Source organism: Muscardinus avellanarius (genome assembly GCF_963383645.1).
Source record: "Muscardinus avellanarius genome assembly, chromosome: 19".
Classification (NCBI taxonomy): Eukaryota; Metazoa; Chordata; class Mammalia; order Rodentia; family Gliridae; genus Muscardinus; species Muscardinus avellanarius.
The window spans coordinates 31327916-31390255 of record NC_137805.1 but is presented as its reverse complement, the minus strand read 5'-3'; the positions used below and the strand labels follow the sequence as shown (position 1 = coordinate 31390255).

The 62340-nt window shown below is 49.4% G+C and overlaps 2 protein-coding genes and 1 long non-coding RNA gene across 3 annotated transcripts in view; 2 read left to right on the top strand and 1 right to left on the bottom strand.

Annotated features, from left to right (window-relative positions):
- Positions 1-3530, top strand: part of DDX27 (DEAD-box helicase 27) — a gene marked incomplete at its 3' end in the record, with an annotated part of 18158 nt that extends 14628 nt beyond the window's left edge. Inside the window, exons 15-20 of the mRNA XM_080716180.1 lie at positions 922-1028; positions 1117-1219; positions 2472-2566; positions 2637-2760; positions 2974-3061; positions 3452-3530. Of these exons, the coding sequence (XP_080572306.1) occupies positions 922-1028; positions 1117-1219; positions 2472-2566; positions 2637-2760; positions 2974-3061; positions 3452-3530 (596 nt within the window). The remainder of the gene's footprint in view (positions 1-921; positions 1029-1116; positions 1220-2471; positions 2567-2636; positions 2761-2973; positions 3062-3451) is intronic.
- A 4542-nt stretch (positions 3531-8072) lies between these two features.
- On the bottom strand, positions 8073-35445 carry ZNFX1 (zinc finger NFX1-type containing 1; the record flags this gene model as incomplete). Its single annotated transcript, XM_080716813.1, has 13 exons — positions 35379-35445; positions 27613-29421; positions 24159-24290; positions 22596-22744; positions 20362-20511; positions 18703-18817; positions 17710-17957; positions 15930-16069; positions 15308-15462; positions 14790-14935; positions 12914-13024; positions 11004-11099; positions 8073-10514 (listed from the first exon to the last, which is right to left on the bottom strand). The coding sequence occupies exons 1-13, from the start codon at positions 35437-35439 to the stop codon at positions 8073-8075; spliced, it is 5754 nt and encodes a 1917-aa protein (XP_080572939.1). The 5' UTR covers positions 35440-35445.
- A 4982-nt stretch (positions 35446-40427) lies between these two features.
- LOC308277456 lies at positions 40428-42453 on the top strand. The gene is made up of 4 exons (XR_013961702.1): positions 40428-40475; positions 41381-41435; positions 41738-41801; positions 42341-42453. It is a non-coding gene; the product is annotated as an uncharacterized lncRNA (long non-coding RNA).
- Positions 42454-62340: the final 19887 nt, after the last annotated feature.

The following is a 62340-nucleotide window of genomic DNA, read 5'->3' as shown; positions in this document are numbered from 1 at the left end:
GGGGCATTCTACCTCTGAGAGACACCCCCAGCTCAAAGTTTTTATTTATTTTTGAAACAGAGCCTCACTAAGTTGCAGAGGGCCTCACTAAATAGCTGTGGCTGAAGCCAGGCGTGGTGGCGCACGCTTGTAATCCCCGCGCTTGGGAGGCAGGGACAGGAGGATCGTGCAGGCCACGAAGCCAGCTGTGCTGGTTTAAGAGACCCTGTTTCCAAATAAAAATAATAAAAAATAAAATAAATATAAAAATATAAATATATAAAAACACATATAAAATATATATTAAAATATACATGTATAAAATATATATATAATATATTAAAATATAAATATATAAAAAATATATAGGTCTGGAAGTGTAGCCCGGAGGTAGAAGAAGGGCTTCCAGGAATCCCAGTACCACCAAAACAAAACAAAACAAAACAAAAAAAATAGCTGTGGCTAGCTGTGAACCTGGATCCTCCTGTCTCAGCCTCCAAGAACTGTAATTACAGGTGCATGCGACAATACTCGGTTCCTATTTTATTTTTTACTTGATTACTGAGAGCCTTGCTGAGGCTGGCCTCAAACCTGTGATCCTCCTGTCTCAGCCTCCCAATTACTGGAATTATAGGTGTGCACCACCGTGCCTGTTTCCAAGTAAAATATAAAATAGGTCTGGGAGTATAGCCCGGAGGTAGAAAGCCCCTGGGTTCCACCCCAGTACCACAAAAAAAAAAAAAAAAAAAAAAGAAAGAAAGAAAAAATAGGGCTGGGGGTGTCATTTGGAGGTCGAATGCTCCTGGGTTCTGTCCCTAGACCTGAAAAAAAAAAAATAAAAAGTACACTTTTTGTTGCCAGTAAATAGACATCTGTGTTGTTTTCCTTAATTACACAGTATGAATGTTCACCCGTTTAGTGTCTTTTTTCTCTTCCTTTAAGATGTTATCCTGAAATTCCGAAGTAAGATTGAGAAGATGGAGAAGGATGTGTACGCAGTGTTGCAGCTGGAGGCGGAGGAGAAGGCCATGCAGCAGTCGGAGGCCCAGGTGCGGGCGCCGTGCCATCTGCCGGCGCCGGGGCTGCTCGCCGCGCACTAGCACCGGCTCACGCAGGCGCCTTCTGCCGCCCCCACAGATCAACACAGCCAAGCGGCTCCTGGAGAAGGGCAAGGACACAGCGGACCAGGAGCCCGAGAGGAGCTGGTTCCAGACCAAAGAAGAGAGGAAGAAGGAGAAAAGTAAGTCAGGCGGTTCCTTCAGTCTGGATATCGCGTACCGTGGGGGCCGCGGCTCCACTCCTGGGGAGGCCCCAGACGGCAGCTGGGGACCGGAACAGAACTGCCGGAGCGCTGATGGGAGGGAAAAGCGAACGGGCGGCTGAGACGCGCACGCCAGTGTTCTTAAGGCATTAGGCAGACCAGCCACGGGTAGGAGCAGAGGCGTTCATCCACAGATGAATGCCAGCCCGGCGTGGGCCGCATGCCTGTATTCCCAGCGTTTGGGAGGCTGAGACTGGATAATCGCGGTTTGAGGACAGCCTCAGCTACTTTGCAGCTCAATGAAACGCTGGACCCAGGACCTTTGCAACTCAGTGAAATCCTGTTTCAAAATAAAGGATAAAGAAATAGGCCTGGGGGTGTAGCTCAGAGGTAGAATGCCCCTGGTGGGTTCTATCTATAGCACCAAAAAAAGAAAGAAAAAGAAAAACTGCTAATGAATCCTTATTGTTCTACAATTTTATTTATTTTATTTTTTTTTTTTTTTTGCGGGCCTGGGGGTGGAACCCAGGAGCATTCGACCTCCAAGCTACCCCCGCCCTACTTTTTATTCTTTATTTTGAAATCAGGTCTCACTGATTTGCAGAGGGCCTAAGTAGCTGAGGCTGGCTGAGAACTGCAATCCTCTGGTCTCAGCCTCCTGAATGCTGGGATTACAAGAGTGTGCCACCACGCCCAGCTATAAATCTTTTTTTTTTACACTTATTTTTATAGCTTGGAGCTCCCTTTATTTCTTTGGTTCTGGGATGGAACCAGGGGCATTCTACCTCTGAGCCACACACCCAGCCCAATTTTGTAATCTGTTTTTTTGTTTGTTTTTGGTGGTGCTGGGTCTCCTGTAAACTCTTCTACTTCCGGGCTACACTCCCAGACCTATTTTTATATTTTTTTATTTGGAAACAGGGTCTCTCAAGCCAGCGCAGATGGATTTGAACCTGCGTTGATCCTCCTGTCTCCGCCTCCCAAGCGCAGGGATTACAAGCGTGTGCACCACCACGCCCGGCGTAATCTTTATTTTGAAACAGGGTCTCACCAAGTTGTGGAGGACCACACACGTTGCTGAGGCTGCCTGCGAACCTGTGACCCTCAAGTGTGCCACCGTGCCCGGCTATTACTTGTTTTAAGCTCTTATGTACCAGTTTAAAATAGGTATATTTCTGCTTGTGTCCAGGTATAAAACGCTCCCTAAAATCTCATGCCCTTTTCTTCCTAGTTGCCAAGGCTCTGCAGGAGTTTGACTTGGCTTTAAGAGGAAAGAAGAAGAGAAAGAAGTTTATGAAGGACGCCAAGAAAAAGGGGGAGATGACAGTAAGTGCCCGAGCTGGCCCTGGGGCTGCGGGGCGGACGGGCGTGCCACCCTCACCCTCCCCTTCTCCAGGCCGAGGAAAGGTCCCAGTTTGAGATCCTCAAGGCTCAGATGTTTGCTGAGCGGCTGGCCAAGAGGAATCGCAGAGCCAAGCGGGCCCGGGCAATGCCTGAGGAGGAGCCGGCGACAGGCCCGGGTAGGTGGCGCACGCCCTGTGCCTGCGCTCGCTGTGGTCGTTTAAAGACGGTAGCTCTCGTCTTCCGAGTAGTTGGTCTGTATGGAGGGGGTTTGAACCTTGGCCTCTGACCGTGAAGCCTGAGAGCGTCCACTGAGCGGGATTCATTACCTAGAGCTGAAGGGTGCGTAGCAGCTGGGCCAGAGACCACATCTAACCCAGCCTCTTCCCCAGCCAAGAAGCAAAAGCAGAGGAAGAAATCTGTGTTTGACGAGGAGCTCACCAACACCAGCAAGAAGGCGCTGAAGCAGTATCGAGCTGGGTATGGTTGAGCCCCAGGAGCCCTTGGTGTTTAGATGGAAGCCACGTCTTGCTTCCTCCCCCTCCCAAATCTCACACTCCCTGGCGTGAGCAGGCAGAGGTGCGGCAGCCGCCCGCCTCGCCCTCAGCACCTGTGGACCCTCTAAGGAACCCGGTTTGCCCTAGGGGATGTTTTGTCTTGCCAGCCCGAGGCTGTCCCCGTGCACAGGTGAAGGCGGGCCTCCGCCAGGCTTGTGTGATGTGAAGGCTGGGGCCTGACTTCAAAGTGCACGTGAGGTCGGAGCACACGGGCTGAACCGGCCCCACGCGCGGGCCTGGGAGCCCGCTGCTCTTGTGAAGCTGCGGTGGGCAGCAGCAGCCCTGTCCAGCAGTGTCTCTCCTCTCCTCACAGCCCTTCCTTTGAGGAAAGGAAACAACTGGGTTTGCCCCACCAGAGAAGAGGAGGCAACTTCAAATCCAAGTCCAGGTGAGGTTTGTGGCTTGCGAAGGCCAGAGGCTGTGACTTGGGAAAGAATATTTTCAAGCCAAACGTGGTGGTGCACGCCCGTGATCCCAGTACTTGGTTGGTGGATAGAGGAGGACCATAGTTTTGAGGACAGCCTCCGCAACTTAGTGAAGTTGTCTCAGTTTAAAAATGTGTGTGTGTGTGCGTGTGTACGCGTGTGTGTGTGTGCGCGCGCGTGTGTGTATGTGTATATGTATGTGTGTGTGTGTATATATATATATATATATATATATATATATATATATATATATATATATAGTGGTACTGGGGATGGAACTCAGGAGCATTTTACCTTCGAGCTATACCCCCAGTCCTATTTCTTATTCTTTATTTTGAAACAGGGTGAGTTGCAGAGGGCCTAAGTAGTAGCTGAGGCTGGCCACGAACTGTGATCTTCCCATCTCAGCCTCCCAAATGCTTGGATTACAAGCATGTGCCACCATGCCCGGCTCAATCTAAAATATATTTTAAAAAAGGGTACACCTGTAATTCCAGTACTTGGGAGGCTGAGACAGGAGGATCACAGGTTTGAGGACCATCTCAGCAAGTAGTGAAACTTTCATCAACCTAGTTAGACTCTTTCCAAATAAAATCGGGCTGGGAATGTAGCTCAAAAGGAGAATGCCCCTGGGTTCAATCACCAGCACCACACAAAAAAGGGAGGGGGCCGGGCTGTATCCCAGGATAGAAATGCCCCCAATTTCAGTTCCCAGACCTGATTCCTCCACCCAGAAAGAAAATCATTTCATGAAAAAGTTGCTGTTTCTTCCTCCTCCTGGCTTTTACTCTGCTCGTTTCCTTCCTAGATACAAGAGGAGGAAGTAGCCCTGGCAGCCTGAAGTTGTTTATGGGGCAGTCTCCAATCCCTTCCCTGTGGGAAGTCATCCTGGTCTGGTTTCTTTTCTCCATTTGTTAAAAAAAAAAAAAAAAAAAAAAGCTGTCATTCATCCACTGAAAATAAAAGTTGGGATGGTGGCGTGGAGCCGTCACATAACAAATGTGCCAGAGAGCGCTGCTCTGTTCTGGGAAGTGGGAAGGAAGCAGTGTAATATCTCTCCCCCGAGTGGCAGGGTCTCTAGCCGGGCCCAGCACTCACCTCACAAGGCTGAACGGGCCGGGCGTGGGGTGAGGATATTCACTGTTTCTTTATGTAGTGCCAGGGACGGTACCCATCCCTCACTGAGCCACATCAACGCAAGAGTGATCGAGGGAATTATTGCTGGGAGAAACACCCTAGAAATTAAAGGCGTCTCTTCCTGAGTGCTCAGCAGGTGCCAGATGTTTGACATGCCGAGTTGTTTCTAACTCAAGTCACTCTCAGGCACTGTTACTCCCATTTTCCCAGTAAAGCAATAAGCTTGGCCGGGCGTGGTGACGCACACTTGTAATCCCAGTACTTGGGAGGCTGAGACAGGAGGATCGCACAGGTTTGAAGCCAGCCTCAGCTACTGAGGCTCTCAGCAACTCAGTGAGACCCTGTTTCCAAATAAAGTATAAAATCGGTTTGGGAGTGTAGCCCAGAGATGCCCCTGGGTTCCATCCCCAGTACTGCAAAATAAATAAATAAATAGGCTTGGAAAGACTAACTTCCTGGAGTTACGCAGCTGGGAATTCGGGTTCCCGACTCGCGCGTGTCCCGGATCCCACGCTCGCACCTCCACTGCCGTCTGGAAGTGCCGCTGGCGATGGCAGCTGAGTGGTGGCAGGGCCCTGACCCCATCAGTTAGCTAGGTGAAAGCTCCGGGCACCCTTGGGAAGACCTGCCGTTCCCATCCTATTTAATTCCAGGGAGCACCCCCTCCCTCAGCCTGGGACTTAGCAGTTTTCCAGTTGTGTGCACTCCAGACACTAGTGTACTCGGAGCTATTCATTCTGGTGCACCTGAGTCACCACCCTCCGCTCCAGTTCAGAGAACCAGGGCACACCTGCTCCTGTCTCCACGTGCTTTACTGAAAGGCCTCTGGTCACCAGACTTAAGCAGCTAAATGCAGAGTTTAACGAAGGGATCTCCTATCCACTGCTTATGTGGAGATTACCTCGGGGAGGGCCAAGAAGCCAGCAGGTTGCCTCGGGAAGGACACATCAATTGCACTTTTTTGTGTGGTTGTGGTGCTAGAAATGGAACCCAGGGACATCCTACCTCTGAGCTACATACACCCCCAGCTCTATTTTTTATTCTTTATTTTGAAACAGGGTCTCACTAAGTTGTTGAGGGCCTATCACAATCCTCTTGTTCCAGCCTCCCAAGTACTGGGATTATAAGTGTGCGCCACCATGCCCAGCATAGGCACATGGTTTTGTACAGGTTGAAGAACACTTTCTTTTCACTGTGGGTAAAACTGACAGACCTGGGCGTGGTGGTACACGCCTATAATCTCAGTACTTGGGAGGCTGAGACGGGAGGATCACGGGCTTGATGTCAGCCTCAGCAATTTAGGCTCTCAGCAACTTCCTGAGACCCTGTTTCTAAATAAAAAATAAAAATAGGACTGGGGGTATTTCCTGGAGGTAGAAGGCCCCTGGGTTCCACTCCCAGTACCTCCCCTACACACATTAAAAAAAAGTGTCACACCGGGCATGGTGGCGCATGGCTGTCATTCAGGAGGCTGAGACCAGAGGATTGCAGTTCACGGAGAGCCGCAGCTACTTGGGCCCTTCGTGTTTCAGCGAGACCATGTTTCAAAATAAAGAATGCTGGGGTAGAATGCCTCTGGGTTCCATCTTCAGTACCAAAAAAAAGGTCACATCTGAGCTGGGTGTGGTGGTGTATGCTTGTAATCCCAGTACTTGGGAGGCTGAGACAGGATTCAGGTTCATGGCCAGCCTCAGCTACTTAGTGAGGACCTTTTGCAATTTGTGAGACCCTGTTTCAAAATAAGAATGAAAACCAGGGCTGGGGATATAGCTCTGAGGTACAATGTCCCTGGGGTCAATTATCAGTACCATACACACAAATAAAAATAAATAATAAAGGTCACATGCCACAAAAACAGAAGCAAGAGCCAGGTATGTTGTTACACACCAGTACTTGGGAGGCTGAAACAGGAGGATCGTAGGCTTGAGGACAGACAGCCTTGGCAAGTGAGACTCATCAACCTAGTGAGACTGTTTCAAAGTAAGAATTACAAAATCAAAGTACACACAGGCCAGAGCCATTTATATATACACAACACACTCTGCTCCCAAACCAAGCTGAAAATAAAAATTAAAAAATTAAGCCAGGTGTGGCAACAAACGTTTATAGTCCCAGCACTCGGGAGGCTGAGACAGGAGGATCGCAGTTCATGGACAGCCTCAGCGACTACTTAGGCCCTTTGCAACTCAGTGAGACCCTGTTTCAAAATAAAGAATAAAAAATAGGGCTGGGGGTGTATCTCAGAGGTCGAATGCCCCCGGGTTCCATCCCCAGTATGGCAAAAAAAAAAAAAAAAAAAAAAAAAATGTTCCAGGAGGCAGAGTGTCCCTGAGCTCAGTTCCTGTACCACTATCACAACAACGAAGGCTTGCCCTCGGCCGCCCAGTGCTGTCCAGAGTTAAAGACCAGGCACGGACCAAGGAGTTTGCTCCTCGTTTTTATTAACTGGCTTTGTAGACTAAAGTGCATAGTAAAGACGAGAGAGACTGCGTACACAAGAAAGGGGCTTCTGGCCAACAATAGAAAGGACCTGAGATGCCTACGTTTGTTCTAAGAACACTGGACAGGCACGGGCGCAGGCAGCGGCCTGGGCTGGCTCCGGGTCTGGGGTGGGGCCTGCGGAAACTGCTGGCATGCTAACCCTGCCCAAGCAAAAGCTGCGAGGATGGGACGGAGGCTCACACTTGGAGGAGTGCTGCTGGTCCCGAAGTGAGCTCAGGGTCGCTCAGGCAGGGAGCCAGCGCTGCTACTGAGCCTCAGGCAGGCAAAGGAACCGCCGCTGGGTGTGTCCCGCGCGGTGCAGGCTCATTCAGTCGGCCTGGCCTGCTGGATCGACCCCGCGATGGGGGCTCCCACTCTGGTGGGTACGCTGGCGGGCCCTGACCATCGCGCGCCTGCAGCTCCTGGCGGGGCCTGGAGGGCAGCAGGGGTCTTGTGCTCCTTGAAGGGTCAAGCAGTTCATGAGCTCCTCTGGCCTCTGCTTAACAGAATCAAAGTTAGTCTGCAAGTTAGGCCCAGGCAGTTGGCGAGTCAGCTGGGTGAAGCTGAGCTCCCAGCTGTGCCCTGGGAACAGGCCCAGAGCTCCCACCAGGGAAGCCTGGATGGAAGCCCCAGTTCTGCTCTAGGGAATGTGCCAACTAACTGGCAGGAGGGGGAAGAGGCGAGCTCTGAACTCTGTTCTCAGTTCTGGAGGTAAAGTGCTTACGCTAGCGCAGGGGTAAGTCTAGAATCAAGTGTGGGCACGCCCTAAGTGTGGATCCTTAAATAGGCGCTAAGACTAAAGGACAGTAATAAAAAAACGCGGGTTTCTTCATGATGGAGCCAACCCCAGCTGCACGGTGGCTGGGGCAGAAGGCAGCAGCGCGCCATCTCCTATATCAGCCTCTGGATCTCCTCGAAGTTCATCAGGTTGTTGGCTGTGTCCGACCAGGCGGGGTGCTGGGCCCCATCCATCTCGGAGGCCAGCTGGTTGCTCCTCTCCAGGGTGTGGTTCTCACCGCCGATGACTTCCTGGCAGTCAGGGCAGGTGCTCCTCTCTGTGGCGCCCCCGCATTCGGTAATCACATAGATGTGGCCGTTGGGACACTTGAACCAGTGGCCGCGAGGAACGCCCATGGCCTTGACAATCTGCACCCGTTCTTCATCGGAGATGCCCAGGCCGCTGCAGGGAAGGCTGGCTTTCAAAGCATCCATCTTTTTCTGCACAAGCTGTTCATCCTCCTGGGTGAACTTTGATGTTTTCTCGAGGAGGTTCTGGATACTATGGACCTCTTCCGCGACGCCCTCTTTCATCTTCCCCTCCGCCATCTTGCAGCGGATCAGGAGGTTCACCAGGTACGTGAGCCTCTGGATCTCACCTTCGAGGTCACTCAGTTCCTGGCTGGAGAAGCTCAAGCGCTTCTTGGCCAGCCACTCCTGGACCTGGTTTAGTCGAGTCCTCACTCTGTGCTGTTCGAAGACATGTATCTTCTTCAGAGAATCCCTCAGGCTGGCCAAATGGTCATAGAAGCTGATGTAATTCTCAACAAGGCCCAGGTCCCTGAGAGACAGGTTTTTCTGGGCCAACTTTTCCATTAGCATCAGGACGTCTTCAGGGAGCAGCTGCCAGAGGAGGTGCTTACCATCCAGCAGGGACTTGAGCCGCTCCTGGCTGGCTGCAATCTCCCCTGCTGAGCCCTGGATCTTTTCTTTGACCATTTCAATCTCTTCCAGCCGCTGTTTGATGCTGGCTCCGTACCTCAGGTTTTTGCGGATGGGCACCTGGCAGATAGGGCAGACCTTCAGCCTGATGGCAACCTCGTCGTCCTTCTGCTCGTTCATGTAGCGGTCCAGGGCTTGCACCTCGAAGATGTGGCTGCAGTCTTCTAGCTGCACAAAGCGGGCATCAGGCTCATCCTCAAAGCCAAAGAAGATCTGGGTGACCTCCTCCTGGTGGCAGACTCGGCACTTCTTGGGGCACGGCTCCCCACACAGCCCAATGCAGGGGTGGCCACAAGCCAGCAGCTCGGTACAAGGCACATAGCATGGGGGCCGGTTGCAAGGCTCGGAGCAGAGCTTGGTGCACTGATAGTGCTGACAGCGCCAGGCACAGGGTTCCACGCAGGGGCTGCAGAGCTCCCCACACTTCTTCTTGCACTGGCTGTGGACACAGCGGTTCTGACACGTCCGCTGGCAGGGCGGGCACTCTCCAATGCACGGCTCCTGGCACTTGTGTGAGCAGATGAGCAGGCGCTTGCAGGGCTGCTGACAGCGCTCATGGAAGCGCCCTTCAAAACAAGTGTGGCAGGAGCCAGGGCAAGGGTGCCCACAGTCCAAGATGGTGCTGCACTTGGTGGTGCACTTGACTGACGGGTCGTACTGGAGGCCTTCCACGTTGCCGCATTTCACCTGTTGGCTGTGCCCACACTTGAGCTCCACGGTGACCATTTCCGGACACAGCTGCACACAGACTTCACCACAAGGGTTGCTGCACTTGTGGCCACATCGCAGAACCTTGGGGCAGGGCTCTTGGCAGCAGAAATCCAATGCAGATATTGAACAGGGAACCATCTGCTCATGGCCGCACTGAGGAATGGTTTTGGGCACCTTTACCTGACAAGGCTCACACTTTTGGAAGCAAACATCAGGACAGCGGTGCCCATCTGGGCAGATGACCTTCTGGCATGGCTTCATGCACTGGAACTCCTTGTGTGAGGAGTCATAGGGGTGGCAGGCACGGGTGCAGACATGCCCACAGCCCAGCCGGAACTCACAGGGCAGGCTGCAGCCTCCTTCGGGCACCTTGTGGAAGTCAGAAGCGCTGGAGACTAAGGTGTGGGTGTCGGGGTGGTTCTGGCAGCACAGCTGGAGCGTGGGGCCGATCTGGTGGTTCTCCCGCAGGGTGTGGATGATCCTGCTCCACAAGGGCACCTTGGCGAGCATCTGCATGTTCCCAATGCAGTACATCCCCTTCTTGGCTCTGGACAAAGCCACGCAGATGCGGTTGGGTATCTGCAGAAAACCCACCTTGCCCTCCTGGTTGCTTCGCACGAGTGAGAGGAGGATGATGTCGTTCTCTTCCCCTTGGTATTTGTCCACAACGTGAACCTTGATGCCAGCGAAGGTCTTGGCAGGCATGAGCTTGCGCAGGCAGAAGAGCTGCCCGGTGTAGGTGGTGAGGATGGTGATCTGCGAAGGCAGGTACTCCTGACACAGGAAGTACTTGCACAGCTCCACCACAAAGTGGGCCTCGTGCTGGTTCTGGTGGCTCCTGCCTTCCTGGATCTCCTGCTCAGGAAAGTTGTGTTCCACAAAGAAAAGGTTGGAAGAGACTCCCTGAACGGAAAAAAGCAACACATCAGAAGGTTCCCTGACGGCATTTTTTTCTTTTTGTTTGTGGTACTAGGGGTTGCACCCTCCTGTCTTAGCCTCCCAAATGCTGGGATTACAAGTGTGCGCCACCACGCCTGGCTAAACCAGCTCTTCTTCTTTTTTTTTTGCGGGTCTGGGGACTGAACCCAGAGGCATTTGACCTTTGAGCTACACCCCCTGCCCAATTTTTTTTTTATTCTTTCTTTTGAAACAGGGTCTCACTGAGTTACAGAGGGCCTCACTTAGTAGCTGAGGCTGTCTGTGAACCGTGATCCTCCAGTCTCAGCCTCCCAAATGCTGGGATTACAAGCGTGCGCTACCACGCCCGGCTCTAAACCAGCTCTTCTTAAAGCCAGTTTGGTTCCTTTCTGGAAGTCTCTTTTCATCCTATGGAAAGGTTGACTTACTAGATTGCTGGAACCATCAAAGAAAGATCAGGTGGGACAGACTCACCTTAATCTTCTCGTACTTGAGAACAGAAGGATGATTCTCTAGATCCTGGTAAATGTGGGGGGTCAAAAGGCGGGCGATTTCAGGGCGCATGCGGTGCTGAAACAACACATATATGTCATTAAAAACATGGGCAGAGGACAAAGGGACAATTTCTCTAAAGTCTACATTGCTGGTAGAAAATCTAGAGAGGAGCCAGGCATGGTGGTCCATACTTATAATCTCAGTACTTGGGCGGTTGAGCAGAAGGACTGCATGTTCGCAGCCAGCCTCAGTAACATTTTGGTACCGGAAATTGAACTCAGAGACATTCTACCTCTGGAGCTACACCTTATCCCTATTTAAAATGTTTTATTTTGAAACAGGGTCTTGCTAGGTTGATGAGAATCTCACCACTTGCTGAGGCTGTCCTTGAACCTGCAATCTTTTTTTTTTTTTTTTTTTGCAGGTTTGGGGATGGAACCCAGGGGTATTTGACCTCCGAGCTACACCCCCTGCCCTATTTTTTTTATTCTTTATTTTGAAACCGGGTCTCACTGAATTGCAGAGGGCCTCACTAAAGTAGCTGAGGCTATCTGTGAACCGTGATCCTCCGGTTTCAGCCTCCTGAATGCTGGGATCACAAGCGTGCGCCACCACGCCCGGCTAACCTGCAATCTTTCTATTTCAGCCTCCCAAGTTCTGGGATTACAAGCGTGTGGCAACATGCCCAGCATCAACCACAGCAAGTCAGTAAGGCCCTCTGCAACTTAGTAAGGTCCTGTCTCAAAATAAAAAATAAGCTGGGCGTGATCCCAGTACTTAAGAGGCTGAGACAGGAGGATTGAAGGTTTGAAGCCACCCTTTGAAATTTAGTGAGACATTTATCAACCAAGCGAGACTTTTATTTCCAAATAAAAATAAAATAGGAGCTGGGCGTGGTGGCGCACGCTTGTAATCCCCGTGCTTGGGAGGCAGAGACAGGAGGATCGTGCAGATTCTAAGCCAGCCACACTGGCTTAAGAGACCCTATTTCCAAATAAAAATATAAAATAGGTCTGGGAGTGTAGCCCAGAGGTAGAAGGGTTTCCAGGAACCCCAGTACCACCAAAATAAATAAATAAATAAATAAATAAATAAATAAATAAATAAATAAAATAATAAAATAGGGATGGGGCTGTGGCTTTGAGGTAGAATGTACCTGGGCTCAATTCCCAGTGCCACGATAAATAAATAAAATAAAAAAATATACTTGGGAGACTGAGAGGAGGATTGCAGGTTTGTGGCTAGCCTCAACTACTTAGGCCCTCCACAACTTAGAGACCTTGTTTTAAAATAAAGAATAATAAATAAGTAAATAATAAAACAAAATAAAAAATAAAATAGGGCTGGGCGTATAGGTTGGAGGTGGAATGCCTCTGGGTTCAATTCCTAGTACAAACACACACACACACACACACACACACACACACACACACACACACACACACATAGAAAACCTAGAGGTATCATTTGAAATTAACAACCTGAAGCTGGGCACGGGGACATACACTTGTCATCCCAATACTTGGGATGCTGAGACAGAAGGATTGTAAATTCGAGGCCAGCCTTAGCAACTTAGTAAGATGTTGGGCAATTTAGTGAGACCCTGAACCTAAATCAAACAGGGCTGGGGGTATAATGCCCCTGGGCTCAATCCCTAGAACCACATAAGAAGAAAAGAAAATAGAATGAAAGAGCATAACATAAACACCTTCAACAAAAACTCAAAACAGACTCATCTTATGGTGTTTCAAAAGAGAATACAAAGTCTGTCTGACAGTCATTTCATGACTAAACCAGTTTTGTTTTTCAGGTCTCTCTTCCAAGCAGCTGTCAGGCTGTCAGGAGCCTTTTCCTGATGATTAGTCATAAGGAGAGGTCCAGCTTCTCACCTGGTAATTCAGACGAACATAGGGGATGTTTACTTTCACTAGCCGTTCAAAAAGGGACACCTCAAGGTTGAAGTTCTTGGCCAGGTCATACACGTTGGCACTGGGGCGCAGCTGTGAAGGGAAACATGGCTGAGGATTCTCTACCAGAAGCGCTGTCCACCCGCCACCGTCCACCCAGCAAGTGATTTTTAGCAGCGCCGATGTGCTGGGCACCATGCTAGGCACGGACCAGTGAAGGGTCAGCAATGACAGGGCTGAGAAGCCAAGGACCAAGGGTGACGGGGCCAGGGCCCAGCGCAGGCTTCTTCACAGGGCCGCTGGACACGAGGCCTCCGGGGAAGCCGCTGGCTGCTCAGTCGCCTGAAAAGCAAGTCACGATGGGGAGCAGCAGAGATGAGGTGGGGACCCAGCAACAAACGAGATGAAGGCAGACAGGCTGAAGTCTCATTTGATTGGCCTTCACTGGCCACTTCAATTTTAGAAACTTCATTTCATTATTTTATTTTTGGTACTGGGAATTGAACCCAGAGGCACTCTACATCCAAGCTCTACCCCCCAGCCCGATTTTATATCTTATTTGGAAACAGGGTCTGTAGGTTGCTGAGAGCCTCAATAAGTTGTGGAGGCTGGCTCTGAACCTGCAATCCTCCTATCTCAGCCTCCCAACTACTAGAATTGCAAATACAAGCATGCGTTACCACGCCCAGATTAAGGAACTTGATTTTTTTTTTTTTTTTGTGGTACTGAGGATTCTACCTCCAAGCTACACCCCCAGCCCTATTTTTTATTCTTTATTTTGAAACAGGGTCTCACTGTATTGCAAAAGGCCTAAGTAGCTGAGGCTGTTGGCGAACCACAATCCTTCTATCTCAGCCTCCTAAATGGTGGGGTTACAAGGGTGCGCCACCACGCCCGGCTGAAATTTGATTTTTAATATCAAATGCATGCTAGGTGTGGTGGCATAAACCTGTAATCACTATACTTGGGAGCCTGAAAAAGGCAGTTTTAAAGACAGCCTCAGCAAGTAGCGAGACACATCAACCTAGTGAGACCCTGTTTCTAAATAAAAATAATTAGGAAGGCGGGGTGTGGTGGCGCATGCTTGTAATCCCAGCACTCGGGAGGCTGGGACAGGAGGATCACGGTTTGCAGAAAGCCTCAGCTGCTACTTAGTGAGGTCTTTTGCAACTCAGTGAGACCCTGTTTCAAAATAAAGAATCGTTAAAAAAAAAATAGGGCTGGGGGTGTAGCTCGGAGGTAGAATGCCCCTGGGTTTCATCCCTAGTACCAAAAAAAAAAAAAAAAAAAAAAAAAAGGAGCTGGGTGTGGTGGCACATGCTTATAATTGCAGTACTCTGGAGGCTGAGACAGGAGGATCACTGAAGAGTGACATGAGCTGAGTTACTGGTTTTTAAAAAAATTTACTTTGCCGGGCGTGGTGGCGCATGCTTGTGATCCCCGCGCTTGGGAGGCAGACAGGAGGATCGCGCAGGTTCGAAGCCAGCCGCGCTGCCTTAAGAGACCCTGTTTCTAAATAAAAAGTATAAAATAGGTCTGGGAGTGTAGCCTGGAGGTAGAAGGATTTCCAGGAACCCCAGTACTACAAAAAAAAAAAAAAACAAAAAAACCCAACTTTGGCTTCTCTATGTAGAGGGTGTGGGCAGTCTGAGGACCCTGCAGCTGAAAGAGACCCTGCAAGGGCCATGGTGGAGTAGGAGCAGGCAGAGCATGAAGGAGACAGAGCTTGTTCTTGAACTGGACGTAGGTTACGGAGGCAGAGAGAGGCCACAGAGCCAGCGTGCTACAGTGCTCAGCTGACCAGGTCCTGCCCGGCCCTGCCCAGCCAGGCTGCATCCTCCATGGGCTCCTGCTTTACCTGCTGGTGGTCCCCTATCAGAATGAGGTGCTGGCACGCTTTGCTCAGCGTGGCGATGGTGTGGGCCTCCAGGATCTCGGCCGCCTCTTCGATGATGACGATGCGGGGCTCCACCTTCTGCAGAATCTGGCGGTACTTGGCAGCACCTTAGAGCAGAAAGACAACATTACCTCCTGAGCGGAGGCACAGGACCCAGGGCCACTGGGCGTCCCCCTCTGCACCTGTCCCAAGCCTACACTGGCGACAGCTAAGCCTTTGTGCCTCTCCTGGGCTGGCCTGAGGAGGAGTGCTGAGCAGGCTCCAGAGCCTCATGTTGGTCATTGTTGGGGTTTCAAACTCAGCAGCAACAAGTGGGGGAAATCTACCCAGTGGCCCCCACATATAGGCTGTTTGCAATGGTGTTTCATGGTATTTTTCTCTCACCTACTAAAGAAGCCCTCTTGACTTGTCCTAGACACTCTGATAGGATCTGGCCACCAGAATGAGCTTGGCTGGGACACTTCCCCACATTTAATTACCTGTGGTGGTCATTCCTACAACCTGGGCATCTTTAAGGATGTGCAGGTCCTCCTGGAGTCTCAGCTCAGCCATCTTCTCTGCGGATGCACGGTACTGGCGTTCATAGCCGAGGATCTTCCGGCGTGTGTCAGCTTGGTACATCTGTAGCCACATCCTGAAGAATGGAGAAATGGTGGAAAGGAAGCTCCTAGAGAAGCTCAGGAGCCCCTTGAGTGCCAGTAGGTGAAGTGAATCCTAGACCCCCGAGGAGCCTGAAGGTGGGAGAGAGCCTCAGATACGCAGAGCCCAGGAGTCCAAGGTGTCCAAGAAAAAGATGTATAGGGCAGCCAAGAGCTACGGAAGGGGAGGTAACAAAGGGTCTGTCTGTGCACATCTGTAATCCAGGCCCGGGAGGCTGGGGCAGGGAGAGGCCACGGAGCTATGTGACGGATCTCTCTTTCTAGGTAGACTCTGGGCTCCAGAAGAGCGAGCGCTCTTCTATGCTGTGGCTGCATCCCTGGCGCTCGGCTTGGTGGCGGTGCCTAAGTATTATTCACTGTTGAAGGCCTGAGAGTGTGTTCTGGGAACAGAACAGGAATCCCTGGGGAGAGGACTTGGGCTGGCTGAGATGGGGCACAGTACCTATAAAGCTGCCAGCGCGAATTCAGGTCCAACTGCCAGACATCCCGGATCTCACGGGCTTCGGCCTCGGCCATGGTGTTCAGCTTGCGAAGCTCAACCTTCACTTTCTTCTTCATCTTCTTTTTGTGGCTGGGCTGGATCTGCAGACATTGATACCAGGCAGGGGACCATGTGAGCAGAGGCAGCCAGGTTCCAAGCCCATAGGACAACAGGCTGCGGCCTCTGAGAGGCCTGGAGTGCCTCGCTCTCCCAACAGCTCCTTCGTGCTGGGTGTGGTGCACATGCTTGGAACCCCAGTGCTGGAGAGGCTGAGGAGAACCGCGGGTTCAAGGGCAGCTCTGGTTACTTAGTGAGACCCCGGGCGCGGTGGGCACGCTCGTCATCCCAGCACTCGGGAGGCTGAGACCGGAGGGCCGCGGTTCGCAGACAGCCTCAGCTACTTAGTGAGGCCTCTGCAACTCAGTGAGACCAAGTTTCAAAATAAAGAATAAAAAATAGGGCAGGGGGTATAGCTCAGAGGTCAAATGCCCCTGGGTCCACCCCCAGACCCGCAAAAAAAAGAAAAAAAATAGGGCTGGGGGTGTAGTTCAGAGGTAGAATGCCCTTGGGTCCAATCTCTGGGGCTAAACAAACAAAACAAAAAAAAAACAGCTACTTCATGACATGGTGGCTAAACAAGGACTCTGGTGCCAGTCGCCCAGGGTTGTGGGGCGTAGGGCAAGTTATTTCACTGCTCTGTACCTCAGCATCTCCTCTTATAAAATGGGAGGAGATACTTCTGCCGGGCGCTGGCCTGCCTGGAGGACACGGAGGCACCCACAGCAGAGCTGGTGCTAGTTATCACCAGTACATGATGACGTCACCTGTGCCTCACTGCTAATGAGACAGGGCACTGCACAGTCCTGAGAGCAGCGGGGCAGGTCCGACCACTGTCAGCAGCTGCTGTACAGCCGAGGACCTGCTAAGATGCCGTCACTCTATCTTTTTCTAAGGGGCGAAAGGTACTGTTTTGGAAAAAGTGCTCCCCTCTGGCTGTCGCTGAGCGAGGCAATTCCTTCAGAAGGAAGGCGAGACAAGTGTCCCACCGTAGAGGACCCCCACGACAGACACTCAGTCCTTGCTTCCGAGGACAGGGATCATGACTCTGTCTGTCACACAGTGATGCTGACTGAAGTAGATCAGGTGTCAAGCCGTCATGCCCATGAAAACCACAGCCACAGCTGCCCTTCAACAATCTCTCAGCCAAGCTGCTGGCACATGCCTACAACACCTGCACTTGGGAGGCTGAGACGGGAGGATCACAAATTTGAGACCAGACTAAGTAACTTGAGATTCTCACCAACCTAGTGAGACCCGGTTTCTAAACAAAAGATAAAAGAGCTGCTTTACTCTAACCCTCTAACGTGTAACATCCTCACAGACTGGCTGAGAAGATAACCCTGCAGGCACAGGGCACCGAGCGTGCGTCTGCTTTGGCCCGCTGGCCTCATGAAGCACCTGGCTACCTGCTTCTCGTCTTCCTAGGTTGTTACTTCCTGCCAGCATCCCTCTGAAGAGCCATGATTTCTACACCCTTAGGATCTGGACTCATTACAGTTAGGTCGCAAAATGGGTACTTTAATTAACTGTGAAGCTGAAGTAAAGTAACAAAAGTCAGAGAAGACAGAAATGGCCACATACCCTCAGGCCTGCTTCAGCCAATCAGCCCATGCCCACCTGGCTGTGATAACTGAAGTGCTTCCCATCCTGTCGGGGCTTTGAGGGAAGAACACGTGCTCACCTTCCACTCTCCCGCAGCCTGCTCCTGTCCAGCTGCTGTCCCAGGGCCATACTGGTCTAGCCGCATGGCCAACAGCAGCTTAGCCAATTCCTGGTCTGGCCCATTCTCTCCCTTCTTCCGTCGCCGGGGCCGCACCACTTCTTCCTCCTCGATCACCCGGTCTGCTTGGATCAGGTCGGCCTCCTCTGCGATCTCGATCAGTGAACCTTCCTCCTCGCCTTCTTCCTCTTCTTCCCCTTCTGCCTGGGCTAAGAAATGGGAGCAGGAGGCACAGGGATGGGGACGTCTGAAGCCGGGATGGAGGAGGACATCCCCAAGAGCTCAAGTGTATGAAGATATTATTTTTGGGGGCAGTACTGGGAATTGAACCCAGGGCATTATTCCTCTGAGTTACACCCCAGCCCTATTTTTAATTATTTTGAATCAGGGCCTCACTAAGTTGCAGAGGGCCTAAGTAGCTGAGGCTGGCTGTAAACCTGTGATCCTCCCGTCTCAGCCTCCCAAGCGCTGGGATTACAAGCGTGCGCCACCACACCCGGCTTTTTTCCTTTATTTTGAAACAGGGTGTCACTAAGTTGCGGAGGGTCTCACTAAGTAGCTGAGGCTAGCTGCAAACGTGTGATCGCACCCCCCCCCCCATTTTTTATTTTGAAACAAGGTCTCACTGAGTCGCAGAGGGCCTAAGTAGTAGCTGAGGCTGTGTGCAAACCTTGATCCTTCTGTCTCAGCCTCCCAAGTGCTGGGATTACAAGTGTGCGCCATCATTCCTGGCTCTCCCCTAGCTTCTAACAAGCACCTTTTATAGATTTATTGACAAACAGAGTTCCTATTTTGTGAGATGCACATTCAAATCTCTTCTCTATTTTCCTATGACGCTTTCACTGACTGATTCACAGCTTTGTTTACTGTGGGCACTACTTTACGTCCTGCCGTTCTGGTCTCTGCCATAAACAACTTACGAGAGGTGGTTTTAGGTTGACGTGTATCTCTTACCTGTGTTCTCAGGTCCTGCTGAAGCAACGTTTTGGGTGAAAGAGCTGACGCCCAGGCCCAGCCACTCCAGCATCATGGAGGGCCTCCGCTGCTGGAAGCAGAGCCACTCGCTGTCCTGAGGAAGATCGTCAGTCACGAGAACGCTGTGACAACCAGTACGAAAGCCGAGTCTCCCCAAAGGATCAACGATTACTTTCTGCCAGGTGAGGTGACACAGGCCTATACTGCCAGAGATTTTTTTCTTTTTTTTTTTTTTGCAGGTCTGGGGATGGAACCCAGGGGCATTCTACCTCCAAGCTACACCCCAGCCCTATTTTTTATTCTTTATTTTGAAACAGGTCTCACTGAGTTACAAAGGGCCTAAATAGCTGAGTCTGTCCATGAACTGCGATCCTCCTGTCTCAGCCTCCCCAATCCTAGGATTACCCCACCATGCCCGGCTCTGTTATTAATATTCTTATTTTGGTACTGGGGATAGTGCCCAGGAATGTTCTACCGCCACGCTACACCCTTAGCCCTTTTTAATATCAAAACAGGGGTTCGCTAAGTTGCGGAGGCTGGCCTTGAACCTGTGATCCTCCTGTCTCAGCCCCCACACCACGGCCTGCATTATTAAGTGGCAACAGGAGCCGGGCCGGTTTGCTGTCGCTCCTCTCCCTCTGCCACAGCCTCACTCCTGCCGCAGGGCCCACATGCAGACTATGTCACCTTGCTCTAGGATCTGCTGACTCCTTTTAAGAGTTTGTAGCCCTGGAAAGCACCCAGTGAGTGACAGCTGAGCTCGGCTTCATGGGGTCCTGGCTAGCCACTTTACAGAGATCTACATTTCGTCTTCTGAGTTCCTTTGAAGGTGGCATTATTACTACTACTGTTATTATTATTATTTGCGGTACTGGAGATGGAACTGGCCAGGGACATTGTTACCTCCGAGCTACAATCCTAGCCCTATTTTTTTAGTATTTTTATTTTGAAACAGAGTCTCACTGAGTTGCAAAGGGCCTCCTTAAGTAGCTGAGGCTGTCCATGAACTGCGATCCTCCTCCAGTCTCTGCCTCTTGAATGCTGGGATTACAAGCGTGCGCCACCACGCCTGGCCTTATGAAGGCGGCATCACTGTGCCCCATTTGACTGCTGAGGATTACACTGGCCTGCATGACCCAGGTCTGCCAATTCCCAAAGCTGTCTAGATGTGCTAGGTTATCTCTGGTTATGATTCATCAGGTTTCATAAACACAGCACATTTATTAAGTTCAGAGGATTATAAATATTAACTTCCCCACATAGGAGTCCTCTAAGAGTTAGGCTGATCTATAAGGAACTGCCATTTTGCAAGTCAAACTGACAAATATTGGCAATTTCACATTTCAACTTAATGCTATTATTCCCACTTTATTTATAGAAGAAATAGGCACACAAAAACCCCAAACAAAAAAACAAACAACTTTCCCAGAGCAAAGCCAGGATTCAAACCCAACAGCCTGGTTCCTGAGTCTTTTCCTCATCAGTACACTCACCTGGTGCTCAGGAGCAAGGGGGACTTCTCACCTTACGGCAGCATCAGGCCACCCAATACTTGAAGCTCTGGACTGCTGCCTCTACTGGAGGCTGCCCCTCCGTGCCAAGACAGACACATGCTGTGCCCCCTAGGATGAGCCCTACCTGCATGGGTCCACTCATCAGGCTTTGCCAGTGCTGGGGTGAGATGTACTTCTCCAGATGCTGTGCCCGGATGACACCACGCATAGTGCATTCCAGGGTCTGGGCACCTTCATGGAGCTCTTGCTCTGACTCCTTCATCTCTGTCACGATCTGCCAAGGACAGAGGGAAAGAAGGAATGAAAACTATAACCCTTCCGAATCCAGACCACCAAACCAATGCACGCATCTCTATGTTCACAGCGCACAATGCACCATTACCAAACTAAAGAACCAGCTAAGATGTCCATCAACAGATGAGTGGACTACAAAACGATGGGGTGAGAACACAATGGAATTTTACTCAGCCATAAAGAAGAACAAAATTATGTCACTTCTGGGGAAATGGATGGACCTGGAGAACATTATGCTAAGTGAGATTAGTCAGTCACAAAAGTAAACATTTGACCAGCCTAGGCTATTTAGTGAGGCCCTCTGCAACTTAGTAAGACCCTATTTCAAAATAAAAAATAAAAAATAGGGCTGGGTGTGTAATCAGAGGTAGAATGCCTCTGGGTTCAATCTCCAGTATCTTAAAAAAAAAAAGTAAAAAATCAAATACTCCCAAAAAGGGTCACAGGAGGAACTCTAGATGAAGAAAACACCACAGACGACCTGAGGGGGATGGGAGAGGACGAGGGAAATTCCCTAATGGACATTCACTAACATATCAACGTCAATCACGAAGCCAAACCTGAGAAGGAAGGAGGGGGAAGGGAATGGGGTGAGAATTGGGAAAGGACTAAATGAGTGTATCATGTATGTCTCCATCATATTGTACTCCAGGAAGATGTTATGATACAATGCACCAATGACACACACACACACACACACACACACACACACACACACACACACACACACACAGAAAGCCGGGCATGGTGGTGCACGCTTCACGAACAGCCTCAGCTACCCAGTGAGGCTGTTTGCAACTCAGTAAGACCCTGTTTCAAAATAAAGAATAAAATATCAGGCTGGTGGTATAGCTCAGAAGTAGAATGCCCCTGGATTCTATCCCCAGTAACACACACACACACACACACACACACACACGCATGCACATTGGGGGTGTAGCTCGGAGGTGGAATGCCCCTGGGTTCCATCTCTAGTAACACACACACACACACACACACACACACACACCCTTCCACAAATTTAGTTGCCCTCAGGGGAAAAATAAAGCTAAAGAAAGGAAAGGTAAGTAAGAATGGAGAACAAATATATCAGCCAAGAAACTAGTTTCCCGAGGAACATTATTGTGGTCTTGTAACCAAAGGATTAGTATCCCAAAGGTCTAAAAAAGGCATACCAATCAGTAAGAAACAAATAACAGAAAAACAGGCCAAGAAATATTGTGGCAGAGACTCCAAGCCTCACAGTACTGTTCTCTGTTTTTCTTTAGTAATAGAAACTCAGATTTAATTTTTTTTCTCCTAGAGATGGGGGTCTTAGCTGCGTGTGGTGGTGCACAACTGGAATCCCAGTACTTGGGAAGCTGAGACAGGAGGATCGCAGGTTTGAGGCCAGCCTCAGCAACTTAGCAAGACCCTCTTTCAAAATTTAAGAAATGGGAGCCGGGGATGGTGATGCATGCTTATAATTCCAGCATTTGGGAGGCTGAGACAGGAGGATCTGGGTTCACAGCCAGCCTCAGATACTTAGTGAGGCCCTCCACAACTTAGTGAGACTCTGTTTAAAAATAAAGACTAAAAAATAGGGCTGGGGTATAGCTCAAAGGTAGAATACCCTGGGTTCCATCACCAGTACCACAAAAAAAATAAAAAAGGGCTGGGGTGTAGCTCAGAGGTAGACTGACAGAGTTCAATCCCCAGTACCCAAAATATAAAAAATGAAAAAGACAGGGACCTCACTACATTGCCAGGATGGCCCCCAAATGGACTTGGCCACCAAGCCTCGCTCAAGGTTTTGATCTGGCACAACGCTGCCAGGAGACATTAAAGAAGATAGTCTCTGGCCAGTGGCTAGAAGTAGCAGTGCTGGGGTGGACTGAGGGAAGGAGCCTGAAGGTCTGGCCAGGAACACGAAGGGCCAGGGTGGCCTTCTTCATCTTTCTCCATCTTGAACGGGGAGGGCAGGGGTCACAATGAATCAGCAGCATGAGATGCTGGAAAGAGCCTGGGTCCTTCAGAGCTCTGAGGACACAGCTGTGCTGTGAGGCCCTGCAGACTGGGACTTACACTCATGTAGGCTCTTCGGAGGTGCATGGGGAGGTTGTGGCGGAACTCCCGCTTGTTCCTCAGCTCCCGCAGGGTGAACTGCTTCAGGATCTCACTGTTGCTCCGTCCACCCACCCGCACGATGCTGGTCTTCTGACATTTGTAGATGCCTGAGGAGCAAAGAGGAGGGCTGCAGAGTCGGGAAGACCCACACTGGGCTTTCTCCGGGAGCGCGGTCTTCAGGAGCTTGTCTCGACTGTTCCCCTAGGGGTCACACTTCAGTGAGCAGGGCGAGTCCAGAGAAGGTGCGGGCTGCGGAGCTGAGTGAGTGTGGTGCTTACACACAGGCTTTGGGATCAGACAACTGGAGACCCAGATCTTACCTCCAGCACTGACTAGTATATAATGTGGGCAAGTCAGTACACTTGTGTTTCCACTTCTTGTGACTGGAGAGAGTAATAACTTTCTTATAGGGCTTGAGTATAGATAAAATAAAAAATTTAGACAGCCTCAGCTACTACTTATCGAGGCCCCTTGTGACTCAGTGAGACCCTGTATCAAAATAAATTAAAAAAATAGTGCTGGGGATATAGCTCAGAGGTAGATTGCCCTTGAGTTCCAATTCCAGTACTACAAAAATAAAAAATTACTTTTTAGTATTCAAAACTGAACATAGGGGTGTTCTGCCTTCGAGCTAAACCCCAGCCCTATTTTTATTCTGAAATAGGGTCTCACTGAGTTTCAGAGGGCCTCACTAAGTAGCTGAGGCTGGCTGCGAACCCAGATCCTCCTGTCTCAGCCTCCTGAATGCTGGGATTACAAGCGTGCGCCACCATGCCTGGCTTACAATAGGTCATTTAATGAGTACCTTCCCTGCTAGAATGTGAGATGAGAGAATAAATCAAAAACTGAGTCTGTGTTTTGACTGCTATATCTTCAGAATCTGGTACATGCCTGGAACATATAAAGTAGTCATTAGATCTTCATAACAGAAGCCAGGCATGGTGGAACACACCTGCAGTCCTAATTTTGGGAGGCTGAGATAGGTGGATGACAGGTTTGAGGCCAGCCTCAGCAACTTAAAAAAAAAAAAAAAAAAAAAAAAGAGGGGAGGGGGCTGAGGGTGCCAGCTCAAAGGTAGAATGTCCCTGGGTTCAATCCCTAGTACCCCATGTCCCCAAAATATGTATGCGTGTGAGATATATATGAATATGAGAAAAAAATACACAAGGAATAAGGAGGCTTAAATTTATCTGGGGGCACTGGGGGAAGTCCACCTGAGCGATTTAAGGTGAGACAGGGAGAATGAGTTGGAGCCAGGGTACTGAACTCAGGCTGCAGACGGTGAAGGAAGGAGTGTGTTCCAGGCAGGGGAACAGTGCGAGCCGAAGGAGAAGCCAGCAGACTCAAGGAGGTCTGTGGGTGGAGGTGGCCGTGGCAGAGCACTTGCTGCGACACAGGGCTCACAGGTCATGACAAGGGCTGCGGACTTGGCATTCAAAGAGCAACAGAAAGCTACTAAAGCCGCTTAGGATTCAACCATGAATGTCTTGAGAGAAAGCTATTCTGCCTTGTAGACCTTACCTTCCAGAAACTGGTCCAAAGCATGGTTAGTGTAACACACAACCAAGATCGGGAACTTCTGGGGGCTAACTTGCCAAACAGACTTGTTGGTCAGAAGGGCCTGAACAATTTTTAGACCCACATAGGTTTTGCCTAGAAAAGAAAGAAAAGAAGTTAAATATTTTCCCCCTGGTACTGGGGATGGAACCCAGGGCCATTCTACCTCTGAGCTACACCCCAGCCCTATTTTTTATTCTTTATTTTGAAACAGGGTCTCACTGAGTTGCAAAGGGCCTCACTAAGTAGCAGAGGCTGTCCGCGAACCACGATCCCCCGTAGCCTCCCAAATGCTGGGTTTACAAGCGTGCGCCACCACACGTGGCTTGACAAATTTATTTTTATTGTACTTTTTTTTCCCCCCAGGCTGGCTTTGAACTGCTGGGCTCACGTGATCCTCTTGACACAGCTTCTCAAGTAGTGGGGATTATATGTGCACTACTGTGCCTGGCTTTTTAAAAAATTCTGAGGTAATATACAACAGCACTGTAAGTATATTGTGAAAAGTCTCTAAGCCAGTTTGTCGCATTAGAATCAACAAAAAATTAAAAAAATTTTTTTCTGAGTACTGGGCATTGCAGTAAGCTACACTCACAGTCCTATTTTATTATTTTTAGTTTGACAAAGGGTCTCCCTAAGCTGCGGAGGCTGGCTCTGAACCTGCGATCCTATCTCAGTCTCTTCACAAGTCTGGGATGAGAGGCTGCACCACCACACCAGCCTGTGTTTATTAGTTTCTGTGTAACTTTTCAGAGACAGTCTTTCTCTGTATACACAAATACAAATACATGCATTTTCCTTTTCTAGCCTTCCTCTCTTCTTTTTTAGATACAAATGGTAAACTTTGTTTGTGTGTGGTACTGGGGACTGAACTCAAGAGGCATTTTACCTTTGAGCCACACCCCAGCCCAATTTTATTTCTTATTTGGAAACAAGATCTCAGTAGGTTGATGAGTCTTCTTGCTGAAGCTGTCCTTGAACCTTCGATCCTTCTATCTCAGCCTCCCAAGTACTGGGATTATAAGCATGCTGAATTCTTGCATCAGACTAGAGTAGCCATGGTCCTCAAACACCCAAAAGTTGAACTGGGTGTGGTGGCATGCGCTTGTAATCCCAGTACTTAAGAGGCTGCGACAGGAGGATCACACAGGTTCGAAGCCAGACCCAACTACTTAGGCTCTCAGCAACTTAGCGAGACCCTGTTTCCAAATAAAATATAAAAATTGGTCTAGGAGTGTAGCCTGGAGGTAGAAAGCCTCTGGGTTCCATCCGCAGTACTACAAAAAACCCACAAAAAACAAACAAACAAAAAACCCCAAACAAACAAACAAACAAAAATACAAAAGTGAGTGAGGAAAAATCAAAGATTTTGATATAGTGTATGTAATTATTTTTTCCTCCCTTGTTTTCCTTCAAATAATATTTACTGAGTGCCTACGGGGCTCAGGCACTGAGGAGGAACAAGAGCTAGAACAGCCAACAAACTACACACGGCTTCCATCCTCCTGGACCTGCAGACTTGTAGAGGAGAAGAATAATCACAAAAACCAGTATCAAACCATAAACTTGGTGAGAGCTACCTGGAACTGGTCAGTGAGGTGAGAGGCTGCCTGGTGAGAGGGGGCGGGGAAGCCCTGCCACCTCCTGTTCCGGGAGAGCCCAAGGCGGCCTCCGCAGTGCACAGACAGGGAGAGCGCCAGAGGCGACAATGAGTGGAGCCTGGTTTGGCTGGGGGGGAGTGGGACAGTGAGCACCAAAAGCTACCTTCTAGGTTTCTAGTTTGGAAGACAGCTCTAGGAAGGAGTAACTGGTAATTCAATATTTACACCCTCCCAGCGCTTTCTTCCCATTATAGTAGATACTTTTTGGAATTTTTATCCCCAAAATGATCCCTGTTTAAATTATTTCATGCTCACACACATGCCTTCACTAATTGTGTGCGCGCGTGTGTGTGTGTGTGTTCTTATGCTTAGCCTGAAACAATTACTAAACTTGGAACTGAAGTACTAAATCAAGTGATAAAATTAGAAAAATTATTTGCAGCATGTATTTTTAAAATATACAAACAGCGCCGGGCGTGGTGGCGCACGCTTGTAATCCCTGCGCTTGGGAGGCAGAGACAGGAGGATCGCGCAGGTTCGAAGCCAGCCGCGCCCGCTGGCTTAGGAGACCCTGTTTCCAAATAAAAATGTAAAAATAGGTCTGGGAGTGTAGTCCGGAGATAGAAGGGCTTCCAGAAACCCCAGTACCACCAAAAAAAAAAAAAAAAAAAAAAAAAAAAAAAAATATATATATATATATATATATACAAACAGCTCCTACAAACCAATAAAAGTAATAATTCTTTTTTAAAGCATCGGGGATGGAACCCAGAGGCCTTCTACCTCCAGGTTACACCCTGAGAGCTATTTTATTATTTTATTATTATTTTTTAACTTGGAAACAGGGTCTCACTAAGTTGCTGAAAGCCTCACTAAGCTGCTGAGACTGTCTTCAAATCTGTAATCCTCCTGTCTCAGCCTCTCAAATACTGGGATTACAAGTGTGCATCACCATGCCTGGTGACAGCAGCTTCTTCTTCTTATTATTATTGTTTTTATGGTACTGGGGATGGACCTATTATTTTATTTATTTGGTGGTGCTGGGGTGGAACCCAGGGGCTTTCTACCTCTGGGCTATATTTCCAGACCTATTTTATATTTTATTTGGAAACAGGGTCTCACTAAATTGCTGAGAGCCTCACTTAAGTAGCTGAGGCTGGCTTCGAACCTGTGCAACCCTCCTGTCTCAGCCTCCCAAGCGCGAGGATTACAAGCGTGTGCCACCACATCCGGCTTATTTTATATTTTTTTATTTGAAAACAAGGTCTAAGTTGCTGAGAGCCTCACTAAGTAGTTGAGGCTATCTGCGAATCTGAGGTCCTTCTGTCTCAGCCTCCCAAGTACTGGGATTACAAACGTGCACCACCAAGCCTGGCCCTAAAAGAAGCAATTTTTTTTTTTCAATAATGGAGATGGAGCCCGGGGGCATGCTACACACCTAGCCCTATTTTTTATTCTTCATTTTGAAACAGGGTCTCACTGAGTTGCAAAGGGCCTAAGTAGCTGACGCTGGCTGTGAAGCCGATCCTCCTGTCTCAGGCTCCCGAATGCTGGGATTATAAGTGTGCGCCACCAACCTGGCCCAGCCCTATTTTTTATTTTTTATTTTGAAACAGGGCCTCACTGAGTTGCAAGGGGCTCAAGTAGTAGCTGAGGCTGCCTGCAAACCGCGATCCTCCTGTCTCAGCCTCCCAAATGCTGGGATTACCACACCCGGCTAGGAAAGCATTTCTAAATGAGGCCTCTAACACTCAGAGTGAAGCCTCCCTGGCCTGTCTCCCAGGGCAGATGCCATGCTCTGATAAACTAGGTCTTACCTGTTCCAGGAGGTCCTTGGATAATAGCCAGTTCCCTTGTGAGAGCAAACTGTAAGGCTTCCATCTGGGAGTCATCCAGCTTCAGGATCTCCTTTGAGGGCCACTGGCTAAGGTCTAGGACGTTGACTCTAGGATGCCTGAAGCCCTCCACGGTCCGCAGAGACTCCCCAGCGGCCGAAGGGCTCTCTATCAAAGGGCTGAAGTCGTATCTGCCCCCCATTTCCAGGTACCTTGGCTCTTTCACATGAGAGTCACACTGCACAATATTCCTCTGGAAGGGGACATCTTCCTCCCTGACCTCCTGCAGGCCCTCCAGCACGTGCCTGTAGGCTTCAAAGTACGCTGTTGTCTCCACCATGAGGAAAGAGTCCGAGGGCTGGACGTCTGCTAGCAGCTGCTGGCTCTGTTCATTGAAGGAAAGCTGGACAATTCCTCGACACAGTTCTTCTTGTTCCCGGTTAGAAACAGTTGCAAAAAGAAATGTCTCAAAGTTATCTTTGGACATGCACACCAAGGACCCATACAGCAATCGCTTAGAATTCTGCCAGCGAACAAACTTCAGTGGTTTTGTGTCAAACTGCACCTTATAGACAATGCCTGAAGAGGAACACACGGGAGTGATAATCCTGGTATCAAAGTAGATTCGAATGTCATCAAACTTTCTCTTCCTCAGACCCTGGTCCTCAAAGCTCTGGAGGAGCTCCAAAATGCCTTCCCTTAGGGGTCTGACAAAATCTTCTCGTAGGAGTCGGAAGTGGGTGTCCAGATAGACAGCAGTGCTATCATATTTTCCAGAAATGATGTTGGGGCGGAGGAAGGGCCGCTCGTCCAAGTGCACCTCGTTGTAGGTGGGGTAGATGGGCATGGAGCGGTAGCTCTCGGCCTGGCCCTCTGCCTCCGGCTGCACGAGAGTGTAGGTGTCCGTTCTCAGTGTGCCCTCCCGCCTCTTTTCCTGCAGGTGTTCGATGATGGTCTGTACCTTTTCCAGGTTCTTCTCTGTCTCCTCTTCTATGTCAACGCCAGAGGCTCTCAAAGCATTCAGAGAAGCTGGCAGGAGAGAAATGAGCATGGACGTTTCCTGTACAGAGCTGGCGGGGAAGACACTTACCAGGTCCTGGAGGAGGGAGATGATATTGCTTATGTGTTCTGGGTACTGGTTCCGAACATCAGAGATGGGTTCAGTAATCATCCCTACCACGTAGGTGGGCAGGCAGACTTTGAGGAACTCGGAGCTCTTCAATATGCCTAGTACGTGAAGAATGCTCTGGCGGTCCATTTTCGAGCTGCAAGCCTTCCGAAGAACCTGACAGATCAGCTCGAGGAGGTTGGGTTTCATGGAAGAATGAGACAGGAGCTCCTTCAACCCGACACTTGTTGCGAGTGTGATGACCACCTCAGAGGGGTCTTTCTGCAAAAGATTTTCCAAGAACTTATACCCCAGCTTCTTCACCTGCTGTGGCTGCTCCGCAGGCTTCTGGTGGGGGGTCCGCCACTGCTGGAAGTTTTCGTTGGACCACAGAGGTCTGCGGTTCCTGCCCTCCACATTGCCATTTCTCCGCCTGGAATCACTCTCCTGACCATGTCTTTGGCCTCTAGCCTCATCGCTGGGGTGCTCTTCCTGGTTCCTCCTTCCTTGATGTGGGTTCCTGCCCATGGCCCGAAATCGCTCGTCTCTTTGCTGGTAAGGAACAGGATGGTTGTTGGCCCTCGGGTGTCTTCCGGGATGGCTGGCTCCTCCTCCGAGAGCACTGGCTGGTGGATTATTAGTCTGATTTCTAGCTCTTGGTAGTAATTCTCCATCCGCAGGCCCTAAACACAACGAAGATATTGGGTAAGCAGAGACTCAAGGGTAGACAGGACAACAGTGAACATGCTTTCATTTTCATAAACAATTAAGGTTTACTTGGAGAGAAAAAAGTCTTCCTACCAAGTTGTGTAATAAATGAAAGATAGGGCTGTGGGTGCAGCTCAGTGGTAGAGTGCTTGCCTAGCACGTGCAAGGCTGGAAGTCTGATCCCCAACACCGTTAAAAAAAAAAGAATAAAAATGATTATTTTTGTATAATTTTTATAAATGCTGTTTCTCAAGGGATGCAAAAGGAATAAACAGTTTGAGTGCCTAATACATTATGTAAAATTTAATTCAACCCACATAAGTTGACTTTCGTGAGTTTAAGAGGGTCAAAACTTACTTTTTTTTGTGTGTGTGGTACTGGGGATGGAACCCAGGGCCTTTTCTACCTCTGGGCTATACTCCCAGACCTATTTTTTAATATTTTATTTGGAAACAGGGTCTCATTAAGTTGCTCAGAGCCTCTCTAAGTAGCTGAGGCTGGCTTGGAACCTGTGTGATCCTCCTGTCTCAGCCTCCCATGAGCAGGGATTACAAGCGTGCGCCACCACGCCCAGCTTCAAAACTTCCATTGGTTTAAGTCTCCTGTCAGTATCAAACAATAGTGAGAACATGAGTTTCAAACAAACAGATCTGATTCAAACCTTAGCTTGCCTACTTCCTCAGATTGGTCACTGTGTAACCTTGACCAATTTGTACAATTTCTCTAAGTCTTAATGTCTAGATTTTTGTTTACTGAATGTTTATGAAATGTTTTGGCCATGCTTGATGGCACACGCTTGTAATCTCAGTACTTGGGAGGCTAAGACAGGAGGACTGCAGGTTCGAGGACAGCCTCAGCTACTTAGTGAGGCCCTCCATCACTTAATGAGACCCTGTTTCCAAATAAAGAATAAACAATAGAGCTGGGGGTGGAGCTCAGAGGTAGAATGTCCTGGGCTCAATTCCCAATACTTAAAAAAAAAAATTTTATATAGAACCTGACACATGAAAAGCTTGGTAAAAGTTAATTATTAGATAGCAGTAATAATGCCGGGCGTGGTGGCGCACGCTTGTAATCCCCGTGCTTGGGAGGCAGAGACAGGAGGATCGTGCAGGTTCGAAGCCAGCCGTGCGCTCTGGCTTTAGGAGACCCTGTTTCCAAATAAAAAAATATAAAAATAGGTCTGGGAGTGTAGGCCGGAGGTAGGCTTCCAGGAACCCCAGTACCACCAAAAAAAAAAAAGTAGCAGTAATAACAATTTTTTTATTGGTTTCTATTGATTACTGTGGCCACTGGTTCTGCTAAGCAGTTATCATTAACAAGAGAGAAATCAGGTTGAATAAAACTGTCTGAAACTGCCGGGTGTGGTGGCATACACTTGTAATCCCAGAATTTGGGAGGCAGAAATGGGAGGATTGCAGTTCGAGGACAGCCTCAGCTACTTAGTGAGGCCTTTGCAACTCAGTGAGACCCTGTTTCAAAATAAAGAATAAAAAATAGGGCTGAGGGGTGTAACTTGGAGGTAGAATACTCCTGGGTTTCATTCACAGCACCACACACAAAAATAAATAAATAAAACTATGCTGCCGGGCGTGGGGGCACACGCTTGTCATCCCCATGCTTGGGAAGTGGAGACAGGAGGATCGCGCAAGTTCGAAGCCAGCCTCAGCTGGCTCAAGAGACCATTTCCAAATTTTAAAAAAGTATAAAAATAGGTCTGGGCGTGTAGCCCGGAGGTAGAAGGGATTCCAGGAATCCAAGTACCACCCCAAAAAAAAAAAAAAAATTAATTTATAAAATAAAAATAAAACTATGCAACGAAATAAAACACACACCTACACTTTGCCCAGCACCAGCAAATGGAGTTTGAGTAGAGAGGAAGTATAGTTTCCTCTACCAAGATGTTTTCTTCAGCCAATTAACAGATTGTGAAGGAAACTTGTAAAATAGACATCAAGTTTTGTTTCAGGAAAGTGAAAAACGAAACGCTCAGGAAAAACGAAACTTAAGTTTTCCTCTTCTCTGAAGCATGAGGTCATCAAAACAGTGCTTCCGGGGCTCCCCGGGAGGCTGGGCGAGGACGCACGCTAGCCCCACGAGCCACGAGCCTCAGGAGCCACACCACTCGACAGGTCCCAAGTCCAGTTTTGTCACTTTCCTTTTCTCTAAAACTGATTTTGAAGCTGACTCAACTTAGCAGAATAATGAGATTTAAAATGAGTAAAATGAGTCTGCATACAATGACTTAATAATAAAAAATGTTATAAAAGTTAACAAAATATTGAAGATAATCATACCATATTATGACTCCAAAATTTCTATAGGATAGTAATGCTTCAACCCAAAATCAGATGTACAGTTTTCTATTTTATACTTTGTAGAGAATAATAATAATAAAAATTATTATTATTTGAGCTGGGGATTGAATCGAGGGACATTCTACCTCAGAGCTACAACCCCAGCCCTGTTTTATTTTTATTTTTTTGCGGTACTGGGGATTGAACCGAGAGGCATTCTACCAACAAGCTACACGTCCAGCCCTATTTTTTAGCCTTTATTTTGAAACAGGGTCTCACTAAGTTACAGAGGGCCTCACTAAGTTGCTGAGGTTGGCCTGGGATTAAAGGCATGCACCAACATGCCTGGCTTTTAATGAACATTTTTTTTTTTTTTTTGGTGGTACTGGGGATGGAACCCAGGGGCTTTCTACATCCGGGCTACACTCCCAGACCTATTTTATATTTTATTTGGAAACAGGGTCTCTTAAGCCAGCTGAGGCTGGCTTCGAACCTGCATGATCCTCCTGTTTCAGCTTCCCAAGCGTAGGGATTACAAGCGTCCGCCACCAAGCCCGGCATAAACGAACATTTTAATGTGATAACATAAAGGAGTATTTGGCAAAACAAAAATTCTATACAACTGAGCTCTATGTTATTTTGTTACAAGGAATTAAATTATTATTTGGTACAGGGACATCCTACCTCTGAGCTACACCCCCCAGCCTTTTAAACATTTTTTTTTTTTTTGGTGGTATTGGGGAGTGGAACCCAGAGGCTTTCTACCTCCAGACTACACTCCCAGACCTTTTTTATATATTTTATTTGGAAACGGGGTCTCACTAAGTTTCTGAGAGCCTCACTAAGTAGTTGAGGCTGGCTTTGAACCTATGTGATCCTCCTATCTCAGCCTTCCCAGGGTGGGGATTACAAGTATGTGTCACCATGCTGGGCACCTAGAACTCTATTATCTTGAAATAATAAAAATTATAAAATTTTCAATTCTTTTTACATTCATATAGCCCATAAAATAAAACCCCAGTTTTCCCCTAGTTTTATAATGAAAACTCAAATGACAAGTTTTAAACTTAAGAAAATGTAATAATCTATTGGTTGTTAGAAAGTTTTGAGCAAATTGAACAATTTCTTCAACAGAAATTGTTCTTGGTAGCTGGGTGTGGTGGCACACGGTTTTAATCCCAGCATTCAGGAGGCTGAGACTGGAGGATCGCGGTTTGTGGACAGCCTCAGCTACTTAGTGAGGCCCTCCGCAACTTAGTGAGACCCTGTTTCAAAATAAGAATAAAAAATAGGGCAGGGGATGTAGCTTGGAGGTCAAATGCCCCTGGGTTCCATCCCCAGACCTGCAAAAAAACAAAATAAAACAAAACAACCAAAATTGTTCTTGGTGAGCTGGACGTGGTGGTGCACGCTTGTACTCCCAGCATTTGGGAGGCTGAGACAGGACTGCAGCTGGAGGCCAGCCTCAGCTACTTAAGTGAGGCCCTTTGCAACTCAGTGAGACTCTGTTTCAAAATACAGAATAAAGCCGGTTGTGGTGGCGCACGCTTGTAATCTCTGCGCTTGGGAGGTGGAGACAGGTGGATCACGCAGGTTCGAAGCCAGCCTTGCTGGATTAAGAGACCCTGTTTCCAAATAAAAATATAAAATAGGTCTGGGAGTGTAGCCCAGAGGTAGAAGGGTTCCATCCCCAGTACCACCAAAAAAAAAAACTAGGGCTGGGAGTATCACTTGGAGGTAGAATGCCCCTCAGTTCCATTCCCAGTACTGCAAAAAAAAAAAAAAAAAAAAAAAAAAAAAGAAAGAAAGAAAGAAATTGTTCTTGGAATGAACAATGCTTTGATGCCCAGGACTTTATATTTGTCACTAGTAAGCATGTGCAATGTGGCTAATAGTTAAGTATCTAAAGGGAAATAAAACTATTACCATTCAATTATTAAACTTTTTTTTTTTTTTTTTTTTTTGGTGGTACTGGGGGTGGAACCCAGAGGCCTTCTACCTCCGGGCTATACTCCCAGACCTATTCCTATTTTCTACTTTTATTTGGAAACAGGGTGTCACTAAGTTGCTGAGAGCCTAAGTAGCTGAGGCTGGCTTCGAACCTGCGCGATCCTCCTGTCTCAGCCTCCCAAGCGTGGGGATTACAAGCGTGCGCCACCACGCCCGGCTCAATTATTAAACTTATTAAAGTATGATAATGAAGTACATTAACCTAAACTTTGGATATTTTGAGTTGAATAGATCATTAGCGTTAACTAAATTAATATTAAATTTAAATAATAAATTTCTTCTTTTTGCTTTTTTTTGGTAAAACCTGGGATTGGACGTAGGGGCATTCTACCTCTGAGCTACACCCTCAGCCCTTTTTTATTTCTTTTTTTTTTGGTAGTACTGGAGATGGAACCCAGGGGCCTTCTACCTCTGGGCTACACTTTCGGACCTATTTTATATTTTATTTGGAAATGGTCTCTTAAGCCAGCTGAGGCTGGCTTTGAACCTGCGCGATCCTCCTGTCTTAGCCTCCCAAACGTGGGGATGTGTGGGCTGGGGATGTGTGGGCGTGTGCTCACCACGCCCAGCAGCCCTTTTTTATTTTGAAACAGGATCTTGCTAAGTTGCTAAAGCTGGCTTTAAACCTGTGATCCTCCTGTCTAAGCCTCTCAACTACTGACAATACAGGCACAAGGCACCGTGCCTGTCTTCTTTTTACATGTGTGTATGGTTATGTGGTGTGTTTTTGGGGCTGGAACCCAGGAGGTCTTGTACTTCCAAGCTATACCATCAGACCTATTTTTATTTTTTTATTTGGAAACAGGGTCTCGCTAAGTTTCTGAGGCTGGCTTTGAACCTGTGATCCTCTTGTCTCAGCTTCCCAAGTACTGGGATTACAAGTGTGTACCACCATATCTAGCTCTTCTTACACTTTTAAATGATGCTAGCAAGCTTGGTATGGCGGCGCACACTTGCAATCCCAGTCCTTGGGAGGCTGAGACAGGAGGATTGCAGGTTCACAGCCAGCTTCAGAAACTTAGCGAGACCCTGTTTAAAAAAAAAAAAAATACACACACACACACACACCAAAAACAAAACAAAACAAAACAAAACAGGTCTCAGCTGGGTATAGTGGCGCATGCTTGTAATCCCAGCATTTGGGAGGCTGAGACCTGAGGATAGTGATTCGTGGACAGCCTCAGCTACTTAGTGAGGCCCTCTACAACTTAGTGAGACCTTGTTTCAAAATAAAGAATAAAAAATAGGGCAGGGGGTGTAGCTCAGAGGTTGAATGCCCCTGAGTTCCATCCCCAGATCTGCAAAAATAAATAAATAAATAAATAAATAAATAAATAAATATAAAAAAACAGGTCTGGGGGATGTAATCTGGAGGTAGAAAGCCCCTGAGTTCCATCCTCAGTACCGCACAACAAAGTTTTAAATGAGTGATTCCATTTCTGACACCTTCCACGGTTTCTGCTAAAATGAACTATACCCACCTATCAGCTCCCTCAGGGTAAGGGGAAGGTGATCTGTTGTGTCATTCACGCCGTACTTGAAAGAGGCAGACACTCTCAGGTGGGCCTGGTCATTCACAGGAAACCCCAGACTGTCCTTTTCAGGAGGCAGAAAGCCTTGCTCACCTCTGTGGTTGGGATGAGGATTCCTGGGCCTGGCCTCCAGGTAAGGTCTTCGATCCTCCATGTTTAAGTCGCTTGGATTCTTTCACGCTCAAGGTATTGTCAGTTATCTGGAACACAGCTGAGAGTTACCAGTGCCCTTGGAACACACTATCTAGCAGCAAAACCCCCAAACCAGCAAGACAGTCATTCTGCCTCTACATTCTAATGACTAATTAACTAAGGGGTAAAAGCAGATTGTAATCATGAGTCCAAAGTGCTTCACTCCGTGAATGACCAATTTTGATATAAAACAATCCTTGAGTGTTCACAGGCAGCCTCAGCTACTTAGGCCCTCCACAGATTAGTGAGGACTGTCTCAAGATAGAGTCAATGCCGGGCGCGGTGGCGCACATCCCAGCATTCGGGAGGCTAAGATAGGAGGATTGAGGTTCGCGGACAGCCTCGGCTACTTAGTGAGGCCCTCCGCAACTCAGTGAGACTCTGTTTCAAAATAAAGAATAAAAAAAACAGGGCAGGGGGTGTAGCTCGGAGGTCAAATGCCCCTGGGTTTCCTCCCCAGACCCGCAAAAATAAATAGTTAAAAATAGCGCTGGGGGTATATATAGATTGAAGGTAGAATGCCCCTGGGTTCCATTTCTGGTACTAAAATGATAATGATAATAAAAATAAAGTAAATAATACATCTGTAATTTTGGTGATTCCCAAGGATCAAATTCCTCCTTGCACTTTCTAGGGCTGGAGGGAGTGTCATTAATTCATATCTAAAATTACTGTTTAGTTTAAACCTTTAGCCGGGTCACTTCATCAGTTGCTAGGTTTCACTTTCCTCTCCCTCAAAGCAGACAAATACTGTTGCCAAGGCAAAGGAGTACACTTTTGTTAATCCAGAACCATGTAATCACCACCCTACCTGGCATTTATATGTTATTCTACACCTTGTAGTCACCTGTAGTTTGAAAATGGTGAGCAGTTCTCTCTTCTCACGCTGTGGAACACAGCCAAGTGCCCAGCCCTGTGCTCTACTGAAGCAAGAGAAATAAATTACATGCTTCAGTAACTGGTAGGTTTGCACCTAGGGGTGCTGGTTCCTCAGGACTAGAGATCCGCAATCCTTTCCTCTTTTTATTATCTCTTTGGCATTTAAGAGGCAGCGCCTTTAAGGGAACTTCTCGGCCTACCTCATCACGCACAGCCTGTGGACTGGGGCCAGGGAAAAAGGTGACTCAGAGTCCTCAGCATAGGGATTTTTGAGAATGTCCTTACTGAGTTTTAAAATATTCATAGTTGGAAACTGTGAATAGATTTGGCATTATATGAGAGGCAGCTTTTATCCTCATCAGAAAAAGAAGCCCTTTTCCCCCCACTGGGAATATTTTTGGTGATTTTCTTCCCTTGTCTTATCAAACCCTACTCTGATGGTGCAGGTTCAGTATTTAGTTTCTTTTTCCTCTTAATCTCCTGAGAGAAAAATTCTTTCTTCCTCTTCTTGAAAAACACTAGAACAGAAACCCAGCAATTAGGGGGGATAAAAGTAGCAGGAAAAAAAAATGCTTTAGAAAGAAGAGGCAGGGTGCGAGAGGGGTGCATAGAAACAAAACGCTGTGAGAAAAAGCAGAGGAAGTTGACCAGGCGCTGCGGAGGGAGGCCGGGAGGGCCAGCAGGGACGGCCAAGCAAGAGGCGACGGCTGGGTGGCAGGGGAAGTCTCCCGAGTCCTGAGAAGAGCCACTAACACACCTGTTCTTGAGGGGAACATTATGGGGTCAAGGGAGAGCCAGGGCCCAACGGTGGCCTGGTGGAGGAAAGTGCCATTCCCACCGTGCAGGAAGGAGAGATGGAGAGATACGGGGTTCCAAGACGAAAACAGTTCATCTGGGGCGGGGGTGCTTGCTGAAGGGCCGGGGAGCTCCAGGTGATAGGTGCTGTGGGCAATGGGGGCGCTGAGGAGAGGCATGGGGAGTCCAGGGTGCTTTGTAGAAGATGGGGATGAAGGGGGCGAGGGGTGGCTGAGGGAGGAAGCGAGCAGAAGTGGAGGTGAGGAACGGAGGTCCATGAGGCCACGCAGAGGGGGCGCTGGCACCCAGGAGGTGAGGGGCGCTGGGGCCATCCAGGCTGAGCGGGCGCTGAGGTGACGGTGGCACTGAGAGAGGGACAGGGAACTGAGGGGTGAGGGGGGCAGAGAGGAGAGGGCGCAGGGGCTCTGAGGGGGTGATGGGGCTTTGAGAGGAGGGGAAAGGGCCCCAGGGAGATGGGAGCTTTGAGGAGGGCACAGGGCTCCCGGGGGCTGGGCTTTGAGGAGGGCACAGGGCTGGGCTCTGAGGAGGGCACAGGGGCTGGGGCTTTGAGGAGGGCACAGGGGCTGGGGCTCTGAGGAGGCTCAGGGCTCCCAGGGCTGGGGCTTTGAGGAGGGCACAGGGCTACCGGGGCTGGGACTTTGAGGAGGGCACAGGGGCTGGGGCTTTGAGGAGGGCACAGGGCTCCTGGGGCTGGGGCTTTGAGGAGGGCACAGGGCTCCAGGGAGATGGGGGCTTTGAGGAGGGCACAGGGCTCCCGGGGGCTGGGGCTTTGAGGAGGGCACAGGGCTCCCGGGGGCTGGGGCTTTGAGGAGGGCACAGGGCTCCCGGGGTTGGGACTTTGAGGAGGGCACAGGGCTCCCGGGGCTGGGGCTTTGAGGAGGGCACAGGGGCTAGGGCTTTGAGGAGGGCACAGGGCTCCCGGGGGCTGGGCTTTGAGGAGGGCACAGGGGCTAGGGCTTTGAGGAGGGCACAGGGCTCCCGGGGGCTGGGCTTTGAGGAGGGCACAGGGCTCCAGGGAGATGGGGGCTTTGAGGAGGGCACAGGGCTCCCGGGGGCTGGGGCTTTGAGGAGGGCACAGGGGCTGGGGCTCTGAGGAGGCTCAGGGCTCCCAGGGCTGGGGCTTTGAGGAGGGCACAGGGCTACCGGGGCTGGGACTTTGAGGAGGGCACAGGGGCTGGGGCTTTGAGGAGGGCACAGGGCTCCTGGGGCTGGGGCTTTGAGGAGGGCACAGGGCTCCCGGGGGCTGGGGCTTTGAGGAGGGCACAGGGGCTGGGGCTCTGAGGAGGCTCAGGGCTCCCGGGGCTGGGACTTTGAGGAGGGCACAGGGGCTGGGGCTTTGAGGAGGGCACAGGGCTCCTGGGGCTGGGGCTTTGAGGAGGGCACAGGGCTCCAGGGAGATGGGGGCTTTGAGGAGGGCACAGGGCTCCCGGGGGCTGGGGCTTTGAGGAGGGCACAGGGGCTGGGGCTCTGAGGAGGCTCAGGGCTCCCGGGGCTGGGACTTTGAGGAGGGCACAGGGGCAGGGGCTTTGAGGAGGGCACAGGGCTCCAGGGAGATGGGGGCTTTGAGGAGGGCACAGGGCTCCCGGGGGCTGGGGCTTTGAGGAGGGCACAGGGGCTGGGGCTCTGAGGAGGCTCAGGGCTCCCGGGGCTGGGCTCTGAGGAGGCTCAGGGCTCCCGGGGCTGGGCTCTAAGGAGGCACAGGGCTGGGGCTCTGAGGAGGGCACAGGGCTCAGCTTTGAGGAGGACACAGGGCTGGGCTCTGAGGCTCAGGGCTCCCGGGGCTGGGCTCTGAGGAGGGCACAGGGCTGGGCTCTGAGGCTCAGGGCTCCCGGGGCTGGGCTCTGAGGAGGGCACAGGGCTGGGCTCTGAGGAGGCACAGGTCTCCCGGGGCTGGGCTCTGAGGAGGGCACAGGGCTGGGCTCTGAGGAGGCTCAGGGCTCCCGGGGCTGGGCTCTGAGGAGGGCACAGGGCTGGGCTCTGAGGAGGCACAGGTCTCCCGGGGCTGGGCTCTGAGGAGGGCACAGGGCTGGGCTCTGAGGAGGCACAGGTCTCCCGGGGCTGGGCTCTGAGGAGGGCACAGGGCTGGGCTCTGAGGAGGGCACAGGGCTGGGCTCTGAGGCTCAGGGCTCCCGGGGCTGGGCCGCGAGGGCGGCCGCGGGCCGGGGGTCGCGGGGCGGCGGGCCACTCACCGGCTCTGCGCGTCCTCCGGCCGCGGGCGCGGGCGCGGAGACCCGGGCAGCTCGACGGGCCCGCCCGGCGCCGCGCACTTTCGGTTTCCCTTCCCGCAGACCCTGGGCGGGGCGAGCAGCCGGGCGGGCGGCCGGGAGGAGGCGGAGGCGGAGGCGGCGGCGGCGGCGGAGGCGGAGGAGGCGGCGCGGGCCGGGCGGGCGGGCTCGGGCGGGCGGCGCTCAGCTGCCCCCGGCGGCGGGGCCGGCGGGCTCGGGCGGGCGCGGCTCTGGGCCGGGGACTGCGGGGGGCGGGTTAACAGCGCCCACGGCCTTCGCAGGCCTCAGCCGGCCTCGGAGCAGGGAGGGCCCGGCGGGCCGCTGGGAGCGGGTGAGGCGCGACATGGCGGCGAGGCCGAGGAGCCCGGGTGGCCCGTGTGTACGCGGAGGGGGCGGGGCGAGGCGCGGCCTTGACAACCATTAGGGCGCCTCGGGCTGCGCGGCGCGGAGACTACATCTCCCAGGCGGCACCGCGGGCGAGGGCCGGAAGGGGCGTGGCGCACTGGGTGCGCATGCGCGAGACTGGTTATATAAAGGCGTCCCCGAGCGGTCTCGTTCTTTTGCTGCTGTGGCGCTCTCATGTTAGGTGTCTCCTCGAGTCGCTCTAAAGAATGGCCTACCCTGGCAACCACGTTTTGTGTATGGTGAGTTCTTTCAAGCTCCGGTCCTCGGTCCTCTACGTGTCCTCACCTCTGCGATCAGTCCCCAGATATTATCCCCTCTCTGTGGCGCCGATCCCAAGTGGGTATGAGTGCCGTGGGGAAAGTGAGCTGCGGAAACTCAATCCTAGTGAGTGGGCCCGAGGAACCCTTGGCTGGTGTAAATGATGACTTAACTTTTTTCCCCATCAGATCGACCATGTTGATCTCTTACAACACTAGCCAGTTACTTCTGATACACCAGCTCCAGATGGCTCGGCCCTGTTATATTCTGTCCATGGGGAGATGGCGAATCACGCCTTATGTTTTGTAGGTCAAGATGGTCGGGGTACAAAATGGATCTTGGAGACCGCGAACCTTTGGTCTTCTCCACGGACCCCATTTAGACATCTACAAACTTTGACCTCCTGAGTTCTTGGGTAAGCACTTATCTTTTTTGACCGATTATAGGAAACACGCTTTTTTAAGGAGGTTACCAGTTTAGGTGTTAGGGTCCTGGTTTGAAAAACGGACAAGGTGAGCTGGGCGTGGTGGCACGCGCTTTTGTAATCCCAGCATTCGGGAGCCTGAGACCGGAGGGTTGCAGTTGGTGGACAGCCTCAGCTACTTAGTGGGGCCCTCTGCAAATTAGTGAGCGCCTGTTTCAAAATAAAGAATAAAAGTAGGGCAGGGGGTGTAGCTCGGAGGTTGAGTGACCCTGGGTTCCATCCCAAGACCTGCCAGAAAATGCCCAAAGTGGAATGGCGTTTAGTTTCTTAATGCCACTTGAAAGGACGTTTCTGGGTGCTATACCAAGTAGATGAATAAATGCTATCTTCTGTAAAGCCAAATGTGTTTCTATTCTAGACACTCAAACCAATTCTTAATTGCTTCACCACTTTTAGTTTGCTGAAAGCAGTTAGAAGGCACTTCGCTGGCTTGGAACCTTACTGTCCCAGTAACAGTAAGGGAGCCCAGGCTCTACTCATTAAATGAATGCAGATGGCCACATGTAGTGGCATCTATAATCCTAGTGCTTGGGAGGCTGAGACCGGATCTCGGGCTCGAGCACAGCCCCAGCAATATAGTGAAACCCTGTTCCAAAGCAAAAAAAATTGAGTGGAGACGAGGCAGAATACCAGCCAAATGTTAGTCTTATTCAGGGCTAATGAGCTCTGCTGGCATATATGATGACTGAACTTTTTTCCCCGACAGATCGACCATGTTGATCTAAATTTCTAAGCCAGTTTTTGTCTGATAAGCCAGCTGGAGCAGCAGCTGCTCCCACCCCTTTTGCAATGTGGCAAATGCAGCTGATGGAACTCTTCTGTGATTTTCATCTTAGGTTAACAGACCAGTCTTGGAGTGGACCAGGATGAATTTGGTGTGGGAAAGGACTGGTAAGTTGTAGCCCATGTCTTAGCTGGCTGCATGTAGTCTCTGGGGGGGCTCAGTTTTCCCCAGTGTGGAATTGCTCCTCTTACTCCACTTTAGCCGATGCAGTTGATGATGTGACTTTTTTCCCCATCAGATCGACCCTGTTGATCTAATTACACCACTAGCCAGTTGTGCCTGATGCATCGGCCCAAGATGACCTCTGTCCTTGGCTCTCCGCTACCCTTACATTCTGCCGTCTGTTTTTGTCGGGATTGCTTTGTTTTTTTCTTTCAGCATTCAAATTTATTTTGTCAATTTCTTACAGGTCAGAAATTCTGAATGCCAGTGTGATGTCAGTCTGACCTTCGATTTGGTTGTCTGACCAGCAGGTGAGGCTGTTTTCTAGATGTCAGACCCCATAAGCAGAAATTTGCCTGCTTTGGCCCCATTTCAGGTTGGATAGGATGTAATAAGATAGACAGGTTACTGTAACCCAGGTTGCTGACTTGTGTAGTACTGGGGCAATGATACATCCCTACCTCTTAAGAACAGGAGCTGGGAAGACCTTCCCTCAAAATAAGGGTTGGAGCTGGGTATGGTGGTGCATGCTTGAAATCCCAGTACTTAAAGGCTAAGACAGGATGACAGGCTCCTAGAAGTGCACTCCCTTCAGTCACCAGGACCAAAGGGAAATACGCCAGCATTCTGTGTTTGATTTTCCTGCCTGTCTCCCAAGTGCTGGGATTACATGTGTGCAACTTCCTGGCTGAGGTTTAAAGCATTTCATTCACTAAAGTAGGTATCTCCGTGTTTCCTGGCTTTGGCCTTGTGGGTGGACAAAGTGTAGTGACTAGATCTTGGCCAGATGTTCCCATTTCCCAAATAGGCAGCACTTGATAGCACGAGCTATCTCTTGTTTTCTTTTTAGAAGCTTCTCTGGAATTGGAGTGCAGCGCCTCCTGAATGATCAGAGCTGTGCTAGTTCGTGTTGACTGCCTGTTTCTCTGAAGATTAAGGAACTCGGTTTGCCTGGCATGGTGGCACATGCTTGTCATATGGACAAGGAGGATCTCCATTGTGGACAGCCCCGACTACTACTTAGTGAGGCCCTTTGCCAACTCAGTGAGGCCATTTCAAAAAAATACTGGAAAATAGGGCTGGGGATGTAGCTCGGGGTGGGGGGAATGCCCCTGGGTCCCATTCCTTTAACACAATGCTCTTGTATTTAGCCATTGAGATAAATGCTGAACATGATGAATGTGTGTGTTTCATTTGGGTTACTTACTAGTCTGAGGGGGAGAACCTAATTGGGTCAGGGCATGTCATGTGCTCTGCGTGTGCTCGTGATGGGATTCTGAATACCGCAGGGTCAATTCTCAACAGATGAAGGCTGATTTCACCCATCTCTCCTTGCCCAGAACAATAGATCACAATTTGACATGAAGATGAGATGGGCTCTAAAATGACCTGTTGACCCCCTCATAATACACTCTGGCTGGCCTAGTGCCTCTTGGGAGACAGACAAGGGTCACATGTTGAAAGGGTGCCCGCAACTTTGCAAGCACCTCCTTGGGGTGCTGGGGGGAACTTGTAGTTCTGAACTATACCCCAGTGCTATTTTAAAGTGTGTTTTAAATACATTTTAAAGAACTGGGAGTATAGCCTGGAAGTAGAAGGCCCCTGGGTCTAGGTGGAATGGAGAGCAGGCAAGCCCAAAGGCCAGGAGGGAAAAGTGCCTGTTCATAAGGTAGAAAGGCCAGTGTCTTGCCTTGAGGGGAAGTGCCACTGCGCCCTTAGTTGCACCCCTTTCCTGATGGCTGACAGCTGGTTGTTGCTGAAGACCTGCCCCTTCAAACAGGCTCTTTGGTTCCTTCAGTTTTCTCCCTAGCTTCCTGCGCCAGCAACCCATGGCCCTGCCAGGGCCCAACACATGCCTGGCAAATCATTTACCACTGAGCTACATTCCATCCTTATCCCACTTTTTTTGGGGTAGTACTTGGGATTGAACCCAGGAGTATTCTACCTCTGAGCTACACCCCCAGCCCTATTTTTATATTGAAAGTCTCTCTAAATTGCAGAGGGCCTCACTAAGTAGTTGAGGGTGGTTACAAACCTGTGGTTCTGTCTCAGCCTTCCAAGTACTGGGATTGCAAGCATGGGCCCCCCGCACCAGGCTTTTTTTGCTTGGAAGCGGGGCACCACGCCTGGCAAGACTCTTAGTACTGTTTCAAAATTAAAAAATAAACCAGGTGTGGTGGCATGCGCTTGTAATCCCAGCATTTGGGAGGCTAAGACTGGAGGGTCACAGGTTTGTGGCTAGCCTCAGCTACTTAGACCCTGTTTCAAAGTAAAGAAGGAAAAATAGGGCAGGTGGTGTAGCTTGGAGGTTGAATGCTACTGGGTTCCATCCCCAGGCCCGCAAAAATAAAATGGGGGCCAGGCGTTGTGGTGCACATTTGTAATCCCAGCATTTGGGAGGCTGAGATGGGAGGATCCAGGTTTGCAGACAGCCTCAGCTACTTACTGAGGCCTTTTGCAACTCAGACCCTCTTTCAAAATAAAGAATAATAGGGATGGAGGTGTAGCTCCCAGGTAGAATATCCCTGGGTTCCATCCCTAGTACCCCCTTCCCCCCAAAAAAAACGGGGGGGGATGGGGAGGGAACAGTTGGTGTGGGAATTGGGGAAGGACTAAATGTGTGCATGTATGCCATCTTGTGGTGGTATGAGCTTGTAATCCCAGAATTCTGGAGGCTGAGACTGGAGGATCATGGTTTGCTCAGCCTCAGCTATGTAGTTGCCCATTACAACTGGTGAGACCTTGCTTCAAAATAAAGAGTGAAAAATAGGGCAGGGGGTGTAGTTTGGAGGTAGAATGCCCCTGCCCTGAAATCTCCAGTACCAAAAAAAAGTATGACTATGGCCCGGGGCTGAGACAGGAGGATCAGGTGGGTTTGAAGGCAGACTTAGCTATTTAGTGAGGCTCTCAGCAACTTAGACCCTGTTTCAAAATAAAGAATAAAAAATTGGGCAGGGGATGTAGCTTGGAGGTCTAATGCTCCTGGGTTCCATCCCCAGTACCACCAAAAATAAAAATAAAGAATAGAAATAGGGCTCAGGGTATAGCTTGGAGGAAGAATGCTCCTGGATTCAACCCCAGTAACAACACACACACACACTGCATAAACGGCATGATAGGGCACACATGTAATCCCAGTACTTGGGAGGCTGAGACAGGATTGCAGGTTCTGGGGCCAGACTCCAGCTACTTAGGCCTTCTGCAGTTTAGTGAGACATTGTTTCAAAGTAAAGAATAAAGTAGGCTGGGGGTATGTATCTCAGAGGTAGAATGTCCTTGGGTTCAATTCCCAGGACCACACACATGCACAAAGTATGCTTGTATGAACATTGTCATTCAATATTTGAATCTATTTTCAGTTCTTTCAGGTACAATATCACCTTGTGTGGGTATATTGTATTTATTTAGTGGTACTGGGAATGGAGCCCAGGGACTTTCTACCTCCGAGATACACCCCCAGCACCATTTTATTCTTTTATTTTGAAATAGGGTCTCACTAAATTGTGTAAGGCTTCACTCCCAGACCTATTTTATATTTTATTTGGAAACAGGGTCTCACTAAGTAGCTGAGGCTGTCTTCGAACCTGTACGATCCTCCTGTTTCAGCCTCCCTAGTGCTGGGATTACAAGCGTGCGCCACCACGCCCGGCTTATTCCTTATTTTGAAACAGGGTCTCACTGAGTTGTGGAGGGCCTTACCAAGTAGCTGAGGATGGCCGCAAACCTGTGATCCTCCTGTCTCAGCCTTCTAACGTACTGAGATTACAAGCTTGCGCCACCACGCCTGTTGATTATGGGAATTTTTTTCCCGTGTCTGGGGATGGAACCCAGAGGCATTTGACCTCTGAGCTACATCCCCTGCCCATTTTATTTATTTATTTATTTATTTATTTATTTATTTATTTATTTATTTGGTGGTACTGAGGGTGGAACCCCGGGGCTTTTCTACCTCTAGGCTATACTCCCAGACCTATTTTATATTGGAAATAGGATCTCACTAAAAAATTCTATACAACCCATACAACTGAGCTCTGTTATTTTGTTACAAGGAATTAAATTATTATTTGGTACAGGGACATCCTACCTCTGAGCCCCCCAGCCTTTTAAACATTTTTTTTGTGGTGGTATTGGGGCGTGGAACCCAGAGACTTTCTACCTCCAGACTATACTCCCAGACCTTTTTTTATATATTTTATTTGGAAACAGGGTCTTACTAAGTTGCTGAGAGCCTCACTAAGTAGCTGAGGCTGGCTTCGAACCTGTGAGATCCTCCTGTCTCAGCCTCCCAAATGTTGCGATTACAAGGGTGCGCCACTAAGATAGGCTATTAATATCTTTCCACCCTATGGCCACACAATTACCAGAGAAGTAGCTGTTTTTCTCCCAGAACCTGCGTCTCCAGCCTGGGTCTGCAGAGGGCGCTGTGGGCACACATTTCTCTGGCTTGCTACCTAAAGCTTCCATTCTCAGCCTGCACAGGAGGAACTGGACCTGGCTGGGCCCTGCAGTTGGGAGAGCTTTCCAGACCCTGCAGCCAGTTCTTTGAGGCTGGACTGCAGCAGGAGAGCCTGCAGAGGGCCGGTTCCCCAGGCCTCAGGTGTAGGCTGCTGACTCTAGGACCTCCAGACTCATCCCATTCAGGGACCAGCCACCCTGAGTTACCCACAATCCCTCTGTTGTAACAAAGCAGTAATCAATGTTTACGGTTCCCAGTTCCCTTCTGTCCCCTTGTCTTCGCACAGCGGGGCCACTGCTACCATCACTGTTGGAGCTTCTTGTATTTAAAGGAATCCAGGAATCTCTCAAATGTCAGCTGATTTCAGCTTTATAAACTGAAGACTGAACAACGCATGTGTATTTTGGGCCTTTTGTCCCCAGGGCGAGGCCACCTGTGTGAGACCTCCGCCAGGGAGTCCCTTCCGACACCTCCCTTGTCGTTCCTGAGCTAAACATGGGATGTTCGGCTTAATGTAAATGCTAGATAAATAACAAGTAATTTCTTAGTGTTTATATCTCATATGACATTAGGAACTTAGTAAAAAGTTATTTGTTGTTTATATGATTTTTAATTAATTTATTTTTTATGGTACTGGGGGTAGAAACCAGGGGCATTCGATGTCTAAGCTATGCCCCAGCCCTATTTAATTTTATTTTTTGCGGTACTAGGGATGGAACTCAGGGCCATTCTACCTCCAAGCTACAACCCCAGCCCTAGTTTTATTTATTTATTTATTTATTTATTTATTTATTTATTTATTTATTTATTTATTTTGGTGGTACTGGGGTTCCTGGAAGCCCTTCCACCTCCGGGCTACACTCCCAGACCTATTTTATATTTTTGAAACAGGGTCTCTTACGCCAACACAGCTGGCGAACCTGCGCAATCCTCCTGTCTCTGCCTCCCAAGCGCGGGGATTACAAGCGTGCGCCACCACACCTGGCCTAGTTTTTATTTTGAATCAAGGTCTCACTGAGTTGCAAAGGGCCTTACTAAGTAGCTGAGGCTGTCTGCAAACTTGCGACCCTCCTGTCTCAGCCTCCCAAGCACTGGGATTTCAAGGGTGCACCACCACACCTGACTTATTCTTTCTCTTTCTCTTTCTTTTCTTTTCTTTCTTTCTCTCTCTCTCTCTCTCTCTCTCTCTCTTTCTCTCTCTCTCTTGTGGTACTGGGTTTCCTGGAAGCCCTTCTACCTGCGGACTAGACTCCGAGATCTATTTTAATTTTGGAAACAGGGTCTCCTAAGCCAGCGCGGCAGGCTTTGAACCTGCGTGATCCTCCTGTCTCCGCCTCCCAAGTGCAGGGATTACAAGCGTGCACCACCATGCCCGGCTTATTCTTTATTTTGAAATAGGGTCTCACTGAGTTGCAGAGGGCCTAACCAAGTAGCTGAGGCTGGCCCCGAACCTGAGATCCTCCGGTCTCAGCCTCCCAAGGCCTGAGATGACAAGCGTGCGCCACCACGCCTGACCTGGACAAGCTCTTAATGGCCATCCATGTAGCAAACCAGGACAGTGAGCAGGGCTGGCACTTAATGGTGTGCTGGTTACATTTGACCCTGGGTTGCTGCCCTTAGGTCAAGATTAATTTTTGCATCTGGAAAAACTGGAAACAGTGAGCCCCCCTCCCCCACTTTAGATCCACTTAAAATAATTGTGGTTTTCCTCCTCCTCATCTCCCTTTTAGATCGTCTTCTTCAATTTGTTGAGCCCCTAATTACACTAATGTAGTCCCAGGTCGAGATGTTTCTAGCAAAAATATCCAAATGTGCTTATTATTACTGGAAAAGCTGGCCAGCTGGTGGACTTCAGGTGAAGTCGGGTAAAGTGCTCGACCTGGTGGGATTTTTCCAAGCAACACGTTTTATGTGATGTCAGATTCTTCACAATGCTTGCTTTTCCTTCCTTCCTTCCTTCCTTCCTTCCTTCCTTCCTTCCTTCCTTCCTTCCTTCCTCTTTCTTTCTTTCTTTCTTTCTTTCTTTCTTTCTTTCTTTCTTTCTTTCTTTCTTTCTTTCTTTCTTATTTTTGGATTGGGCCCAAGGATTTTCTACTACTGAGCCACATCTTCAGCCCATTTTTATTTTTTCATTTGGAGGCAGGATCTCGCTAAGTTACCTGAGATCCTTCTGCCTCGGATCCTGAGTAGCTGGGAATGCAGGTCTGGCATTGGAGAAGCCAGGATCTTCGTGCAGGGTGAGCTCACGGCCACTAAGCCTCTCAGCAGACATTGGAAATATGTGACTTCAGGGAATCCTATAGAGAGAGACGATCATTTCAGACAGTAGTAAATGGCTAATGACAGGAAAGAAAGTGACTGGAGGGTTACTTTGGCTACAGTATCATGGGAGTCCATGACAAAGAGTTGGGCATAAAACAGTGGTGCACACCTGTAATCACGATACCGAGGGGCTGAGACAGGAGGATCGCAGGTTTGAGGACCACCTCAGCAAGTTGTGAAATGCTTAACCTAGCAAAACCCTGTTTTAAAATAAAAATAAAAAGCTGGGTGTGGTGGCGCACGCTTGGAATCCCAGCATTTGGAAGCTGACAGGAGGATCTAGGTTCGCAGCCAGCCTCAGCTACTTAGTGAGGCCCTTTGCAACTCAGTGAGATTCTATTTCAAAATAAAAAATAAAAACTAGGGCTGGGGGTGTAGCTTGAAGGTAGAATGCCCCTGAGTTCCCTAGTACCAAAAAAAAAAAAAAAAAAAGAATTAAAAAACAGGGCTGGGGATATAGCTCAGAGGTAGAATGCCCCTGGGTTCCATTCCCAGTACTGCAAAATAAGTAAGTAAATAAATAAATAAAAATAAAATAGGGGTGGGTGTGTAGCTTGGAAGTAGAATTCTCCTACATTCAATCTCTAGTACCAAAAACAAAAAGAAGTAGAAAGAAAATATCTATTTTTTTTCATGGTAGACAGTACCCAACTGCTATTCTCTCCACATGTGTCCTTGCTGGCAGAGTGCAGAGCCCCCCTCCCGTGATGAAGCCAGAGGAAGCCAGACTCACCTTCCTAGCCTCCCTTGCGGCTAAGGCACACATACTAATTTTTGTTAATGAAATACATGGGAAAATTGGCTAGGAAGGTTCTATATACAGTGCCCATAGATCATTTCACATAACTATCAATAATAATATTATATAACACTATTAGTAGGGAGGGCCCACCAGAATCCCCCCAAATTTATATATATTATATATATAAATATATATTTATATATTAAATATAAATATATATTTATATAATATATAAATGTAACATATATATACATATACACATATACATATATATGTGTATATATACATATATATGTATATATACATATATATACATATATATGTATATGTGTATATATACACATATATACATATATACATATACATATATATATACATATATATACATATACATATAACCTATATACATATATATATATATATGTATATAGGTTAGGGCAGTGCTTCTAAGATCTAATGTAGAATCTTGTTGAAATGTATACACTGCACTTGTAATTTCAGTATTTGAGAGGCTGAGAGGAGGATCACAGGTTTGAAGACAGGTTCAGCAAGTATCAAGATCTCATCAACCTGGCAAGATGCTATTTCAGAATAAAAGTAAGATCAGGCTGAGGATGTAGCTCAGAGGTAGAGCGCCCCTGGGTTCCATCCTCAGTACCGCACACATGCAAATAAACACTGATGTCTAGATATAAACCAGATTGATTAAGGCAAAAACTCTGGCAGATGATCCGATTCCGGAATTGGTACCACGAGAGGCTCTCTCCGGGCATTTCTCAAGTTTAGCCAGGTTTGAGAAGGGCGCTCTCAAATCTCCAGGGTCTTGTGAAGAAAAACATTTATTCGGTGTGGGCTGGGGCCTGAGATTCTGCCCTTCTCTCTCTCTCACACACACACGTATGTATGCGTATGTGTATGTATACGTATGTATATGTATGTATATACACACACTATATATACATACACAAATATATGTGTATGTGTGTGTGAGATCCTGGGAATTAGACCCAGAGGCATTCTATCTCCAAGCTATACCCCCAGCCCAATTTTATTTCTTATTTGGAAATGGGGTCTAGCGAGGTAGCTGAGAGCCCCAGTGAGTTGCTGAGGGTGGCTTGGAACCTGTGACCCTCCTCCCAAGCCCTGGATGATAAGCATGGGCAGCCACACCCGGCTGGCATTCGGCATTTCTAACATACTCCAGGGCCGCGTTGGGCCATGCCCTGTACAGCAAACACCAAGCCTCGTCTGGTTTACCTTTGTGGGGCTGGGCCCAGCCTCAGAGCTTGTTAGGGAAGAAGGAAGGAAGCAGGGGCCACAGGGCTATGGGACAGGGGGCCCCTCAAGCATTCAAAGAACTAAGATTTAGGGCTAGGTTAAAAAAACCCAGAAGCACACACAGGCAAGCACAGCCATCCATCCCAGCCCCCGACAGGCCAGAGGTCGCGTCTGCCTGAGCCTGGGTCCCCTTCCTGGCCAGCATCAGGACCGAGGGCCCGCGTGGCCTCGGCTTGGTCGTCCTGAAGTCACCCAGCTGTCCACCTCTCCGGAGCAGCCAAATGTGGCTTCCAGAGGCGCCCTGCTCTTCTGTCTACAGACACCATGGAGGCTGATAGGGGGCTGCCAGCCAGTTTAATTACCCCAATGGGGAGCTGGCAGGGCTGCCCTGCCTGGACAGAGTAATCACTCCATGATCTTCCTGGGCAATCTTCCCACACATGATCCAGTGCAGAATGCAGATAGAAGGTGTCAATAAAGTCCTTGTTGCAAACGAGCACATTCTTCTGGTCTCCGGATGGGAATTTGCTCCCAAAGACCCTTGGTTCAAACCCAGGAGGTGTCTTTATTTGGCAGAATGACCTGCCTGGTTTCGGGGCATGCATTGGGTCTCCTGGGCGCTCGGCTGAGGCGTGGGGGCCAAAGCTGTATTGCTTTTTCCCTTCAACTCCTGAGTACTGCTTGTCAACAGCTTAAACTAGCAAGCCGTTTGTATGTTAACCGGCGACACCTTGGTCTCCTCTGAAGGTATCTCTTGTTAACTGTTAGTGTGAGTTCTTCTAAATGTGTCCTTTTTCTTTTTCCTTCGCCTCCTGTTTTTCTTTTTCTCTTTTGTGGTACTGGGGATTGAACTCCAGGGCATCTTACTCTGCCTTATTTTATTTTTTATTTCAGAACAGTGTCTAGCTAAGTTGATATAAGCTTCACTGAGTACCTGAGCCTGGCTTTGAACCTGCGATCCTCCTGTCTCAGCCTCACAAGAACAGGGATTCCAAGCGTGCTGGGTCCTTCCTTCCTTCCATGCCGGGCCCCCCTTTTTCTTTCCGTAGTGCCGGGGACCTAATCCAGGGTTCACACACACTAGGCAAGTGCTCTACCCCTGAACTACATACCTGGCCCCTTTCCTTCTTTCCTTCTTTCTTTCTTTGTTTCTTTCTCCTTCCTTCCTTCCTTCCTTCCTTCCTTCCTTCCTTCCTTCCTTCTGTGTGTGTGTGTGTGTGTGTGTGTGTTACTGGGGGTGAAACCCAGGGGCTTTCTACCTCCGGGCTATACTCCCAGACCTATTTTATATTTTTTATTTGGAAACAGGGTCTCACTAAGTTGCTGAGAGCCTCACCAAGTAGCTGAGGCTGGCCTCGAACCTGTGCGATCCTCCTGTCTCAGTATCACGAGTGCTGGGATCACAGGTGCGCCCCATACCCAGCTTTGCATCTTCTTCCAAACTGAGACAGGGATGGTCTCTTTCCACAATGCTTTCCCCTTCTGATTTCCCAGCAAGCGTGCCCTTGTGGAAACTCTCAGAGGTCAGCCTGAACCAAGTGCTGGAGGCACTGATGAATGGATTTTCTTACCTACAATGGCTCAGTGCCCCATCTCGTAGCTTCTAAAACTTTCGATGTGCTGCTCTGAGCGTCCTGGCTGCCCTGACCTACTCCTTTGTCTAGAGGAGGAAATAGCACTGAAGGAGGGGCATCCGGCTCACTGCCCTGTCTGAGCACTGCTGTGCCCCCCCCCCCCCCCCGCTCCTTCTGGGCGGGAGGAGGGGGTGGCTAGCCAGCCCTGGCTGTCCCAGCCATCTCGGCTGAAGTACCTGGAGTGTGAACAGAGAAGTCATGTGGCCAGCCTGGGGCGCCTTGTGAAGATACTATCTTACTGCAGCTGCGTTTGAGACCCAAACGGGACCACCCCGCTGAGCCTTGTCAAACTCCCAGGACGATGGAATCCATAATAAACTCTTACTTGAAGGCTCCCGCAGTAGATGTGGAGACAGAAGTGAACAGCAGTTCAGACAGGCCAGTCCCCTGTCCCACTGCACGCTCAGCCAGGATGGAGCGCCAGGCCGGCTGGACGGCAGACGGGTCCCCATCCCTGTTCAGCAAACAGGAGGATGCGTTTTCTTTTGTGCCTGGCAATACGGCATCTGCCGAGGGCCTCGCAGCCCCCAGGCCCCTTACAAAAGGATAGCCAGGGAGGTTTTCTGGGAACTGGGTCACCAGTAACTCGGATGCTTCAAATCTGGCAGGAAAGAGAGAAATCAAATAAAGGAGGCTGGGATCTGTTTCAGGAGTCTCCCTTTGCTTGACCCTGATGTCATTGAGACCTCTCACTCCATAGCCATTTGTTAATGTTTCTTTGTAAATTGTACATTCATACGGTGATATATAGGAAAAGCAGCCAGCCCTCCTCCCCACCCCCTGCTCCGTTCTCCAGAGGCAGTGACTTAACGTTTTTTTTTTTTTTTTAACCACGTTTATTTAAATCGAGAATACAGGGCGCATGTTTTAAATGTCAGAACGCGCTCAAGGGTAAAGGGAAAAGCCTGTAGTCACCCGCCCCCGCCTCCGCCTCCACCCCCTGCGCCCTCCCCCAGGACAACCAGGCACAGATTCATCCCATCTCCTTCCAGAGAGCCCTATGCATGCGGCAGCCTTAGGAAAGACGACAGGAAGGACAGCTGCAAATACCTTGCGTTGTCACTAACAAGGTAGCTCAGGGTCTTCCCTACCAATGCATAAGTAACAGCTTGAATACGTTAGGAGGCTGTTCAATATTCCATTGCAGGGATGGATAAGACTCACTTAACCAGCCCCTAAAAGGGACAGTGAGGTCGATGCCAACCCTTTGAAGCAGAAAATAACCTGGGGCTCACCAAGGATTCCCGAGTCAAAAGGCAAGCCGGGTGTGCTGGCGCACGCCTGTAATCCTTGCACTTGGGAGGCTGAGAGTGGGAGATCACAGGTTCAAGGCCAGTCTCAGCATCTTAAAGAGACCCTCACGCCGGGCGTGGTGGCGCACGCTTGTAATCCCCGCGCTTGGGAGGCGGAGACAGGAGGATAGCGCAGGTTTGAAGCCAGCCGCGCGCACTGGCTTAGGAGACCCTGTTTCCAAATAAAAATGTAAAAATAGGTCTGGGAGTGTAGCCCGGAGGTAGAAGGGCTTCCAGGAACCCCAGTACCACCAAAAAAAAAAAAAAAAAAAAAAAAGATACCCTCAGCAATTTAGAGGAACGCTTTTATTTATTTATTTTTTATTTTTTGTTTTGGGTGTTTTTTTGGTGGTACTGGGGTTTCTGGAAGTCCTTCTACCTCCGGGCTACACTCCCAGACCTATTTTTACATTTTTATTTGGAAACAGGGTCTCCTAAGCCAGCATTCAGGAGGTTGAGACAGGAGAATTGCGCAGGTTCGGAGCCAGCCTCAGATACTTAGGCCCTTTACAACTCAGTGAGACCCTGTCTCAAAATAAAGAATTAAAAAAAAAAAAATAGGGCTGAGTGTATCTCTGGGATGTAGAATGCCCCCAGGTTCCATCACCAGTACCAAAAAAAAAAGTTCTTTCTATACTTTTACATTGGAAAATGTCTTATTGGGAGCTTGAGCATCTTCTATATTTAATCGTCATGACAACTGCTTCTAGACTTTTGTAGCAATTTCTTCTAGTGGCTCTATTAATAGAGCTCAGTACTGTGCTCTATTACTCAGTTATCTGATGTTGAGGTAGGGGAGCTAGGTATCACTGACTGATTTTTGCTCCAATACCCACGAGGCTCTTCTCACTTCCGGCATCAGCCTGGTTCTAATCTTCCTGCCTGTCCTTCTTTCTCCCTTTGCCTATAAAAATATTGCTGGCTTTCTATTTATTTATATTATTATTATTATTATTATTATTATTATTATTAGTGGTACTGGGGCTCCTAGAAACCCTTCTACCTCCGGGCTACATTCCCAGACCTATTTTATACTTTTATTTGGAAACAGGGTCTCTTAAGCCAGAGCAGCTGGCTTTGAACTTGCGTGATCCTCCAAGCGTGGGGATTACAAGTGTGTGCCACCACGCCCGGCTTTCTTTCTTTTTTTTTTTTTTTTTGGTGGTACTGGGGGTGGAACCCAAGGGCTTTTCTACCTCTGGACTCTACTCCCAGACCTATGTTATACTTTATTTGGAAACAGAGTCTCACTAAGTTGCTGAGAGCCTCACTAAGTAGCTGAGGCTGGTTTCAAACCTGTGCAATCCTCCTGTCTCAGCCTCCCAAGGGCAGGGATTACAAGCGTGCGCCACCACGCCCGGCTCTGGCTTTCTATTTATGATAGTGACACTTTAAAAAAAATAGACAAGCCAGGCGTGGTGGCTCAAGCTTGTAATCCCAGTATTGGGAGGCTGAGACAGGAGGATCACGGTTCGTGGCCAGCCTCTGCTACTTAGTGTGGCCCTCTGCAACTTAGGGTGACCCTGTTTCAAAAATAAGGAATAAAAAAAATCGGGCTGGTGGTGGAGCTCAGAGGCAGGATGCCCCTGGGTTCAATCCCTAGCACTACAAAAAAGAAGAAGAAAATAGACAATCAGCCAGATATGGTCACTAGATAGATGCCTAGCATCTCAGTACTTGGAAGACTGAGACAGGAGGATCACAGGTTTGAGGCCAGCCTCAGCTACTTAGCAAGGCCCTTGGCAACTTAATGAGACCCTTGTTTCCAAATTCAAAAAAAAGGGCTGGGAGTTTAGCTCAGAGGTAGAATGCCCCTGAGTTCAATCTCCATTACCGTCCCAAATACAGACTATTTATTTAATTTTTGCAGTACTAGGGATGGAACCCAGGGGCATTCTACCTCTGAGCTACACCCCCAGCCTATTTTTTTCTTTATTTTGAAACCGGGTCTCACTGAGTTGCGGAGGGCCTCACTAAGTAGCTGAGGCTGGCCGTGAACCGCGCTCCTCCCGTCTCATCCTCCCAAATGCTGGGATTACAAGCGTGCGCCACCACACACGGCTCGATTTTATTTCTTATTTGGAAACAGGGTCTCACTAAGTTGCTGAGGCTGGCTTCAAACCCGTGATGCTCCAGTCTCAGCCTCCCAAGTACTGGGATGACAAGCGTGAGCCATCCCAAGTACTTGGGATGACAAATCTTTCTTGGACGCTCTGTACCAGGCCTTAGAGCCTCAGAGAGGAACACAGCCCTGCCCCGCCTGCGTAACGGGCACTCCTGGGGCCACCGAGTGCTCCCGGGTCTCGCCGGCTTCTAGGGCTGTCCCGTAAGTGTCTCCAGCACCAGCGGTGCCAGCCCCGGTGTTCCTGTGGGGCCTTGCCCTGGGGTGCTGTCCCAGCTGTTTCTTCCTTGACTCACAGTCCCTGCTCTGATAGCCGCGGCCAGCTACGGGGAGGAGCGAGAAAAGCCAGTTCTTCCCAAGATGCGCGGGACAGCAGGGTAAGCGGAGGCCGGAGGCCTTGAGGTCACACTAGAATCTGTAACTATTTTTCCTTGAACTGAATTTCTGTCATTACATGTCTCCTGCTTTGAAGGCTTTGCTCTCTCCCCGTTTCTTGCCCTGTGACATGAACGTGGACATTCGGTTCCTCAGTCATCGGTCCATCTTCAAGCTCATTCTTTCATTTTATTTGTTCAACAGTTATCGAGCACCTCGGAGGTGCCAGGCACTGTGCCAGGCCTTGGACCACAGCAAGGAACAACTGTGCAGACAAGGGTGCTGGTCTCATTGAGTCTAGTGGGAGAAGAGGGCCAGGAACTGTCCAGTGCTACGGAGAAAAAAAAAGCAAGGGTGGGGTGGGGATGTCGGGGACGCCCTCCCCGAGAAGGAGACATTTGCATTAAAAGCTGGAGGAAGAGCATGCCTGGAAGAGGGAACAGACATGCAAAGGCCCCGCGGCAGGACAAGGCTGGTGTGTTCAGGACCAGAGGGAAGACCTGGTCGACTGGGGAGCAGGGAGGGGGAGTGAGGCCGGGAAGCCCAGAGGGTGTGTGGGGGCTGTGGTCAGCAGATGGGAGCCACAGCAGGGTTTTGAGCTGGGAAGTATCATGGTCTGACTCGGGTGTTCACAGGGCCTCTTTGGATGCTATTTGGAGAACAGACTGCCGGGGGGTCAGGGGGATCGGAAGCCTTGGAGCTGGCGGCGGCGGGGACCAGGTGATGGAGGAAGGTGGCCCCGGGAGCTCAGCACCTGTGGAGGATGGAGACGGGCAAGTAGCATGATGGGATGAGACAACGCTTCTGGGATGGCGCCGGCCCACGGTCCAACCCGAGAACACCGATGGAACGGAGGGTCAGGACCAGAGCAGCAGCCGCGGAGGTGGCCAGCAGGCCCACAGAGGGGTCTTTTGCTTTTTGTTTTTGTTTGTCAGCCCTATCTAGATACCTATGTGTCTGTCTATTTATCTACCTCTCTGTTACTTATTTTTTTTGGTACCGGGGACTAAATCCAGGAGCTGTAAAACCTCCAAGCTACAACCTCAACTCAATTTTATTTTTTACTTGGAATAGGGTTTTACTTATTGTGAAAGGCTTCACTAAGTAGCTGAAGCTGGCTGTGAATCTGTGATCCTCCTGTCTCAGCCTCCCGAGTACTGGGATTACAAGCAGGTGCCACACACACCCAGCTCCTACTTTATTTTTTATTTGGAAACAGGGTCTCATTAAGCTGTGGAGGCTGGGTTTGAACTTGAGATCCACCTGTCTCTGCCTCCCAAGTACTGGGATTATAGGCATGCACCATCATGCTTGGTTGCTGTTTAATTAATTAATATTTTTTTGTGATACTGGGTGTTATGGTATAAACTGTTGTGGTTTGGGGGGGAACCGTTCCCGGGGACCTCTGTTAGGCTCCCAGAAACTGTTCCCATAAACCGCGGGTTCTTGTCCAGACTTGGGATAGATATACACTAGTCTGGACTCTTGCTGAAGACTTAAATGAGTTTATTATGACAAAGATACAGAGCCGGGCGCGGTGGTGCACACAGCATTCCGGAGGCTGAGACCTGGAGGATCGCGGTTCGCGGACAGCCTCAGGTACTTAGTGAGGCCCTCCGCAACTCAGTGAGACCCAGTTTCAAAATAAAGAATAAAAAATAGGGCAGGGGGTGTAGCTCGGAGGTCAAATGCCCCCTGGGTTCCATCCCCAGACCTGCAAAAAAAAGAGATAGGAATACAGGTTGTAACTGTTATGGCGCCATTAGAAAGAGGGGAAGCTAGGGCTTAGAGTAAAGCCCTGCGCCACGGAGTGACACAGTGGGATGACCGAATCAGAGTCACCAAGGACTCCTGGACACAGTGTCTTTATAACCAGTCTTCTGACCCTACTGATGTGTAGATGACCTGCTCTGTCTCCAGCCCAGACCCCCACGCCTTTTGTTACACTCCAAAATGTGTTAAGTTGCTTATCTGGCGCCTGGGATTTCCCCACATCCTTGAGGAAGTTTGCCTCTCCTTAGAAATGTAAAAAGGCCCTGGGCTTTTAAAAGGCTCCTATTCTCTTGCTAATTACCCTTGGCCCTGGAGATCTGCAGCCCTTTCCCTGAAGCTCCTGGCTTTTCTTTTTTTTTTTACTACCAAAGATATATTTTGAACATTGGAAATCTTTCCCAATACTGGTACATTAATACATTTTGAAGCCTCTTCCCAATACTGGTACACTGGGGATTGAACCCAGCGGCATTCTACCTTCGAGCTACAACCCCAGCCCGATTTTATTTCTTTTTTCTTTTCTTTTTTTTTGCAGTTCTGGGGGTGGAACCCAGGGGCATTCGACCTCCGAGCTACACCCCCTGCCCTATTTTTTATTCTTTGTTTTGAAATCGGGTCTCACTGAGTTGCAGAGAGCCTCACTAGGTAGCTGAGGTTGTCTGCGAACCGCGATCCTCCGGTCTCAGCCTCCCGAATGCTGGGATTACAAGCGTGCGCCACCACGCCCGGCTTCCGATTTTATTTCTTATTTGAAAACGGGATCTTGCTAGGTTGATGAGAGTCTCACTACTTGCTGAGGCTGTCTTCAAACCTACAATCCTTCTGTCTCAGCCTCTCAAGTTCTGGGATTACAAATGTGTGCCACCACGCCCAGCTCTTATCTTTTTTTCATTTTGAAACAGGGTCTCCCAAACCTTCTGAAGGTCTCTCCAAGTTGCAGAGGCTAGCCTCAAACCTGCGATCCTCCTTTCTTGCTTCCAAAGCACTGTGATTATGAATGGTGGGATAGGCAGCCACACATCACCCTTCCTCTGTAGTCTCAGTGTACAGTCAGGGAGGAGACCCTGGCTGGTCCTGCTTGGATCTCGGCCCATCGTTTCCTTTCTTTTTTTTTTTTTTTTTGGTGCTGGGAATTGAGTCCAGGAGCATTCTACCAACAAGCTCCATCCACCCTCAGCCCTATTTTTTATTTTTATTTTTTTGTGGTACTAGGTCTCCTGGAAGCCCTTCTACCTCCGTGCTACACTCCCAGACCTATTTTTTTTTTATCATTTTATTTGGAAACAGGGTCTCTTAAGCCAGCGCGGCTGGCTTCGAACCTGCGCCATCCTCCTGTCTCCGCCTCCCAAGCGCGGGGATTACAAGCGTGTGCCACCATGCCTGGCTATTATTTGGTTTTTTTGGTACTGGGGGTGGAGCCCAGGGGCCTTCTACCTTCGGGCTACACTCCCAGACCTATTTTCTATTTTATTTGGAAACAGGGTCTCACTAAGTAGAGGAGGACCTCACTAAGTAGCTGAGGCTGGCTTTGAACCTGTGCGATCCTCCTGTCTCAGGCTCTCCCAAATACTGGGATTACAAGGGTGGGCCACCATGCCTGGCATCTGGGTCCATCTTTGAGGCAATCGCTGTGGCCAGGAGGATATGGGCCCTGACTGGTCAATGACAGGTTGGTTCCCTCTCCGCAGGGGCGGGACCCTAAAAAAGAGGAGGAGACTCTGCTGGGTGATATTGTGAGGCAGGCGATGTCGAGAGAGGGGCAGCGTTCCTACGGGTAGCCCCACCCACAAGACGTAAACCTCAAAAACAGGCATTTCCTCTCCAGCAGCGGAGGAGCTCAGAGGTCACCAAGAGCAGTACAGCCTTTATCCCCGAGAGAAGACCACATTAAAATTCTTTTCCCGCATCTGGTCTCTCTCACCTTTTTCTGCACCAAAACCTAATATCTGGTGCAAAACCCGGGACGATTACTTTATTTTAAATTAATTTAATTTAATTTTTAAATTAAAAAAATTTTCTTGCCCCCGCTGCCGTAGCATGCTCTGGGCGGCCTTAGAGGAAACCTCCACCTGGATGGGCCAGGGTGCTCGATCCACTGAGACCGCTCCCACCCCACCCGCCGCCCCCTGCCTGCCCAGACCAGAGACAGTAAGCCATCTTCCCCGGACCCCCGCTTCTGGAGAGCCGGCGGCCATCTTCCCGGCCCCAAGCTCTGCTGAGAGCCGGTGGCAATCTCTCCAGCCCCAGCCCCGTTCTTGGCCTGAGAGCCAGTGGCCAGCATCCCAAGCCGCTTGCTCTCCGAGAGCCGGCGGCCAGCTTCCCCCAACACACCCGACACACACTCAGAGCTGGCAGCTATCTCACCACCCAGCCAAGCCCCAGCGGACATCTTAAACCTCATCCAGCCCTGATTCCACCCAACAGCTCCACAGCATGCCCTCCCGGCTCTGCAGCCTCTCAGCGCTGCGGTTTCTGTCAGCACTGGCTGATAATTCTACACTGGTAAGCTTCCCCTTCCTTGGACAAGCGGGTTCCGGCTTTTAGCCTCTTCTGGACTTGGCTCACGGCTGTTAAATAAACCCAAATATTTGGTGACCAAGTTCTCCGAGGTTAGCCAGGCTGCCCTACGGTTGTGTAAAGGGAATGGAGACGTCCTTCTCTAATACAACCATGCTTTTTCCAGACGTTAGGCAGGTCCTTGGGACGCCAAATTCCTGTTTTCATCCTCACCTGCTGACCAGTCATGGGGGGAAGCCAGTCATCTAAAATAGACTCCCAATCCACACTAGGCCGTGTTCTGGTTAATCTCCAGACTCTGGGTTTATCCAGGAACTGTGCCCCAAGCGGCTCATATTTTCTGCACAAAAGTCTGGCCCACTTATGAGTTGGGTAATGGTTCTCAGTGGCCTGAGATGGGGATGTTAGATCTTAAAATGTTGACTGATCTCAGTAACTTTTGCAAACTGGCAGGTAAATGGTCAGAAGTTCTGTATGTATAGGCTTTTCTGTGCATGTGTTCCCGGCTTTCCTTTCCATCCCTCCTGACTCTTCTGCTCGAGTCATGCTGGCTGGGGATTCCTGCCAGCCGCAGCTGCCATCTTGGTCACCATGTAGCAACTCACAGGCGCCAAGAGGTGACTTTTCCTGGTCACAGGCCTGCTATTCTGCTAACTCAAGGTCCCCATTCTATGATGACACGTGGATGCCGGACTCTGACCCGGCCGAGTTGCAGGCCCCATTTCATGACGACCCTGACCCACAAGACCTCTCCTTACCACCGCAGTCCTCATCTTATTCCAGGACAGCCTCCCATTCTAACCCACTCCTTTCTCCCCCCCCTTTCTCCCTTAAGGGACCAACCCTTACCTCCCCCTCCCCTACCCCCATAGGTCACCCTATCCGTTCCAGAGACGCCCCACCTTCTGTCTTGGCCCTGCTTCATGAGGTGGCTGGTGCAGAAGGCGTGGTCCAGGTCCATGTTCCTTTTTCCCTTCCTGACCTGGCTCAACTTCAAAAGAGACTGGGCTCTTTTTCTGCCAATCCCTCTGGTTTTATTAAGGAATTCCAACACATTGTACAAGCATATGATTTAACTTGGCGGGATCTTCATGGCATTTTAACCTCCTCTTTAACTGCAGACGAACAAGATCGTATTCTTAAGGCTGCCAGGGAACAGGCCGATCATGCTCACCTGACCAATCCACAGCTCCCTACCGGAACAGCTGTAGTTCCTTCTGAGGATCCCCACTGGGATTATGATGACAGGGGTGAGGGAATAAAAAAGAAAAATCACATGATACTATGCCTTCAAGTTGAGCTTAGTATAACTCTCCAGGTAGCGGGTAAGCCAATCTCCTTATTGATTGATACAGAAGCTACCTACTCTGTTCTCCCTTCCTTCTCAGGACCTCTTTTCCCTTCCCAAATCGAGGTTCAGAGGATTGATGGCATGCTTTCTTGCCCACGTGCTACAGGCCCCCTTTTATGCCATTTAGAGACCTTTCCTGATATTCCCTTCATGTTCTACCTCCCTTTAAGGTAGAGACTTTTAAACCAAATTTGGGGCTGAACTCTCATTTAATTTCCCCAGGGCTTCTGTTTCCTCTAATATAATTTTAATGGCTGCAGCTACAGTTGATGACCGGGAAGCCAAACCTCCCCTCTCAATAGATTTGGTTGACCCTATAGTATGGGACACCAGCACCCCAGTAGTGGCAACACACCACACCCCGGTCCGGATTGTCCTGTGAACCCACTATTTTCCCTGCCTGCTCCCAGTTTCCCATATCCCTCCTTCACCGATGTGGGCTTAAACCCATTATTTCTCATCTCCAGGCCCAGGGACTGCTTATCCCTACTAACCCCCTTATAATGCCCCCATTCTCTCAGTTAAAAATCCTAATGGGACCTATAATGATGCAGTGGTCCCAATCCACCCAGTTGTCCCTAATCCCTATACCCTCTTATCTCAGATTCCCCCCAATACCACCCACTTTTCAGTTCTCGACTTAGAGGACGTGTTTTATACAATTTCTCTGCATCTTGAGTCATTCCCCCTTTTTGCCGTCACTTGGCAGGACCTCGATGCCCAGATTGTTCAACATCTAGCCTGGACTGTCCTCCCCCAGGGTTTTTGAGATAGCCCACACCTCTTTGGACAGGCTCTAGCACAGGACCTCCTACGGTGCCCCTTGGAGCCTAGTTCTCTGTTACAATATGTAGATGACCTTTTACTTTTTAGTCCCTCCCTAGAAGTGGCCAAATGGTACACTGCCCATCTCCTCAATTTTCTTGGAAGCAGGGGTTACAGGGTGTCCCCACATAAAGCCCAGTTATCAGTGCCTGAGGTGCAGTAT